General features: G+C 37.2%; 1 protein-coding gene across 1 annotated transcript; it reads left to right on the forward strand.

Annotated features, from left to right (window-relative positions):
* Positions 1–1,485: 1,485 nt before the first annotated feature.
* LOC127426823 (serine/threonine-protein kinase SIK2-like) lies at positions 1,486–50,751 on the forward strand. The gene is made up of 14 exons (XM_051673857.1): positions 1,486–1,811; positions 3,531–3,647; positions 4,792–4,855; positions 21,207–21,368; positions 27,446–27,570; positions 28,083–28,206; positions 30,005–30,231; positions 31,252–31,404; positions 32,035–32,193; positions 34,016–34,232; positions 35,884–36,147; positions 37,879–38,039; positions 45,903–45,997; positions 47,593–50,751. The coding sequence occupies exons 1-14, from the start codon at positions 1,674–1,676 to the stop codon at positions 48,035–48,037; spliced, it is 2,451 nt and encodes an 816-aa protein (XP_051529817.1). The 5' UTR covers positions 1,486–1,673; the 3' UTR covers positions 48,038–50,751.
* Positions 50,752–53,436: the final 2,685 nt, after the last annotated feature.

Genomic DNA, 53,436 nt, shown 5'->3' on the forward strand with positions numbered 1-53,436 from the left:
TGTGATCAAGAGGAAGATGGATGGCCACAAGCCATCAAACAAAGCCGAGATGCTTGAATTTTTGCACCAGGAGTGGCATAAAGTCACCCAACAGCAATGTGAAAGACTGGTGGAGAGCATGCCAAGATGCATGAAAGCTGTGATTGAAAATCAGGGTTATTCCACCAAATATTGATTTCTGAACTCTTCCTAAGTTAAAACATTAGTATTGTGTTGTTTAAAAATGAATATGAACATGTTTTCTTTGCATTATTCGAGGTCTGAAAACACTGCATCGTTTTTGTTATTTTGACCAGTTGTCATTTTCTGAAAATAAATGCTCTAAATTACAATATTTTTATTTGGAATTTGGGAGAAATGTTGTCAGTAATTTATAGAATAAAACAAAAATGTTCATTTAACTGAAACACATACCTATAAATTGTAAATCCAGAGAAACTGATAATTTTGCAGTGGTCTCTTAATTTTTTCCAGAGCTGTATATATATATATATATATCCTATTGTGCATGCAAAATGATTTTTCGATATTTATATAAAAATATTTATTTAAATATATAGTAGGCATTTCCTTAACAAATAGGCATACAGTATATAATAATTTTGCATGCACAATACTGATTTATTATTTACAATAATATTTATTAAACGATTAAAAAGATTTATTATTACATTACTGATTTTTTATTTATTACAGAATATAATTTTTAAATATAGGCATTTTATCTGCTTTTCTCATCAGCAGAGCTCATTTTATTACCTATAATACCCTGTTCGATTTTTCCGTGTGGTTCATCGTCGTAATAAATAAACCAATAAATAAAAAATATGAAGTGTTGCGATGATGTCACTGCATGGTGTTTTGAAGAGGGAGAAGTAGACGCCTGACTTTTATGCATTTTTTAAATTAATGAATTAATTTATTTTTTGTTGTTGCACATATCAGGCAAAATCTTATTTTTCTTTAATGACATTCAGCACATTTTTGCCTTGGAACATTCTCAGTCTTTAGAAACAAATGTTTAGCCTACTTTGGTTTGGTGTCAATGGCACTGTTCACCTCATACTGAAGAAGCGTGCAGATAAATCTTAAATAATTATTAATATATGTGTGTGTATATATATATATATATATATATATATATATATATATATATATATATATATTATTATTATGATTATTATTATTATTATTTTTTTTTTTTTTTTTTGCATTTAATTTCTAGAGGTCAAATGTAACCAGCAACCAGACATGAAGACAGATTTCTCTGTGTTTGTTGAGTAACAGTCGGTATAACCGCTGACTGACGCACGCAGTGGATAAGGTTGTCTTGGTGACACACTGGTCGCGGACATTCAAGCAGCTTTGTGAGATCCGCCCCCTTTATAAAAATCCCTTCAGCACTGACGTCAATGCATGTCGAGCGCCAGAACATCATTCCTCATTCCGAGCATCAGAGTGGAATGCGCTCTCATTTCACAGACATGTAGAGACCTCATCTGGGAACGAAGAGATGTGCACGAGCCCTTGGCACCCATATGCCCCTTTTGCATTTTAGCGTTGGCATTAAAAACCAAATCACTCTCGGCAACTTGAATTGCTTTGTAAGTGAGCAGGTGAAGGTGCCCAAATCATTCACGCACCTCTTGATTCCGTAGCTCCCCTAGAAAACTATGGTCATGGCCGCCCAAGACCAAAAGCCGTCGCAGCGGGCTCCGGTTCGCGTCGGATTTTATGATATTGAGCGCACGTTGGGAAAAGGCAATTTTGCGGTTGTGAAGCTCGCGAGACATCGTATCACGAAATCAGAGGTGAGTAAACACACACTTTAGTGTTTGCAGTGTGCGCGCGCTTGCATGCAGTCGAAACAACTTAGACGTGTACTTTTATCCTAGATAACAAAAAAGGAAATAATATGTCATAATTTTCTTAGGCTATTTGTATGTTATAGTTTGTATAGGCTATAGCTGTATATAATATTTTCAGCATAAGTAGCGTATGCGTATTTTCCCAGTGGAAACGGTCACCTTTGATCTCTAGGACATAGTGGTAACTGCACTATTACTTGAAAGATTTTCGGATGTTCCAGTTGTTGTTTGACTACATGAATTCTACTTTACATTTTGCATTGCGTATATGTGGTGTATTTTATTATCCCTGTCATTAGAATAGATTATTAGTAGGCTATTAGATTATTGCTGATGTATGAAAAGATCCACCTTCTGTCTAAACTTGAGTTTGAACTTGTTAGAGGCAAAGAAAGAGCATGAGCTACAGTCAATATAAGGTTAGTTACAACCAAACTAGTTTGGATTTTTCACTCAGAGGTGAAAGTGTAAAAACTGTATATTCAAAGGCAGTTGCTTTCAGTTAAGACATTTGACAAGAAAGAGCCTAATTTTGGGAGAATTTGCTATCTGCCCAAATACTTTTTAAACCAATGTAACAAGTCATATACACAAGACTAGGTATATAACAGTGGTCTTAATGGAATATTCTGGGTTCGGTACAAGTTTAGCTCAATCGACAGCATTTGTGGCATGATGCTGATTACCACAAAAATTAATTTAGACATCCTATTTATATATATATAAAAAAATCTGGGTTCCAGTGAGGCACTTACAATGGAAGTGAATGAGGGTCAATCCGTAAATGTTAAAATACTCACTGTTTCAAAGTACAGCCACAAGAAATAAACAATATGCATGTTAACATGATTTTAGTGTGATAAATTCTGTGAAAATTTATATCCAATTTTACAACTTCGTTGCCATGACGACAGTAATGTGCAGTAAACCCTAAAACCCTAAAATGACTGTAATATCAAAAATTTCAACAACTTTACAGCTCAAATAATACACGAGTTTTAACAGAAGAATTTAACATGGCAGCCCCCATGAGGGGACCCTCTCTATGTAGAATAAAACAGCTTTTATAAGATTACTGATATAAACAAGGGCGTAGATTTTAATATTAGAATATTCATATCATAATATTTACAGTCGTTTTAGGGTTTTTTGACATCGTCATGCTAACGAAGCAGTAAAATTGGTTATAACTTTACACAGAAAAGGTTAGTAAGTGATTTTATCACACTAAAATCATGTTAACACATTTCCTTTATGTCTTTTAAAGTCATAATAATTACTTTCAAAATACTTTTGAAAAATGAGTATTTTAATGTTAAAAAATTGCCCCCATTCACTTCCATTGTAAAACTTCTCACTGGAACATCGATTTTTGATTTTTTTAAAGAAAAGGAGGAACGGGCCGAAATTAATTTTTGTGGTAATCAACATTATGCCATAAATGTTGTCGATTGAGCTTAACTTGTATTGAACCCAGAATGTTCCTTTAAGTAAGCAATATGTTTAGAATTATTTTTGTCTGTCAGTGCATCTAAATGCATGCATGAACGAAACAGCCCTTTATTTCTCTGGAATCTGAGAATTGGCTTTATGCATAAGCAGCTTTAAAATGCATATAACAAAAGCCCTCTGTAACTAACATTTACATCTGCTGAATTACAGGTGGCCATTAAGATCATAGACAAGACCCAACTAGATGCTGTGAACTTGGAGAAGATCTATAGAGAAGTGGAAATCATGAAGATGCTGGACCATCCTCACATCATCAAGCTTTACCAGGTACTGCATGATCACCATTGACTGTACTTACACTACTTGAATGTACTTCCTGCTACTAGAATGGCTATTTACTGAAAATGGCCTGTATTCATAGTAAATGTATGATGAACTACCCATAATGTTTTTATGTCATAATGACCTGTATGACTTATGTGTTTCCATATAATACGGCCTTTTGAATCAGACTAAAATCCAGTTGCTTTATAGGGTTAGCCTTATGTTATGTAAGATTTTTAGGTCACACTGGGCCTGGATGCTTGCAGCATCAGCAGAAGCAGCAGTCCAACTAAGGGCATTAGTTGTATTGTGATTTGTTTGACTGACATACTTTTTAAAAGCTTCCCACCGTTTCTTCGGCTGACTGAACTGGGAATATCAGGAACCCAGAGAAAGCTACAAGCAGGCAGAAAGAAATATGAATGAACCATAGCACAGTTATGGCAGCAGATGGAAATGTCATGGTTCTTTAATATACACTACTAGTTAAAGGGATGGTTCACCCAAAAATGAAAATTCTCTCATTTACTCACCCTCATGCCATCCCAGATGTGTATGACTTTCTTTCTTCTCCTGATCACAAATGATGATTTTTAGAAGAATATTTCAGCTCTGTAGGTCCATACAATGCAAGTGAATGGTGACCAGACCTTTTGAAGCTCCAAAAAGCAGCATAAAAGTAATCCATACAACTCCAGTGGTTAAATCTATATCTTCAGAAGCGATATGATTGGTGTGGGTGAGAAACAGATCAATATTTAATTCCTTTTTTACTATAAATCTCACATTCTGAAAGTGAAAGTGGAGATTTATAGTAAAAAAGGAATTAAATATTGATCTGTGCATTGTATGAACCAACAGAGTGGAAATATTCTTCTAAAAAATGTTGTTTGTGTTCAGCAGAAGAAAGAAAGTCATACACATCTGGGATGGCATGAAGGTGAGTAAAAGATGAGAGAATTTTCATTTTTGGGTGAACTATTCCTTTAAGTTGCATGTGTGTTTGTGTCCATTGTGTTAGATGGAAATGCTGCCAGTCTGTTGTGCTGTCCAGTTTTTGTACTAGTTATTTGTGGTTTAAAATTCTTTGTTATCTATTGCCTGAATCTGAGCTGATTATGACAGTCACATCTCTCCTCTTTCATAGGTCATGGAGACCAAAAACATGCTCTATCTGGTCACAGAGTATGCAAGAAATGGAGAGATATTTGGTGAGTGTGTCTGTTTCCCTAAATTTATACATAGATCCTTGCAAAAGTTCTCATGTCATTTTGATCTGTACTCTCCTCCACACTGTTACTCGTAGAATTTCAAATATTGCATGTGCAGCGAAGGCTTGCCTGCAGTGGATTGCGATGGTTATTCCACTTTTCTGTGTATCGCATCCATCTGTGCAGCGATTCGCACACTTAAAACCTAATGGATGAGCTGAGCAGAAGCTGTTTTTTAACCTACAGTATGATGATTAGTTGTGTCACCTGTAATGGAAAAAGGTCTTGGTGTTTTAGTCGAGAGTTACGTGTCCAAGGAAACAAACATCTCACCCATAACAAACCGTAAACCTGCAGTAACCATACAGTCATACTTGAAAAACAGTGAATGAGATTTATAGCCTCATTACAGGGGCAAAAGTTTGCATCTGAAAAGGCAAAACAGGGAATATTATATAAGAACTGCTGTCTAAAAGAGGAATAGGGTAATTATTTACAGGTAAATCCTTGATTTGTCCAGTGAGGCTTCTGTTATTGTGTTAATTTGCTAGTATTTGAAAGCATTTGTTGTCATGCACTAGTATGATTTCCAGAGTTTGCATTTCCTGGACATCAAAGTAGCTCACTTGTGTTTGGGAACAGGGTGCTTTGGAAAATGGTTGTAATGTGTGATGTGAGGGGACTGGGTGTTTACAATATGATCTGTCTGTTAGGCTTCGGACATTCTATATCGTTCCTTAGCATTCTGTAATACTTTATTATATCATTATAACTGAATTAGTTGAACAACAACAACAAACAAATTAGTCATATGATCATAAATACTGTACATTGTGAAGATTACATCTGTTCAGGTTCACACATATTTATGTAATTATTGTAATATGTATGCATTTGTTGGAGGCTTCTCCAACTGAGTCTTGGTTCCTCCCAAGGTTTCTTCCTCATCTTTATTTTTTAATTTAATTAGTTAGTTTGTGAGTTAGTTAGTTTTTGTCACCTTTGGCTTGTCACTGTAGGGTTTAAGACACTAGTCCTTGTAAAACTGCTTTGGAACAACATGTATTGTGAAAAGTAGCATTCACATCATTTCTGCGATGAGGTATTTTTGTATAATGAACTGTGTAATTCATTATAGTTGTCCCAAGCAACTGATTTCCTATAGCTGTGCTAGTTTAATATCTCTCTTATTAATCAGCTGTCTCTTGCTTCTGCATAATGTAATTTCAGCTCAAATCATGATTTCATGTGCATTGATTTTTTTATTTGATAATGAGCATTGTAATATGCAGGATAGCATACAGTCATTATCACAGCTTTCTAACTATATATATATATATATATATATATATATATATATATATATATATATATATATAAATATAGCAAGAAAAAGTATGAGAACGCTTTGGAATTACCTGTATTTATGTGTAAATTTTTCTTCAAATCTGAATCGATCTTTATCTAAGTTAATCATGAACAATCACAATCTGTTTTAACTAACACACAAATAATTGTATTATTCTTGTACATATTGAATACATCATTCAGACATTCACAGTGTAGGTTGTAAAAAGTATGTGGACCCCTAGGCTAATGACATTAACAAAAGCTAAATTGAGTCAGCAGTTAGAAAACCTGGCAGATGATTTATTACTGTGGCTACTCTCCCTAGAAGTGGCCGTCCAGCCAAGATGACTTAAAGGGCACATTGCAGAATGCTTAATGAGTTAAAAAATAGGGGTGGGTGGGGACACCCTGGACGGCATGCAAGGAGCAGACGTGTGAGCGACGAGCTCTGCGCACTTTGCTGAATTTTCGATTATTTTCATATTATAATCTGGTGAAATTTGTTACACCCAGTTACACATTTGCCCTTTGTTGCAAAACATGGCAAAGAAGTCAAAATCCTCGGGCTCGGGAGATATTAAAAGACACTTACGTGTTCAGGATGAAAGCCCCGACAGGCCTACAGACCGGGGACTCGATTTGGATGGCGCGGCGAGAGAGGAGATCCAGCGTCAGTTGTCCAACATATCGGTGATGATGACGAAGATTCTTGCTGACTTGGAGGATCTCGCTGTAATACGGCGATCGATCACGGCGATGGAAATAAAATTCTCAGAGTTAGGTACAAGAGTGACTGATGTTGAAAAACGAATCGATTTTCTGGAATCTTCGGAGAGGGAATTAACCGCTAATCCACCCACGACCAAAGTTGATCTGGAACATCTCCTTGAAAAGCTTGAAGATCTTGAAAATAGAAGCCACAGGAATAACGTTCGAATTGTTGGAATTCCTGAGCTTGAGGAGGGCAGAGATATGGTGAAATTCCTAGATGAGTTTTTCCCGAGTCTGCTCGACATAACAGGTCACAAGCTGGAAATCGAGCGAGCTCACAGAGTGCCAGCTCACAGATCTGCTGAGGGAGACAGGCCCAGATCGATTCTGGCCAGATTTCTTAGATCATCCGATAAAGATCTTGTGTTGCGCCAGGCGAGGAGCAAAGGGAAGCTTTCTTGGAAGAACCATAATATTTTCTTGTTCCCGGACTTTGTGAGTTCGACAAGAGAGAAACGCGATCGGTTCAAGGAATGTAAGAAACTCTTACATCAGAAAAACATCTCGTTTGCTCTGATATTTCCGGCCAAACTGAGAATAGAAACGAAGGTCGGTCGCAAAGTATTCACATGTCCAAATATGGCAATGTCTTTTATTGAATCAATGGATGAGTAAACCACTGGATGTTTCTCATGTGAGTGGGCCTGACTCGCTGTACTAACTCTTGAGGATGCTGGGCGACATTTTGGATTTTTGCGTTGGCTCCGCCGAGCGGCTGGAGCTTGTTTTGTGAGTAACACTTTTCCTTAAAGAAACTTTTGCATTGATGAAAGATTACTTTTGCATTGAAGTTCCCGGACAGATTGAGAGTGGACACTACGGATGACCGCAAAATATCTACATGCTGCTCACACAAAGGATGTTTTTTATGAAGCCGACGGATTATGTAAGTCATGGTATATACTTTTATGCAGCCTCTGAGTGAATTGTCTCGACCATCCGGGGAACCGGGATGCCGGTGTTGTTTCTTTTTGTATTGGTTCCGCCTAGCGGCTGGAGCTTGTTCTATTGAATAACACTCCTTGGAACAGCTGTGGATTAATCTGTTCGTTCTTCGTGCTTATTCCTCCTGCTGGCTGTAGTTTGTTTTGAGTTTTTTTTTTTTTATGGGACATTGGAATGATTACGTCATCCGCTGAACTCATAACAGCTGGCTCACTGAACATTCGTTTGTCTGTCTGAGGAATCTGAACGGTTTTATATCAGCTGGAATTTGTTTTGTGGAAGATCACACCTTTAAAACAGTTCTGTGAATGAATCTACACGTTCTTAGTGTTCATTCTTCCTATTGACTGGGTTTATTTTACAAAGTATTTTCTGTTATGTAATTTTGCCTCACAAATTTGTGAGGCAAAATTGAGCAATCCGATGGCAAAGTTGTCGTGGGGACTCGTGTGCGTTCATGGACCTTTTGAGTTTAGAGGGATTGTCGCCGGTTGGCGCTGTCGTGCACGGGGTTAATGCGCACGTTTTTCTTTTTTCTGTTTGTTTTGTTCGGGGGTTGATTGTTTCACTAATGGGGAATGTGGTCTATATAATTTTGTTTTTGATACACAATTTATTTATTTTACTATATCAAAATGTCAAATGTTAATATGAGTGTACTATCTCTCTCCACATGGAATATAAATGGGTTGGGGCACCCCATAAAAAGAAGGAAGGTTATTACTTTTCTTAAACGTAAGAAATATGATATAGTGTTTCTTCAAGAAACACATCTCTCCCCGCAGGAAGCTGAAAAATTTGGGAAGATATGGGGTGGACATGTTTTCTTTAGTGTTGGCTCAAGTAAGAGCAAAGGAGTCATTATATTGGTAAATGAACATCTACAATTCAAATGTCTCAAACAGAGCAAAGATAAATTAGGAAGAGTCATTATTGTTTTAGCTGAAATTCAAGGGCAAAGGTTGATTTTGGCTAATATTTACGCACCTAACGCTGATGATCAGGGCTTTTTTATAGATCTTGAAGGGATGTTGCAAACTGTTGGCACCCCTCATGATATAATATTGGGAGGAGACTTTAATCTTTTGATGGACTCAGTCATTGATCATAGTGAAGCAAAAGTGTGCAAATCCCCTAGAGCAACATTGATGCTTCACAGGATGTGTAAAAATTACAGACATTTGGAGACTTTTGAACCCATCTGGTAGAGACTATACATTTTTTTCATCAGTCCACAAGATTTATTCTAGAATAGATTTTTTTTTAATATCCAAATCCCTCATTTCATCTGTTGTTGATTGCTCAATTGGAAATATCTTAGTCTCAGATCACGCCCTGGTGAGTTTAGAGGTGATGCCACATAGAGAAAAATAAATCTTATAGTTGGCGCCTTAATGTGTCCCTTTTGCAAAATCCTGATTTCCAACAAATGTTAAAGACTGAAATCAGTGTTTATATGGAGACCAACTGGTCCTCGGTATCCTCTGTGGGTGTGGCTTGGGAGGCACTTAAGGCGGTTCTTAGGGGTCGGATCATACAGTATGCCTCATTCATCAAAAAATCCAAAGCACAAGAACTCGTGGAGTTGGAAAGAAATATTAAAAGTGCAGAGGCAGAGCTGAAGCGCCGTATGTCATCTGATGGCCTCAGAGAATTAACCCGACTGAAACACAGATATAATACTATTTTGTCACAGAAAGTGGAGTTTTGGTTATTCGGGGCAAGACAGTCATACTTTGAGTCAGGTGATAAAGCAGGAAAACTTTTGGATAGATATATAAAGCAAAGAGAGTCTTTTTCTATCATTCCCTCAGTGAAATCTGCTTGTGGTGAAATATTTACCTCGGCTATTGATATTAATAATGCCTTCAAAGAATTCTATATTGATCTTTATAGTTCCACGTCTTCGTCTACTGATGAAGATATTAGGAACTTTGTGGAACCATTAGATCTCCCTAAACTGACGAATGAGCAAAAAAACTCTCTTGATTCTGAGATAACCTTGGAGGAGCTTGATGAGGTAATTAAGTCCCTGCCTACAGGCAAGGCTCCAGGGCCTGACGGCTTTGCCGCTGAGTTTTTCAAATCTTATGCTACAGAACTGGCACCACTTTTGTTAGAAGTTTATACTGATTCATTAAAGAATGGAAAGCTTCCTCCAACCATGACACAAGCCCGGATCAGTCTGATTCTAAAAAAGGATAAAGATCCAAGCGAGTGTAAAAGTTACCGCCCAATTCCGCTGATCCAGTTAGATGTAAAACTTTTGTCCAAAATTCTGGCTAATCGATTAAGTAAAGTTATGACATCTCTTATACATATAGATCAGGTGGGGTTTATTCGAGGCCGTAGTTTTTCTGATAATATTAGGCGTTTCATCAATATCATGTGGTCAGTAGCAAATGAACAATCTCCGGTTGCTGCCATCTCACTTGATGCCGAAAAGGCGTTTGATATGGTAGAATGGGATTATCTTTTCAAGATTTTGGAAAGGTATGGGTTCGGGAATACATTTATTGGTTGGATTAAGTTACTTTATAGACACCCTGTAGCAGCGGTACAAACAAATGGGTTAATGTCAGATTATTTTACTCTGGATAGGGGCACCCGGCAGGGTTGCCCTCTTTCCCCATTATTGTTCTGTCTTGCCCTGGAACCATTAGCAGCCACGATAAGAAAGGAGGATGATTTTCCAGGGGTGATGGCGGGAGGTGTAGCGCATAAGCTTCTGATTTACGCAGATGATATTTTATTATTCGTCTCCAACCCCACTAGATCCATGCCTTGCCTCCAAAAAATTATTAACTCCTTTTCCAAATTCTCAGGATACAGAGTCAACTGGTCTAAATCCGAAGCTTTGGCTTTGACAGCGTACTGTCCAGTAACGGCTTTCCAGCCGGGCGCCTTCATGTGGCCCAAACAGGGAATTAAGTATTTGGGAATTTTATTCCCAGCAAATTTGTCTGATTTAGTCAGAGTTAATTTTGATCCCTTAATAAAAAGGTTTTCGAATGATGTGGACAGGTGGGCTTCATTACACTTATAGATGATTGGGAAGGTTAATGTTATTAAAATGAATTGCATTCCAAAATTTAACTACCTACTACAATCTCTCCCTGTAGATGTCCCCCTCTCTTATTTTAAGCAATTTGATAGCATAGTGAAGTCCTTCATTTGGAATGGTAACCGTCCCAGGTTAAATTTCAGTAAATTACATAGGCCGATTGACAAAGGTGGGTTAGGCCTACCCAAGATTTTATTTTATTATTATGCATTCAGTCTTAGACATTTGGTTCATTGGTTGTTTCCACCTGAGAGAGCTCCTCCCTGGTTTTGTATTGAAAAGGAAGTTCTTGCCCCTATCTCGCCACTGCAAAGCCTTTTGATTAAACTAGCTGGAGAGGTTAAGTCGCACCCCGTTATTTTGCATTTACACTCGATATGGACAAAAGTGTCCAGAGTGTTTAATTCTGATATTTATTTAAATGTTGCCTCGAGCATATGGCAGAACCCTAAACTATGCATAATAAGTCCCCTTTCTGTTGGTCAGATTGGATTGTGAGGGGGGTTAATACACTTGGTGACCTGTATGAGGGTGGAGTATTGAGATCTTTTGAAAATTTGATTCAACATTTTGGGATTCCCAGATCTCAGTTTTATAAGTATTTACGGCTGCGCCACATGCTCTGCTCTGTTTTTGGGAGTAGCATATACCCCCCTAGAGCGGCAGATACTCTGGAAGTGGTGATTGCTGCTTTTGGGAAGGGTCATGAGGCATCAGTGTATTACTCCTTGTTAATTCAGAGTCTGGGGGACCGAGCTTTAAATTCTCTTAAAAGATTATGGGAGAAAGATTTAAACTTGGTATTGGAGGAGGGAGTGTGGGCAAGGATTCTAAAAAACATAAAGTCTGCATCTAGAGATGCAAGGGTTCGCCTTATGCAATTTAAGATTTTACATAGATTTTATTGGACCCCCTCTAGATTGTATAGGCTTGGTCTTAAGGACACACCCATCTGCTGGCGATGCCATACTGAAGATGGAGACACCATCCATGTTTTTTGGGGGTGCCTTAAGATCCAAGAATTTTGGCTGAAGGTGCAAGGTTTTGTGTGTGATGTGTTGGGCACTCAGGTCTTGTTCTGCCCCAGACTCTGTATTTTGGGTGATAGGGAGGTCATGGATTTGGTAGATAAGCACATGAAGGACTGGGTTTTGACCGGTGTGATGATTGGTAGACAGGTTATTTTGAGGAGTTGGAAGTCGGATGGAGCACCTTCGTTCCCGGAGTGGTGCGCGGAGATGGGGAGGGTGGCTGCCTTCGAGGAGGGGTCGAGTATTAGGATGGGGGTTAGGGAAACTTACAGTAAGAAATGGGGCAATTATTTAGCATTTTTGAGGGAATCTCGTGGTGGGGCGGTGGAGGGAGTAATTTAAAGTTTTTTTAATTTTATTATTATTATTTATTTTTTTATTTTTTTTATTTCTTATTATTATACTTGATTATTGTATGTTATTTTATGTTGTTGTTTTAGTTTTCTGTGTGTGTGTGTCTATATTATATTGACCACAGGGGTGTTCGTGGGGGGGTCAGGGTGGTTTGAGAGTTTGGTAGGGGGAGGGGATATAGTGGGGGTTTAATGTTAAAAGTTTTTGATTCATTACATATATGTTGTTGTATTTCTTGTGTTAATTTATGAATCAATAAAAAAATTTAATAACAAAAAATAGGGGTGGGTAAAAATATCGATTTTCCGATGCATCGCGATCTTCTTGAATGATCTCGATATCGATTTTTAAAACCCATTTGTCACTGAATAATGACTCTTTTAATACCCTTTCTGTTCTTTACAGTCAGTTGTTGATCATAAACAACAACAAAAAATAAACATTTAATCAGGCATAGTGCAGATGAGATGAAGCCATTCGAGTCTCTCTCATTAACATGCTCTTATTTAAAGATGCTGTTTTTAGAAATACAGGATTCCCTTAAAGAGACAGTAACGGTTTTTAGCACATGTTCAACAAATCAATGTAAATACCTGTAAATAGTATAAATTTAGCAATTAAACAATACAAATTTAACAAAATATAATATATGCAATATAATATTATATTTATTGATTCAAAACATTGATTTGTTCATTTTTAATAAGCTAAAATTTGACCAAAATGATGAATAACTATTATTTATTAAAACTAACCCCATTTAATATATAATTAGTAAAATTAATATTTTCATATTGTACCTAGTTAAAAGGTCCTCTGTATAATTCTCAGAATTAGGTGGGAGAGAATTTATTTCATATGTAAGCAAAAGGGACATTATAACTGAAATATACCCATATGAATCAATATTGAATCGAAATCAGAATCAAATCCAGAGCTTATGAATCGGAATCGAATCTAATCGAATCGGGAAATCTGTATCTATACCCAGCCCTAGTAAAAGAAGAACCCTAGAGTAACAGCTAAAGACTTGAAGGAATCACTGGAACTGGTGAACATCTCTGTTCATGAGTCTACTATACAGAAAACATTGAACAGGCATGGTGTCCATGGCAGGACACCACGAATGAAAATGCTGCTTAACAACAAAAACATTGCTGCGCACTTGAAGTTTGCCAAAGACCACCTTGACACTCCACAGCGCTACTGGGAAAATGTTTTGTGGACTGATGAAACTAATGTTTAATTATTTGGGAAGAACACGCAGCACTACATATAGTGTAAAAAGGTCACCGCATACCAACATGAAAGCATCATCCCAACGGTGAAGTACGGTGGAGAGAGCATCATGATTTGGGGCTGCTTTGCTGCTCCGGGGTCTGGACTGCTTGGCATCATTAGGGGAAAAATGAATTCTCAAGTTTATAAAGATATCCTACAGGATAATATCAGGGAGGCTGTGTACCAGCTGAAGCTCAGTAGAAGTTGGGTGATGCAGCAGGACAATGGAGTGGCCCAGTCAGAGCCCAGACCCATATACTGTATATATATATATATATATATATATATATACACTATATTGCCAAAAGTATTTGCTCACCCATCCAAATAATTGAATTCAGGTGTTCCAATCACTTCCATGGCCACAGGTGTATAAAATTAAGCACCTAGGCATGCAGACTGCTTCTACAAACATTTGTGAAAGAATGGGCCGCTCTCAGGAGCTCAGTGAATTCCAGCGTGGTACTGTGATAGGATGCCACCTGTGCAACAAGTCCAGTCGTGAAATTTCCTCGCTACTAAATATTCCACAGTCAACTGTCAGTGGTATTATAACAAAGTGGAAGCGATTGGGAATGACAGCAACTCAGCCACGAAGTGGTAGGCCACGTAAAATGACAGAGTGGGGTCAGCGGATGTTGAGGCGCATAGTGCGCAGAGGTCGCCAACTTTCTGTAGAGTCAATCGCTACAGACCTCCAAAGTTCATGTGGCCTTCAGATTAGCTCAAGAACAGTGCATAGAGAGCTTCATGGAATGGGTTTCCATGGCCGAGCAGCTGCATCCAAGCCATACATCACCAAGTGCAATGCAAAGCGTCGGATGCAGTGGTGTAAAGCACGCCGCCACTGGATTCTAGAGCAGTGGAGACGCGTTCTCTGGAGTGACGAATCACGCTTCTCCATCTGGCAATCTGATGGACGAGTCTGGGTTTGGCGGTTGCCAGGAGAACGGTACTTGTCTGACTGCATTGTGCCAACTGTGAAGTTTGGTGGAGGGGGGATTATGGTGTGGGGTTGTTTTTCAGGAGCTGGGCTTGGCCCCTTAGTTCCAGTGAAAGGAACTCTGAATGCTTCAGCATCCCAAGAGATTTTGGACAATTCCATGCTCCCAACTTTGTGGGAACAGTTTGAGGATGGCCCCTTCCTGTTCCAACATGACTGCACACCAGTGCACAAAGCAAGGTCCATAAAGACATGGATGAGCGAGTTTGGTGTGGAAGAACTTGACTGGCCTGCACAGAGTCCTGACCTCAACCCGATAGAGCACCTTTGGGATGAATTAGAGCGAAGACTGCGAGCCAGGCCTTTTCGTCCAACATCAGTGTCTGACCTCACAAATGCGCTTCTGGAAGAATGGTCAAAAATTCCCATAAACACACTCCTAAACCTTGTGGAAAGCCTTCCCAGAAGAGTTGAAGCTGTTATAGCTGCAAAGGGTGGGCCGACTTCATATTAAAACCTATGGATTAAGAATGGGATGTCACTTAAGTTCATATGCATCTAAAGGCAGATGAGCGAATACTTTTGGCAATATAGTGTATATATATATATATATATATATATATATATATATATATATATATATATATATATATATACTACCATTCAAAAGTTTGGGGTCACTTGCCTGAAATGTTTCTCATGATCTTAAAAATCTTTTGATCTGAAGGCATATGCTTAAATGTTTGAAAATAGTTTTGTAGACAAAAATATAATTGTGCCACCATATTAATTTATTTCATTATAAAACTAAAATGTTATTAAAAAGAAAAGTTTTTGAAATGGATGACTTGGACCAAATAATAAAGAAAAGCAGTCAATAAGTGCCCAACATAGATGGGAACTCCTTCAATACTGTTTAAAAAGCATCCCAGGGTGATACCTCAAGAAGTTGGTTGAGAAAATGTACCATTTCTGCAAAATCTAGGCAAAGTGTGGCCACATTGAAGATGCTAAAATATAACATTTCTATTATTCCATAGTTGTGATGACTTCACTATTATTCTAATAATAGTATGTGAAAACAATTAAAATTAAAGAATGAGTAAGTGACCCTAAATTTTTGAATGGTAGTGTATGTAAATATATATATACACTGGTAGCCAAATGTTTGGAATAATGTACAGATTTTGCTCTTGTGGAAAGAAATTGGTACTTTTATTCACCAAAGTGGCATTCAACTGATCACAGTTTATAGTCAGGACACTAATAATGTGAAAAATTAATATTACAATTTGAATATTTTTTTCAGAACTTCTTAAACTACGTCAAAGAGTTCTCATCAAAAAATCCTCCACGTACAGCAATGACAGCTTTGCATTGGCATTCTAGCTGTCAGTTTGTTCAGATATTCAGGTGACATTTCACCCCACACTTCCTGTAGCACTTGCCATAGATGTGGCTGTCTTGTCAGGCACTTCTCACGCACCTTACAGTCTAGCAGATCCCACAAAAGCTCAATAAGGTTGAGATCCATAACACTCTTTTCCAATTATCTGTTGTCCAATGTCTGTTTCTTTGCCCACTCTAACCTTTTCTTTTTGTTTTTCTGTTTCAAAAGTGGCTTTTTTTTTTTTGCGCAATTCTTCCCATAAGGCCTGCACCCCTGAGTCTTCTCTTTACTGTTGTACATGAAACTGGTGTTGAGCACGTAGAATTTAATGAAGCTGTCAGCTGAGGACATGTGAGGCATCTATTTCTCAAACTAGAGACTCTGATGTACTTATCCTCTTGTTTAGTTATACATCTGGCATTCCACATCTCTTTTTGTCCTTGTTACAGCCAGTTGTCCTTTGTCTTTGAAGACTGTAGTGTTCACCTATGTAGGTCCTTCAAGGTAGCCTGGAGAGGTGAGGTATCCAAGCCACATCAGCTACTTACTGGGGTACCTCAGGGATCAATGCTTGGGCCACTTCTCTTCTCTATATACACAACATCACTGGGACCCATCATTCAGGCACACGGTTTCTCTTACCACTGCTACACTGAAGACATACAGCTCTACTTGTCTTTCCAGCCCAGTGACACTACAGTGACTGCTCGAATCTCTGCCTGCCTGGCAGACATCTCGGCCTGGATGAAGGAACACCACCTGCAACTCAACCCAGCCAAGACCGAACTCCTTGTCTTTCCAGCCAACCCTGCTGTAGAACACAACATCACCGTGCAGCTGGGTTCAACTACAGTAATGCCTTCCAAAATGGTCAGAAATCTAGGGGTAACCATCGATAACAAACTAAATTTCACTGACCACATCTCAAAGACCGCAAGATCATGTAGATTTAAACTCTACAATATCAGAAAGATAAGACCCTTCCTCTCTGAACATGCCACACAGCTTCTTGTTCAGTCACTTGTCATAACTAGACTGGACTACTGTAACGCTCTCATTGCAGGCCTCCCTCCATGTGCAATTAGACCCCTGCAAATTATCCAGAATGCAGCAGCACGTCTGGTCTTTAATCAACCAAAGAGAGCGCATGTTACACCACTCCTTGTCTCTCTTCACTGGCTGCCGGTTAATGCACGTATCAAATTCAAGGCTCTGATGCTGGCATACAGAACAGTAACTGGGTCTGCTCCAGCATACCTAAAATCATTTCTGCAGAGCTACGCACCCACTAGAAGTCTGCGATCGGCTAAGGAACGTCGTCTTGTTGTACCAACTCAAAAAGGCACCAGAACACTTTCCCGGACTTTCGGCTTCATCATACCACGTTGGTGGAATGACCTTCCCAACTCCATCCGTGAAGCTGACTCACTTTCTGTCTTCAAAAAACGGCTAAAAACACATCTTTTTCATGAGCACTTATTCAGTCACTGATAAAAAAAAAAAGTGCTTGTTGCACTTTAATCTGTTTTGAATACTATTCTGATGCTAGTGAAACTTTGTAATATGGCACTTTTTCGTACCACTGTCTCCTTAAGATGATTCGCTTACGCTTTCCTCTTTTGTAAGTTGCTTTGGATAAAAGCATCTGCCAAATGAATAAATGTAAATGTAAATGAAATCTACAGTTTTTTGGCAATTTCAAGCATTGTATAGCCTCCATTCCTCAAAACAATGATTGACTGACGAGTTTCTAGAGAAAGCTGTTTCTTTTTTGCCATTTTTGACCTAATATTTACCTTAAGACATGCCAGTATATTGCATACTGTGGCAACTCAAAAACAAACACAAAGACAATGTTAAGCTTCATTTAATGAACCAAATAGCTTTCAGCAGTGTTTGATATAATGGCAAGTAATTTTCTAGTACCAAATTAGCAATTTAGCATGATTACTCAAGGATAAGGTGTTTTAGTGACAGCTGCTGGAAATGGGGCCTGTCTAGATTTGATCAAAAACATTTTTTTCAAATAGTGATGGTGCTGTTTTTTACATCAGTAATGTCGTGACTATACTTTGTGATCAGTTGAATGCCACTTTGGTGAATTAAAGTACCAATTTCCTTCCGAAACAGCAAAATCTGTACATTATTCCAAACTTTTGGCCAGTGTATACTGTATATACTATGAGCTGGAGACTTGCAGAGATCATAATCATGAAAAGTGTAAATTTGCTTTCCCAGAATGTCCCTGTATGCTATTTGAGATTGAAGGGCTTTGGTTGTTTTTGGTGCTAGGTCATCTCATCTAAAGTTGTAATTGTAGAACGTCATGTGGTTCATCTTTTCCTCCTCTATTAAAGACAATTTTCAAAAATTATGCAATGCTTTTTAGATTTTCTGTATCTTTTGAGGGCTTATAACATGGGAAGAGGCCAATGACCTTCACATTACTTAATCGCAATTCTTTTTACAGTAATTTCTACAGAAGCGTAGTGAGTAACATTGATTCATTTATTCATTCATTCTATCACTTGGTAAAAATGTATATAATTTTGTGAAAAGTTGATGCAGACGTGTGTTAGGCTTCCTGTCACTTACGCGTCATATTTTTATATTCCATATCTCAAAAGCCTTCTAATGTGATGTGTGCTTCCTTATCATATTTTGAATGTTAGTGGGAAACTTTCATTCTGCAGTGTGCCATTTTTGTTGTAGGTTCTAAATATCATTATCAACATCATCATGATATGCATTAGATGCTTATTTTCCTTAGTACCTGCTGGGTGCAAATGACACTTTGTCATATACTCAGTCCATAGGGATGTGAAGCCATCTGTCAACTCAGTATCGTACCATCCCACTCGTGCTGCACCACACCACTTCACAGCGCATTCACATGCACAGCGCATCCTTTCAAGTCTCCTACATGTCCCTAACACATGGGCTGTATGACGCACGCAAACATACGCATGCAACTGCCATCTTCATGCCCTCGACAACTGATTTGGTCAAAGGACTGCTGTTTTATCAGCACTCAACTCGCATCTGAATTAGGCATGGCTGACAGTCAGGTCCTTTTGTGAATGCATGGTTGGCTGAGGATGACAGGTTGGCCTTTTTGTGCCATGTTTTGGAGGGAATTAATGCATGCTGTTTGCTTAGGTTTATTTTGTTGGATTAGATTCATGAAAAGCTGGTGGATGCATATTCATGGCACTCTCATAGCAATAGGTATTAAACAAAAACCTGTGATACATGGAAAGGGACACAAGTGAATACTGTGTACATTAAGCCCATTTAATAGACTTAGATTTAATTAATAGCCTCCATTAAGAAGATGAACAGAATGTTTTGATATTTCTCCTTGAGGTCCATTTAGCACCATGCAGACTCATCACACTGTGAAGAATAGGTCGAAAGTTCTACTGCTGAAATCGGTGTGTGCTTGCCAAAATTCTAACCACTGCCCCCAGTGACCAAAGCTGGAAGTACTGTAAAGGTGAAATGTCCACAGAGTGGTGCCAAAAGCGAGTTGTATTTTTAGTTGTAAATGATGCAATGGATTTAACAGGAATGCATAATTTATTAATCCCACCCCCAAACCAAACCCCAACCCTAAACCTAACCATCAGAGGAATTAAATTTAATTTCACAGTGAAAATGCATTTTGTGACTCACAAAACAATTCCTCTGAGATGTGCTGCTTAAACTGTTAAAGGAATATTCCAGGTTCATTACAAGTTTAGCTCAACTGACAGATAATGTTGATTACCACAAAAATATAAAATTAATTTAGACTCATCCCTCCTTTAAAAAAAAAAAAAAGCACAAATCTGGGTTACAGTGAGGCACTTACAATAGAACTGAATGGGACTAATCTGTAAATGTTAAAATACACACTGTTTCAAAAGTATAGCCACAAGATGTAAACAATATGCATGTTAACATGATTTTAGTGTGATAAAATTGCTTGCTAACCTTTTCTTTGTAAAGTTATATTCAATTTTACAACTTCGTTGCTATGACAACATAACACTGTTAACCCTAAACCCTAAAATGACAATAAAAACAATGATTTAAACAACTTTACAGCTCAAATAATACACAAGTTTTAACAGAAGATGTGCTTTTATAAAATTATAAGATATAACAAAGTACTCCTGTAACATTGCTCTTTTCTAGCAATGCACAAGAAACCTTGAATTCAATACAAATATGCAATAACTTAAATAAAATAAGATAGTGAGCCAGTGTTTTCTTTTTATTATATTAATGTAATGCATCATGTTTTATACTATACCTGTTATTCTTAATGTACATTGTTCCACATGTATTTATATCACTGTATCTTGTGTTATATTATCCAGGCATTAATCCAGACATTCTAAAAAGAGTATTTGGGTTTGGGAGTCCATTTAGAATATACTCGTAGCAAAATACATTTGCAAATATAAATAGAACATATATTTATGCAACAGCGCTTTTTACTCAACTCACTTGCATAAAAAACACAGATCATATTCTCTTTAAAATGCATCAACACCATGGAAAGAACATAATAAAACAGTTATGCCAAATTAAATAAATAAATGCTTTAACAGCAATCAATACTATATTAATCTCTAGCATTGACATGGGTTCGTGAAGGAAACAAGTATAAATGTTTGCAAAACAGCAACAGCAGGGGTGAATTTTCGTTATAGTTTTCAGTTTTTCAGTGGGAATAGACCTTTCATCGGAAGTTCCTCTTGCAAAATCGTCATGGTTTTGGTGTGAGCAGACCTTATCTTCTATTAAATCTGGAATATTCTTTTAAAATCAGGCTGAAAACGTCTGGGACATTGTTAAAAAGAAACTTGAGTCACTCATTTCTAAAACTTTAGCAGAGCGACAGGTGCTGCACACAGCCAGAAACAGCAAGGTTTGACAGACTTTCTCTCATTGCACCTTTATCATTAGTTCTTCTGGTGTTTAGGACTAAGAGTATCTATCCTTTAAGTATCTATCCCTTAACCCTAACCCTAAACTTAACCCTAACCCTAACCCTGACCCCTTTAATAAGCCCCAAATAGCACTTAATCAGGACTGTTAAACAGATGTTTCCCTGCCTTTTCCCTGCTCATTTTCACCAAATGCCATTCTCACAAAAAATTCTTGACTATGACATGTTGCCTGGATGTGCAGATGATGATCCAATAACACCTGATCCCTCTCTGGCAACACAGATTACCTTGCCAGCCGCGGGCGGCTCAGCGAGATGGATGCGAGGAGGAAGTTCTGGCAGATCCTATCAGCGGTGGAGTTCTGCCACGAGCGCAACATTGTTCACAGGGACCTGAAGGCTGAGAACTTGTTACTGGATGCACATATGAATATTAAAATAGCAGGTAAGAGAAGGTAAATCTGCCCTCTTAGTTCTTACAGTTAGGGAACAGGTTATAAGAAGGTATGGAGTCAGTGAAACCAGTATGGTGTATCTCCTGTCCCAGTAAGTAAGCCATTCATAGGTTGACATCCGTGAAGAGTGTAAACACTGTGGCTTTGGCTTTGTGGTGCTTCCAAAACATTGTTCTGTTTATCTGAGTGGTTTGAGTCGTCAACTTCTGAGGCTATGTCCACTCTAATAAGTTTTCATTTAACGCATCTTTTTTTCTACGTTTTGGCCTTCCGTCCACACTGAGACAGCATTTTTGACAGCGAAAACTGAGCTTTTCTAAAGTGCTCTCCCAAGTGGATGAATTTGAAAATGGCGTCTTAACATTTTAGTGTAGACAGGGAAAACTGAGATTTCTGAAAATGATGATGCATTTGTTGTCATATGTCGCAGTCATGTGATCCATTCAACCCAAAACACTCAAGATGGCGGCCCATGTTGTAGCGGCGTTGTTGTGCCTGTTATTCACTTTGATAGCAATGTTAAATATAAATGTTAATTTGTAGAACCTACACATTGCTTTCCTTCAAAGGCGATGGGAAGTTTATTCGGAATTCATGTCCGGCAACGAAACACAAGGACAATTGCGTTTTAGACCATACATGGAACAGGAATTTTGTGGATGAGCAACTTTTTGAAAGCGCTTGAAAACGGCAGTGTTGATGGAGAGCGTTTTGAAAGCGAAAACGCACATGTTTGAGGCTGTATTTCATGGTGGGAACAAAGGAGAACGAAGGTGGGGCTGTTGGAGTTTTTTCGAAAAACGTGGCAGTAGTGGCCCAGAAATTACACACTTCACTTTTAGCATGCATTTTAATGGCAAACATTAGCATTGTTTAAGCACATGGAGTAGAACATAAAATGCCTCCTAAAGCATATTTTGGTGAAATGGTGAAATTCTGACAGTTCAGTCTAATATCCATGCCCAATACGATCCAACAATCTACAATCCAATCCTGTTATACCACTATTTATGTTCTTGATTCTTTTCAATCATGTCATATTCATGAAGTAATGACATTAAATTAAAACGAATCCAGTGAATTTTTTGAATGTTTTCTGCATTATCAACCATAAACTAATCTAATGCCCTGGCCCTTACCCTCTCTTGTGCATTCCACAAGTCAAATCAGATTATTCTCTCACACTGCGCACACATACAGTTCATACTGGATTTAGTTTCCCAGTTCATTCTTCAAACACTGACATATACTAAAGTTAGAATGACCACAACTCGTACAGTTCATGCAGAACATTGTATCTGCTGTGTAGAATGGTGAAATCATTGATGTTGCATTCATGTTGCAAATCACATAACCCTGTTTGCACACTAAATACTTAAAATGAACTTCCCTTGGAAAAAGTATATATTGCAAGTCTATATAATAATATTTGTAATTATCATTTCGTATTATTTTATTTGATTAATAATTTATGTTTACCTGAGGAAGTGTGTTATATTAGTCAGTCTATTGTAATTGGACAATAATTGCAGAGATTATCTTTACTGGCTAAAAATGTCTATATTTGACCAATTAACAAAAGTGTGTGAGACTGTGATTTCTAAAACCTACTGTAATATTGTAGTAACAATGATTTTTTTTTTTTTTTTTTTTTTTTTTGTGGAAACAATGGTTTTAATACAGTATACTGTATCCATATAGGAACCATGGTTTTACTGTAGATTAACCATGGTAATTCTTGTGGTTACTATGGTAGTAAAAACCAGAATAACCACAAAAGTATGATTTTTATTACAACAGTTTTCATTTTCCTGTATTATTACTACGGTTTTACTACAAATATCAAAGGTTAAAAAAGGTTGCATCCATATCGCCCTGTAGCTCAAGACTGATTGCCAACTGAAGCTAAGCAGGGTTGAGTGTGGTCAGTACCTGGATGGGAGACCTCATAGAAACTAAGGTTGCTGCTAGAAGAGGTATTAGGGAGGCCAGCAGGGGGTGCTCATCCTGTGGACTGTGTAGGTCCTAATGCCCCAGAATAGTGATAGGGACACTATACTGTAAAAAGGCACTGTCCTTTGGATGAGATGTTAAACTGAGGTCCTGACTCTCTGTTGTCATTAAAAATCCCAGGACACTTCTCAAAAAAGGTTCCTAATAATCCTCATCCACCAATTGGCTCTATAACTCTATTCTCTCCTTTCCACCAATAGCTGGTGTGTGGTGAGTGTGCTGCCATCACATCATCCAGGTGGATGCTGCACACTGGTGGTTGTTGAGGAGAGTCCCCTGTTCACTGTGTAAAGTGCTTTGAGTGTAGTGTCAGAAAAGTGCTATATATATTTTTTTTTTCAAATGTTTTTTAAATAAAATGACTGACTCAGTGTCTTGCTAAGGCTAATTTCATAGCTAACATTTTATGTTTCTTAAATATATACAATTAAATCATATATATATATATATATATATATATATTTTATTATTATTATTTGGCAAAAGAACAGCTTGGTTGGAAATGAAGCCCAATAAATATATTCTGCTTACAGGTGATTTTTATCTTAATTTTACTTCTTTTTGTTTATTTATTAAAACATCATAGGCTACTCGTATTTCATCTCAAGCATGCTCTTTACCGACAGTTTTGTTGACTTTGTTAACAAGTAGGCTAACTTTTGAAAAAAAAAAAAATAATCATTTGTTTGGGAGAAAATTGTTTGGTTTGGTGGAAATGACGCCGCAACTGTGGGACAGTCGTAATTTTGGGAAAATGGGTAGAAATCATTTTCACACAATAAATATCAAAATGGTTTGTTTATTTGACTATTTGTTTATATGATCATATAGTTTTAAACATGTAATAGTTTGTATTTTTATAATACATTTTCATAGTTTAATATTGAAAGGCGGGGTCTGGGACAAGGCTAAAACAATAAAATCTACAGTATACATAAAAAGCATTTGAGTCCCAAAAATAAATTAAGGCCTGGTAAAAAAGTTTCCAAGTCAGTTTTAATGGAACCTTCATATATACTGTATATAAAGAAGTGTTGAAATCTTTTAGTTTTAATCAAAATAAACCATGACATGAAAGTGCCCAAAGTTGAAGAAATACCCACATATCAGTGTTACTTTGGCAATCAGCCACCCTACTCAATAGATATTGGCATTGGTTATTAAAAACCCCATGTTGTTCAACCACTAACCACTAATTCATTTAGACTAATGCATCACAGATCATAAAAAGAACTTCCTGAAATACCTGCACCTGATCTGATCTAAATTCCCAGATGTTATCTAGACATCTTGCGTAATTGTTCAGAAAAAGAATCCACTTCTGGTTTTTTTCTCTTTTTTCTTTTCAAGAATGTTATTGCATTCTTGTGATGTAGAAAAATGACTGCGGTACAAAGACGCTAGTGGGAACGGGGGTGACAATGAGGCGCATGTAACATGCTGTGTGCTATAAGTACCAGTCACTGCGCAGAGAATAGAGCCTTATGCCAAACAGTTTGTCTGTATTTATGTCATACCAAGCTGCGAGAGAGGCACTGAATCCGCACTGTAGGGCGTTGCCATTGTGTCATTCATGTAAAGAGATAACAGTATGAAGCAATCACAGCAGAGGCTTTTTAAAATGCAACACCGCATCTTTCAAAACTATTCTTGTCAAAAATAGGGAGCTCTTTTTTTGCATGCATAAATTCCCAGAGGACATTTTTTGCTGCTCAGATGTGAAGAGCATATCTCTGATGATTTGGTCTAGGAAGAGGTTAATGTGAAATGTTTAAGTTCTTATTGAAATCTTACTGTTTAGATTGGAGACTGTGGTATCTTGGCAAATCTGAGCATATTTTGGGACATTGTTGAGATTTTTCTGAAACCCTAGAGAAGACACATGAAAATTTATGGGGGTCTTTTTCTCAGGAGAAACATCTGAGAAGCCGGAGATTTCCATTTGCTGTCTATTTACTCTCAGTCTAGGAGAAACAATTGAAATCTCTTCTAAAATCAGCCTCAAACTAGTTTGACTTTTTCCCCTTCACTTTTAGAATTATATGCCTGCATTATGTGTTTGCATTAGTTACAAGACACAGTATCCTTCTTTATAGTCAACCTCAAAACATGTACCCTGTGAGTTTATTCATTCCCACCCCCATACAATCATTAATCTACGTCATCAGCAGTGACGTACGTCAATTAATCTTTAAATTATATGGATTATTCAGTCTGCATCACTGCTATGCACCGCTGGTTGTCTATGAGCAGACCAAGACAGTTCCAAAGTCTGCATACAGTCAGTCAGTGATTACCATCTGCCTCACTCACTTCCTCCCGCTGCTGATTCACTAAAGATGTTTTTGCCTGCAAGCCGACATGCAACCAGGAATCTATTTAGCCATCTGGACAGTTTATATTATTGGTGTCATATATGAGTTTGCACCAGTGACCAGATCTGTCAGATTAAATATAATTAGTTTCCATATTGGGTGCACAAGTCTCTATTGGAACTGAGGCTGTGTTTGGAATAGCGTACTTCCATACTACTTGTACACTTTTATGCAATATGCAATATGTAAAATGTAAAATGTGCACAGTAGGCTATGCAAATTCTCTGTATGCACGATGACTTGGATATTTGCTAAAATATGCAGTATACAACAGATTACACTGCAAGGAATACCACCATAATGCAATCACATATTGTAATGTCATGCATTTTTTTGCATGACATTACTTTCCATTTCTAGTTAGACAAAAGGATTGAAAGTAATCAATAGCATATGTAAAAAGCACAAAACTGGAATAAAAAGGAACACCACTCTCTGAATTAACATGCAATGTAATGAGGTCAAAAGACAACAATGTAACTTTTGAAGTATTTATTATTGCATAAACAGCATACTTAGTTTCACATATTAGTTTATTTTAAAAAAAAAAAAAAAAGTATGCAGTATACAGTATATACTGTGCAGTATGCAGTAAATTAAAATTCCAAACATAGGACAAAGATATTAGCTCCTTTAGTTTAGTTGGTCAGGTAGAATGTTGTAGTTGATTTATCAAATGGGTGTGATTCATTCACATAATTAATTTTCAAAAGTAAGTTTGGGAAAAGCTTGCTCATCTAGGCTTGCCAGTCTTATCGCAAGGATATACGTACACTCATTGAGAACTTTAATGGGGAACACCTGTACACCTACTTATTCATGCGATTATCTAATCAGCAAATCGTTTGGCAGCAGAGCAATGCATAAAAACATGCAGATACGGGTCAGGAGCTTCAGTTAATGTTCACATCAACCATCAGAATGGGGAAAAAAATCTGATTTCAGTGATTTCGACTGAGGCATGATTGCTGGTGCCAGAAGGGCTGGTTTGAGTATTTCTGTAACTGTTGGTCTCCTGGGATTTTCATACACAACAGTCTCTAGAATTTACTCAGAATGGTGCCAAAAACAAAAAACATCCGGTGAGCGGCAGTTCTGTGGATGGAAATGCCTTGTTGATGAGAGAGGTCAGCGGAGAATGGCCAGACTGGTTTGAGCTGACAGAAAGGCTACAGTAACTCAGATAAACACTCTGTACAATTAGAGCAGAATAGCATCTCAGAATGCACAACACGTTGAACCTTGAGGCAAATGGGCTACAACAGTAGAAGACCACTTTGGGAACTTTATTAGGACCATTGTGTTCCAAATAAATTTTGCAGTGACGACCCTTCTGGCATCCCTCAACCTCCCCATCTCTACCTTTACATTTTATAGCGCCTATACCAGTTACTCAGAATTGTCTTTACATTTACATTTAGTCATTTAGCAGATGCTTTTATACAAAGCGACTATGTCTTGCTTCAGTTAGATAGGCCGGGGGGTTTCTCAGAGTTCAAGCCCAGTCCTGTGCTCGAGCCGATCCATTATGGACAGCACACCAAATCCGTTTACCTTGATTTGCTTCAGGACTATATGAACCACTGAACTTATTTTCTTTAAAAACTTTCTAAGTGGAATGAAAATTGTGGGTGCTGATATTATTTTCTGATATTCTGTTTTGGCATTCTGTTTGGCAGATTTTGGCTTTGGAAACTTCTTCCGTCCTGGGGAGCCCCTGACCACTTGGTGTGGCAGCCCCCCATACGCAGCTCCAGAGGTGTTTGAGGGGCAGCAGTATGAGGGTCCACAACTGGACATCTGGGTAAGAGCTTTTGTTAAGATGTACAGACGGTGTCTAGCAGACAGGGCTTTTAGGACTCACGCAGACCACTGTGAAATTCTGGAATCTTAAGGGAATCTTATTACCCTTACAAAATAATGTATTGTGGCAGTACCATGGAATATTGACGGCATCAGAGTTTTTATAATATTTTGAGATATATATCATGATAAATTACTAATTCATGGACCATGGTATTTACATGGTACTCCCAAAAATGCCATGGTATCACTATGGTGCCAGGTTTGAAAAAACATGTCATACCATGGTACTACAGTATAATGAAATGTTGACAGCTGACAAAATTTTTGCCAAATGTTGATTTGTGTACCTTCAGGCAGCACAGAGGATTGCGTCAACAACTAATGGTTATTTAAATGATTGAAAACATAATTGATATTTCTTGTTTGGTGTGTGGGTGGTCCTTTATGCTAGTTCTTAGTCAGAGTTTGAGGTTTATTTATTGATTTTGTGTGTTTGTGTGTGTCATTCAGAGCATGGGGGTTGTTTTGTACGTGTTGGTATGTGGCGCTCTTCCGTTTGACGGCCCCAGCCTTCCCATACTCAGACAGAGGGTCCTGGAGGGCCGTTTCCGCATCCCCTACTTCATGAGTGAGGGTAAGGAAGTCACAATAACACTATATATATATATATATATATATATATATATATATATATATATATATATATATATATTTAAGCTTTTAAGCTCGGGTCGGCCCGCAGAGAAAAACAATATCTTCAAAATATTAGTAACTACATTCTTGACCAACACAAAATAGTATAGTTTTAAAGCTTAGAAGCTGTACTTTACAATGCATGTAGGCATTATGACCAAAACTGAACAAGGGCTTTGAAATTTGCAGACAAATCAAAAGTGTTCCAGTTTAATAATGTATTAAAAATGTTGCATTGTGCATATTATTGTAATGGGTAAAAACATAAAATTCATCAAATAGCCATGTGCCATATATCATTGGAAAACTTTCAAAAAGTAGAATACAAACACTACTATTTGTTTTACTCAGACAAAAATTTAGCGAGTAATAGCTAAGTATATGTCTTTGACATACGTTACATGTAAACAGGTGTTGCTTATATGCCACGTTTTCGCTTATAACTTCACGAAAAATAAACACAACATAAAATATCATGCCATTTATTAGAGGAGGGAATTCCTGTTAAAACAAGCCCACACACAACGTTATCGTATGCATAGATCATTAAATAATCCACTCGAATTCATCTGGCTAAAAACATGTTAGCTTTCATGGATCAGATGACTTCATCGGAAATGTCCAGCATCATGGAATGCAAAACGAATTGTATTAGGATTCAGATTGCTGCAACCAGAAGTGGAAGTCATCTAAATATGGGCAGAGAGGATTGTTCACTGTAATTACATATGACCTCCAGGAGATGGTGCCAAGTACATGACACAGACTCAATGATGACTCAAATGACACAGAATGGAAATTAATGAGATCTCGTTACTCATGCCTGCATGCTTTGGAGAGACAGCATACCTTTAGTCGTTGTATTTGCATGTGTAATTAGTTCTTATGTACAATTATTATGTTTTATTTGTTTAGAGAGATTTTTGGACTTTTGGAGACGTTTGTGGACACTAGGATCAATTACATTTGTAATGCTATAACTTTTGATTGCTTTGTCATATCAACACAACATTTAACTCAATTGCAGTTGACATTATTGGGAACAAAACCTAAGCAGTTTTTTGGAGCTACATTATTTACACCCTGAGATATATAATACGAAAAACATTTATTTGGTTTTTTTCATCAGTTTTTTAGGCTGAGAGACTCATAATTTATCATATATTATTAAACATTTTTAAACGTTTTCTTTAAAATGATGCCAACATCTTTGTTTTTTTAGTAGAGTTATAAACCTTTAATTTCGGGCATGCCACTGAAACAGGAAATCTTTAAAAACACCTTCAGAGCTTAAAGGGATACATAAGTATATACAGTTGTCTTGTACATGCTGATGAGTAGAATGTAACTGTGATCTCACACAAATTTTGGGTCTTTAACGCACCAAGATCTAACCATGCTAAAGAGCAGTGTTGGCTTTGTTTAAAAAAAAAAAAAAAAGGGTGCGCTGATTTTATGGCATGTATACATGCACTTGTATCAAATATTTATACGTATAAATATTTGGTTAATTAATTCTATCCACAAAAAAAACATTTTCACATTTATATTTAAATAAACAAAATAAATGATGACTAACCAGTTTCTTATAAAGTAAATATATTTATGATTATATTTTAATGTTTGTTTTAATGTACTAAGTATTATGATTAATTACAGAAAACTGTGATTAATTGGTTCTTTTTTATCGATTCACAGCCTTAGTCAAAAGCTTTCTCTCTCCCTACATCCCCATTCAGACTGTGAGCACTTGATCAGGAAGATGTTGGTTCTTGACCCAGCCAGACGCTTGTCCCTATGTCAGATCAAAGACCATCGCTGGATGATGCAGGAGGTCCCGTCCCAGCGGCCAGTGCTCTACAGACAGGGTCTGCCCAGCGAGAGTAAAACAGGCTTGATTGAACACAGTGAACAAGTGCTGAGACTGATGCACAGCCTCGGCATTGACCAGCAGAAAACCATTGAGGTCAGTTAATAACACTTTACTGGTTTTACAAGCATTTTGTTTTGCTTTAAAATAGGGGTTCTCAAACTGGGGTCCGCAAACCCCTAGGGGGCCAGTAGGGGGGTCTGCAAACATTTGAAACATTTGTTTTTGTTTGATTTTATTTTGTTTTTTATTTTGTTTTGTTTTGTGTTTTTAGTTGTGTTGCACTGCGTTGCGTTTGGTGTTTTGTTTTGTTTTGTCTTGTATTTTTTCGTTTTGTTTTGTTTTGTTTTGTTTTTTGTTTTGACTGTCCAAGCATGCTTATACAGTATACAGTGTTTTTTTTTTTTTTTTTTATGCATTTACCAAATTTGACATTATTACCATTCTGCTGTTTTAAGACTGGTCTGAAACTAGAGCATTAACACAGGTGTGTCTTTTCAATACACACAAAAATGTGAAAAGAGATTAATCATAATTATTTTAACCTATTGACAGCCCTCATTTTTTAAAAGCAAGAAATAAAAAGAAAATCTGCTAATTTGTTTTCTGATATTGATGTTATTGCTATTATATACATATTAAACATTTTCCAGATCATATTTCTATAATTGTTTTGTACAGTTATTATTATTATTAGTCCTATGCATTAAAAATAAAACAATTCCGAACAATTTGTTTTGGCTTTGGTACAATGACAAATTAAAACAATTATTTTTTATTTTTTGGAAACAGCATGTCTTTATAATATTACTTGTACTATTTTTCTTACTCTCTAAATGGATTTTAATACATGGGAATATACAGTTGCCTTTATATTTAAGAAAATGTGTCCCTTGCAAGAGGATCATCATATTTTGTGGTCCTTTGCATTAAGAAGTTTGGAAACCCCTGCTCTCAAATTATCCCTCTCTCTCTCTCTCCTCTGAATTGCAAATGTGCTTCTCCTGTGGAGCTGTTTTTCTGAATATAATAAAAACGTGCTGGTAGAAATTTGACGTAGTGTTCTCTCACCTTGTCTGTTTTGCTCTTCAAAACCTCTTGTTGTTCCTGTCATAGTCTCTCCAGAACAAAAGCTATAACCACTTTGCTGCTATCTACTACCTACTCGTGGAGCGGTTGAAAGCGCATCGCAGCAGTTTCCCTGTGGAACAGCGTTTGCACGCCAGCCAGCGCCGCCCTAGCACCATCGCTGAGCAGACTGTTGTCAAGGTAACCCCAACTGTGAAGACTACCCAGACATATTGAAATGCCATTGGTATAACAATGTAAATATTGGAGTCATGAGGAACAAAAACTGTAATCCAGCAACTCTTCTTCTTTTAATTTAACCTCTGTGACCGTACTCCACTGAAACAAGCATGTTTGGGTGCGTTGCTTGCAAATGCAATAACGGGTACAGCAGTGGAGTGTACATTTCATATCATCTTGGAGACCTTTTAGGAAACCATGGTACAGTGATGGTATCAGATGTTAATGCCATGGTATTTTGATATATACAGTGGTATTGAATGACTACCACAGTTAACCATGGCAGATGTAACATATATTAAATTTATTACAAATGCAAACTTTTTGATACCTTTTTTCTTACAAATGCCTCCATCCTATTCTTTAAAGCTAATGCAGTTTACTATGCAATGTCGCACTTATGAAAATGTACTGTGGTGTTACCATGGTACAGTGATGGGATAATATTGTAATACCACGAAACTTTTACATATACTATTGTCCTACCATGCCATGGTACTCTGGGGTACATATCCCAAAAATGGGATTACCATGGTAAATGTTCCAAAAATGTTCCTTTTTGCTTACTAATGTCTTCGTTTCCTCATGCAGACCAATGCAGTTCCCTCCAAAGTTGGCACCACTCCACAGGCAGCACGTCACCTACACTCTCCAGTTCTGTTGCAGTCCACCACAGATACATTTACTTTCCCACAAACCCCTGCTTCCCCAGACAAGACACTCATGGAGGAAGATGTAGCCACTCCAAAGGTCAGTCACATTTTAGCTCAGATGTCTTAAAGCCTGTTCCTGGATGGATGGATGTTTAAGAGAAGGGTTGGACTAAACTCTACAGGACTATGGCCCTCTAGGAGCAGGGTTTGTCAAATCAAAATAAAGCTATTTACTCCATCTTACTGCACATAGTGAGAGAGAGAGAGAGAGAGAGAGAGATCTCATCCTGCTTTCAGGCTTGAGGCTATATTTTGTAAGCGCAGGCTGTATGTTTTAAATAGCAGCGTTATTCATTGGAGCTGCTGTATGACGACAGTAAAAGCTTTTGTCTGCAGCATGTGAAGTTCCTCTGCCTATGTGTCAGACTGATCTCCTGCTCATTACTCACCCGAAGTATCTCAGCAGCACTTCAGCCTCCCAAAATAACACCTGCGTAGATATTAAGTAATAAAAAAAAACTCTTTATGATTTGAGTGCACTGTGTCACCACTGGGGCTTTGCGTCAGTGTAGGTATATCTCAAACGCTTACTGATAGTTATTCATAAATGACTCATACAATACCAAAGGAATGTAAATGGGTAAGTCTGGGTGGTATGATGGTATACAATGGTAGAAATGTGTCAATCAGGTTTGCACACAAAAAAACTTTAATTTATAGTATATACAGTAGGTTTATCAATAACAATACAATAACATTTGGTCCTGGTCCAGTTAACTGAGTTATACCTATAAGTACACATAAAAAGAAACTGTGTACTGTCAGAGTATGTACTGTATTTGATGAAGGACACAATTCTCGGCCGGTAAAACAGTATGATCTTTAGGTATACATGCAAGTAGTATGAATAAATTCCGGAGTGATTGAGCCGTGACCTGAATATATAACATAATAAGAACAACTTCAAAAACAAATCTACTCTGGTTTTACAGTTAAAAGGATCCGCCCGACTCCACCGTTTCTTTTAATCCAGCGTTTTGAACATGATGTCTCCTCAGCTACCGAGGGATTATGGGATCGTAAAATGTCAGATCAATCCGCACTTCAGAATCTCGCCGAAAATAGTAGGTCATCCCGGTATTTCTCGCTTACTGCTTCATGAATACTGTGGATTTGGACACACTACTGTATTGGCAGACTGTTTTTTGCATACTATATAGGAGAGAAGTATGGATACTCGGACGCAGTGATGGAGAAAGTTCTCCAGCGAACCACTGCCCCCAGTGGCCAAACCTGGAAGTGTTGTTGAACGTATGGGCACGTGTGAGCTCAAGTTTCCGGGTGAAATGTCCACAGAGTGGCGCCAGTAGCGAGTTGTATTTTTGGTAGGGCTGTCGATTTAACACATTAATTTAGTGCAATTTATTATATAAAAAAGCATTAAAAAAATGAACCCCTTTAATCATGTCTCTGGACCGTAATAAGGAATATTCCTACCATTGGAGCAATTCATGCTTGAAGTAACACCTGTGTTCAGCAGGGGGCAGTAAGCGAAACTCCAACTGTATAGGCAACATGAAGCTGTACAGACAACAAACCAAATTTCAGGCTTTCTTGACACTAGTGACATTGGCACAAGATGAGAATGTGTTCTTGTGTTCAAACACAGCTGGACGGGTCATTTTTGGCCATTTTGTCATTTTCTGTGGCATTTTTGCTCCAAGCCCTGGTAATTTTCTGACCCTGGTACTGACATATCAATATTCAAAGTATTCTCTCGGAGACCATATGTAGTCATATCTCATTATGAATCACCAGCTGAGTTTCAGCTTTGATTTGTTTCAGTCGTCCCAGAGAGTGCTGAGCTGTTTCAGCCTAAAATAGTTTTGTGTGTGTGTGTGTGTATATTTATATTTTAGGTGGATGGCTGCTTGCTGGACCCACTCCCTCCAGTCGTTGTCCGCAATGTCAGCAGCTCACTACCTAGCAACGTTATGGAGACGTCAATTGATGAGGGCATTGAGGCAGAGGAGGAGCATGCTGTGCCCCTCACTGCCTTTCATACTGTTCGGTTCAGTCAGCGCCGGCATACACTGTCTGAGGTCTCCAACCAACCTGGTGTGCTGCCTGTCACAGGTTAGTACTGCAGTTCTGTGTGTCTGGTTTAAGGTAGGGATTGTTGTGCTCCTACCAGACCTTTAAAGGTAAAGTTCACCCAAAAAAGAAAATTCTAATTGCCATGCCATCCCAGATGTGTATGTCTTTCTTTCTTTGCAGAACACAAATTAAGATTTTTAGTAGAATATTTCATCTCTGTAGGTCCATACAATGCAAGTGAATGGTGACCAGAACTTTGAAGTTAAAAAAGGACATAAAGGCAGCATAAAAGTAATCCATAAGACACCAGTGGTTAAATCTATATCTTCAGAAGCAAAATGATAAGTGTAAGAAATAGATGAATATTTAAGTCCTTTTTTACTATAAATCTCCACTTTCACATTCTTTTTGTTTTTGGCGATTCACATTCTTTGTGCATATCACCACCTACTGGGCAGGGAGGAGAATTTATAGTAAAATAGTTAAATATTTATCTTTTTCTCACCCTCTCCTATCATATCACTTCTGAAGACATGGATTTAACACCTGGAGTCTTATAGATTACTTTTATGCTGCCTTTATGTGATTTTTGGAGCTTCAAAGTTCTGGTCACCATTCACTTGCAATGTGAGAACCTACAGAGCTGAAATTTTCTTCTAAAAATCTTTGTTTGTGTTCTGAGAAGAAAGAAAGTCATACACATCTGGGAGTAAATAATGAGAGAATTTGAATTTTTGGATGAACTATTCCTTTAAAACACTTCGCCTGCTTTGTCTCAGATTTGTGTATTGTGTGTTGTGTATTGTGGACATTTTTTCATGAGATTCACACTTAAACACAAAACGTATTACACAAATCTAATAAAATCAGGTCCAAAATTATCTTTGTTTCCAACGCAATGATAAAAGATTTGAGAAAAGCTAGAGGCCTTAAAATTGTTTGTAATTGCCATTAAACTGTTTTGCCTCATTTTACATAAAAAAATTATTTGTCGGGGCCTGGGTAGCTCAGCGAGTAAAGATGCTGACTACCACCCCTGGAGTCGCGAGTTCAAATCCAGGGCGTGCTGAGTGACTCCAGCCAGGTCTCCTAAGCAACCAAATTGGCCCGGTTGCTAGGGAGGGTAGAGTCACGTTGGGTTAACCTCCTCGTGGTTGCTATAATGTGTTTCTCGCTCTCGGTGGGGTGCGTGGTGAGTTGTGTGTGGATGCCGTGGTGGATGGCGTGTAGTCTCCACACACGCTATGTCTCCGGGGTAACGCGCTCAACAAAGCCACGTGATAAGATGCACGGATTGACGGTCTCAGACGCGGAGGCAACTGAGATTCGTCCTCCGCCATTAGAATAAATAATTTAAAAATGAATATAAATATAAATAAATCATTATAATAAAATTATAATGTCCTTATAAATAAAAGATAATAGATAATAAATAATAGTTTATAAGATTATAAATAATAGTTGAAATAAACTAATGCAGTGCAATGTGTAATGGAAAGTGCAGCACAGTGCTTAAGGTCCTACAAAATTTCCAGCCAACTGTCCTATAACTCCCATTTATTAACTCACCAAAGTCCATTTATACTTTCGTTTTACACTTGTCAAGCCTTAATTTTGGAACCTGTTATATTCAACTTAAGTATAAGTACATTTAAGTTAGAGTACACTAAAAAGGAGCCTCTCGCAACAGGTCTCAACCCATCTCTCAGCAGTATGGACTCAGAGTACAGCATGGGTTCTACTCAGAGTGACTTCAGCTTGCCTGAGGAGAATCCTGCTCTTAAAGATGTATTAAACACTACACCTGCCAGCTCCCAAGCACCGGTCTTCCTCGGCATGAAGCCCTTGAATCCCACCCTGCAGCCGCTTAACCCAGAGGGATGTGATGCTCATAATCACTCACTAATCAGTTTCAGAGAGGGACGGCGGGCTTCGGACACCTCGCTTACACAAGGTCAGGCTGAATTGTCATTTTTATTTGTTCTTTGGCAGATTCTCCATCACTTTTCTCTTAACCTCTGAATCAAAGAGGGCAGGGATTCTGGTCAGCAAACTAGGCGAATTAAAACTTCATAACAAAAAATTCAAAATATTCAAATAAAGCAATAAGCCACAAGAGGTCGAGCGTTACAGTGATTGTACCACAGGTAAGGAGTGTTCTGAGGTACAACTCGAAGTATTAAAACCACTGTAACGCAGGACCTCAAGTGGAGTTTTGCTTTTATAAAACAGCAGCAACAGCAATATGAGAAGACAGCCAAGTTCAATTCAAAGTTACATTTATTATTAATTGGAATAAAGTTTTGTTCCACCATGCAATATAGTTAATTATCCTAACTGTAGGCTGTTTACAGTTGCCAAGCAATGTAGCAACTTGTCACATTACGTAAAGTAATAGTTCACCCAAAAATTCTCTCATTATTTAATCTTTTATTACCCTCATGCCATCCCAGATGTGTGACTTTCTTTCTCCTGCAGAACAAAAACAAAGATTTTTAGAAGAATATCTCAGATCTCTAGGTCAGTACAATGCTAAAAAATGGTGGCCAGAACTTTGAAGCTCAAAAATACATATAAAGGCAGCATAAAAGTAATCCATATGACTCCAGTGGTTTAATCCATGTCTTCAGAAGCGATATGATAGGTCTGGGTGAGAAACAGATCAATATTCAAGTCTTTTTTTCACAATAAATTCTCCTTCCTGTTCAGCAGGTGGTGATAAAAAAGAAGCATGTGAAAAAAAAAGAAAGAAGAATGTGAAAGTGAAAGTGTAGATTTATGGTCTTAAATATTTAAAGACTTAAATATTGATCTGTTTCTCACCCACACCTACAGTATCATATCGCTTCTGAAGATACAGATTTAACCACTGGAGTGGATTATTTTATGCTGCCTTTATGTGATTTTTGAAGCTTCAAAGTTCTGGTCACCATTCACTTGCATTGTATGGAACTACAGAGCTGAGATATTTCTGCAGAAGAAAGAAAGTTATACACATTTTGGATGACATGAGGGTGAGTAAATGATCAGAGAATTTTCATTTTTGGGCGAACTATCCCTTTAAAAAAGAAAGTGTGGTCACATTAATCAGGTGTTGTTTATCAGTGTTTTACAATGGCTTCAAACAAGACTTATCCAATCAGAATTCACAGGAAGTATCAATTTTGTATAAAACATCTATTATAGTTTCTCAAATGTAAACTATGCAACTTCTCTTCCAAACTGACACTTCCTTTAAGCTTATTTGATATACATCAGGATGATGCAAAGTTTTCTCCATGTTTGATTTTCAGACATGAGTTCAATCTGTGACATTTAGAATCTTTATTGGTTAATGTCTTTTCTCTTTACAAATTTGCTGGTCAGAATTCATCAACTTGAACTTTAGTGTGCAATGAAAGTGATGAAAATCCTATGCATATGCTTGCTCATTCGTTCTCCTATGTTTTTAATGAAAGTGAACACAAAATCTAGTGTGATCATCCATTTAGCACTGCAGAAAATATCATTCTGACTGATCTCTGACCCTCCATTAATAATGACCATGTTTTAAACCTAAACATAATCTTAGTGATTCATTTCTGTACTAATTATAGCAGTAGCATAGCAGGAGGTGAAACTATGAATCAGACCACCCCTGCAGGAGCCACAGTCTTTTGTATTCTTAGCATCTGTGCTTTTACAGGTTTAGTGGCATTCAGACAGCACCTCCAGAACCTGGCCAGGACCAAGGGCTTCCTGGAGCTGAATAAAGCCCAGATAGTTTTAGGAGGTGGTGGAGGAGACGCCAACCCCACCATCAACCCTCAGGAGCTGATAGAGCCTCACCATCCACTCACTCACCAGGTTAGATCACTCGAGGTGGAAAGTAACGAATTACAACTGCTCTTGTTACAGTACTTGTGTAAATTTGTCACTGTAACGGTATCTTTTTTACAAAATTTTATTAACATTTTTTATTGATTAAAAAAAAAAAAACACAACAGAGAAAAACACAACACTTACATACCGAATCAACATTTAACATTGAACCCCCACTAATATCCCTCCCCAATCACCAACCCCACCCTAACCCCCAACAAACACCCCTGTGGTCACATAAAATAATACACAAAAAAAAAAAAAAAAAAAAAAAATTTTTTTTTTTATATATAATAAACATACAAAATTAAACTAGACCTCTCTTTCTCCCTCCCTTCCCCAAGAGTCCCCCCAAACCGCTAAATAATTACCCCATTTTCTGACAAACAAGTCCCAAACCCCAGCCTTCTACTTGCCATCTCCTCGAAAGCTAAGACCAAACCTATACAATCTAGAGGGGGTCCAATAAAATCGTAACAGTACTTTTTGAGTATAAATAAATAATAATAGATTTTATTTTATTTCAGTTTATTAAAAAGGAAATATGAAACTTTTTAACCACTTTTACAGAGTACACAAAAATTATATAACATCCCTGAATATTAGGAGAGTTATAAGCACTAAATATGCTTTCCAACTGAAATGTGCCTATGCGCGACATGACTTACTTGTAACTTTCTGTCTCAAACAAAATGTATAAATGCATTTAAAAAGACAATATGTAACTAACCATTTAGGTTTTTTATCATAATCATGTTTTTGGGGTTGATATCAATTTCTGAATTTGACTAAATATGCTCCTTAATAAAGCCTATATTTATAGCATTTACAAATTTACTGCATTTTGTCCTAATCCATCTAGTCCCTCTCTTAAAATGTCAAATATTTGTAAATATTAGCAAAATGAAAATGAAGTGAAATGCTTTTTAAAAGCAACATTTAATTAAGTAATCTAATAAATTATCTTTGGCAGTCCTAATATACACCGACGAGCCAAAACATTATGACCACCTGCTTAATATGCTGTTGGTCCTCTGCGTGCCGCCAAAACAGCACCGACCTGCCAAGGCATGGACTCTACAAGACCCCTGAAGGTGTCCTGTTGTATCTGGCACCAAGACATTAGCAGCAGAACCTTCAAGTCCTGTAAGTTGCGAGGTGGAGCCGCCATGGATCGGACTTGTTGCTCCAGCACATCCCACAGATTAAGATCTGGGGAATTTGGAGGCCAGGGCAACACCTTGAACTCTTCATCATGTTCCTCAAACCTTTCCCATACAATGTGTGCAGTGTGGCAGAAAGAGGCCACTGCCATCAGGGAATACCATTGCCATGAAGGGGTGTACCTGGCCTGCAACGATGTTTAGGCAGATGGCACGAGTCAAATTGACATCCACATGAATGGCTGGACACAGGGTTTCCCAGAAGAACATTGCCCAGAGCATCACACTTCCTCAACTGGCTTGTCATCTTCCCACAGTGCATCCTGGTGCCATCACTTCCCAAGATAAACGGCGCACACGTACATGGCCATCCACGTGATGTAAAAGAAAACGGGACTCATCAGACCAGGCAACCTTCTTCCACTGCTCCAAGGTCCAGTTCCGACGCTCGCGTGCACATTGTAGGCGATTTTGACGGTGGACAGGGGTCACCCGGTACACAGCAGGGTGCAATGCACTTTGTGCTGTGATACATTCCTCCCGTAACCATCATTAAAATTTTCTGTGACTTGTGCCACAGTAGACCTTTTGTCGGCTCGGACCAGACGGGATAGCCTTCATTGCCCTAACGCATCGATGAGCCTTGGGCGCCCAACACCCTGTTGCCGGTTTATGGTTTGTCCCTCCTCGGACCACTGTCGGTAGGTACTCACCACTTCTGACCGTGAGCACTGCCGTTTCAGAGATGCTCTGACCTAGTCGTCTGGCCATAATAATTTGGCTCTTGTCAAAGTTGCTCAGGTCTTTACTCCTGCCCATTTCTCCTGCATTCAACACGTTGACTATGAGAACTGATTGTTCGCTTACCATCTAATCTACTGAGACCTTGACTTGTGGCCTTGTTAGGAGATGATCAGCGTTATTAGCTTCACCTGTGAGTGGTCATAATGTTTTGGCTTATCAGTGTATAGCTAAGATATATTGGGTACACAAAAAAGAAATACACATAGGCCAATGATAAGAAATATTTTCAATATCTTCTTTATTGTCACAAAATAAAACAATACTTGACAGTATGGTACGGTACACCATGGTAAGAAATTGTTTTACAGCTCTCAAAAGCAAAACTCAAAACACAAAACTGCACAGAACTATCCTCTGTCAAGTAATGGACTTTTCTTAAAGAGACAGTAACCATGTTAGCAGTGTCCATAGTAGTTATATGCAAAGAGTTTTAAGAGACACTAAATTGATCAGTAACACTACAATAACGTTCAATTTGTTAACGTTAGTTAATAACATTAGTTAACATGAACTAACAATGAACAGTTCTTATTAAGCACTTATTAATCTTAGTTCATGTTAATTTCATCATATATTAATTCACTTTTAAAATCAAAAGTTGTGTGTGTTAACATTAGTTAATACAATATGAACTAACAATGAACAATTGTATTTTTATTAACTAAAATTAATGAAGATTAATAAATGTTGTAAACAGTATATTGTTAATTGTTTGTTCATGGTAGCTAATGCATTAACTAATGTTAACGAATGGAAACTTATTGAAAAGTGTTACCAGCTGATCCATATTATACTTAAATCAAATATCATATATTTATTTATTTATACTGTAGGTTATTAAACATACTATACATTATATAATATAACTTTTTCATAAAAGTAATTTGTAAAGTTATTACTTCATCAAACTACTTATTTACTCTCACTTTAGTTATTTCTCACTACATCTAAAAGTGAATTATTTCTTCAATAGCAATTCTTTTACTCAAGTAAAGATTTTCAGTACCGTTTCCACCACTACAGATCACTGTTCAGGATCATCTCAGTTTTGTTTTCAATTTGATTATCAAATGTAATAGCGGTCACAATATAAAATAAACTTTTAGCTTTTTTTTCTCCAGTTTACAATTTTTTGGACTTACAAATTCTTTAATAATTTCAGGGAGATGGGCGCCAGTGTCCAAGTGGAAAAGATATGACAGCTTTCACTGGTAGAATGCACCCTTATCTACTGTCAAGAAGACAGAGTTTAGAGACACAGTACCTCGCTCAGCGACTACAGGTTTCACAAAACTGAATATTACTTTATTGTTGTAAACCAGGGGTGCTCAAACTTCTACGGCATGAGATCTACTTTTTCATAATGCCATTAGTAGTAAGATCTACCATGCCTTCGAAGGCATTGTTGTCACGATAACACAATTTCAGTAGTTAGAACCAATACCAGTGAAATTTGACGATTCTCGATACCAAAATAAATACTAATTTGTTAATAAGGTAAACATTGTTTCAAGTTCTCAAGTAGTTATTCACGGCAAGGAAACAGTCAGTAATAAAATAAGAATAAAGAAAAAAAAATTAAGAAAGCAATGCTTAAAGTTTCTAACAGCAGTATCAATAAATATTCAAGTGTACATTCAGAAATGTAATGTAACACGAAACTACATAGATTACAGATATTCACTGCATGATTACAATACATTAATATTTTTTAAAGCTACTGAAGTTATTCAGCCAAGAGCAATGAATAGTTGTCTTGTTTTCTTTTTATTGTTGTTTGATTAATAATAATTGCATAGGGAGAAGCTGATTTATCAGGCTGCATTTACACTGCAAGTCCTAAAGCACAGATCTGATATTTTGATACAAATCTGCTTTTTTTTGTCCTGGTATTTACTTTAGATATAACTGACTATTTTTCTATTATTACCTCGCCAGGACAGGCATTTTGAAGTGTATTTGACAGTCACACACCGTATCTCCATTACAATGAGTGCACATCAGCACACAAACAGAAAGAAGCCGCCTGTCTGTCAGACAAATGTAAAAATGGCAGGGGACGAGTCATTCATATTCATGAGGAAAGCTGTACCTGATTGGTCAGATAAACTATAACTGTAACCCTACCCATATACCTAACTCTAATCAATATCAGACTTCCCCTGCCATCCTACGTTTTGGAAATTTCACGGGGAAGCCAAAATTAGGAAATAAAAGTCATCTTTAAGATTCTCATTTTTTGTGTAGTTTCTCTTTCTACTCCCTTTCTCTTCTGACCTGTTAGGAAGATCGACGTGATGAGCACCCCTGTTGTACACCATAATGTGTAAATGGACCAAATATTCCATTTATTCCATATAGATAGACCACTCAAGACTGTTGCTGCTCAATAAATTGTAGTCACTAAAATTAAGTTTAAATGTAAATTGGATAAGTATGTCATTACTTCCTTTATGGTTCTCGCCGATACCTGTTTTTTGCTTTATTTTTTCTGAATTCCATATTCAACCATTTATTTCAATTGTATCATCAAAATGAGGTCTAAATAAATTTACAGAGGTGGGGAGAGTAGCCAAAAACTGTACTCAAGTAAAAGTACAATTATCAAAAAGAAATAATTACTCAAGTAGAAGTAAAAGTACTTACATAAATAATTACTTGAGTAAGAGTAAGAAAGTATCCAATTAAAAGAGTACTCAAGTAGTGAGTAACTCATTACTTTCACAAATGACATAACTCCCCTATATTCCACTACATAATACACATTTAACATGTATTACAGAATTATTATTATTAATGGAAATTCTTTCATCATTCAACATCATGTTGTTCCAAACCCATATGACTTTCTTTCCTCCATGCAACACAATAAGTAGATATTAGACAGAATGTTTGCCTGAGTCACTATTTACTTTCAGTGAATGTGTTGTTTTTTTCTCTATACTTTAAAAGCGACTGTCAGTCCCTAACATTCTGTCTAACATATTTTGTGTTCCACAGTATACAAAGGGTCACACGGGTTTGGAACAACATGAGGGTTGGGAAATGATGACAGAATATTAAATTATGACTGAGCTATCACATTAAAGGGGTAGTTCACCCAAAAATGAAAATTCTCTTATCATTTACTCACCCTCATGACATCCCAGATGTGTATGACTTCCTTTCTTCTGCAGAACACAAATTTAGATTTTTAGAAGAATATTTTAGCTCTGTTGGCCAAAATTTTGATACTCCAAAAAGCACATAAAGGCAGCATAAAAGTAATCCATAAGACTCCAGTGGTTAAATCCATATCTGATGATAGGTGTGGGTGAGAAACAGATCAATATTTGTCATTTTTTGCTAGACATTCTTGGTGTGAATCACCAAAAACACAAGAAGAATGTGAAAGTGATCTGTTTCTCATCCACACCTATCACATCGCTTCTGAAGATATTGATTTAACCACTGAAGTCTTATGGATTACTTTTATGTTGACTTATTAGATTTTTTTAGCTTTAAAATGTTGGCACCCATTCACTTGCATTGTATGGACCTACAGAGCTGAGAAATTCTTCTAAAAATCTTCATTTGAGTTCAGCAGATGAAAGTCTGGGGTCACATCTGGGGTGGCATGAGGGTGAGTAAATAATTAAAATTTTTGGGTGAACTATCCCTTTAAGGGCTCTTGTCAGATCTGGATGAATTTGTCAATAAAAAGAGAGGTTTGGAAACATTTCTAGTAATTGTTATGGTGAAATCGTGAAAATGTCCCACAAGGACATTAAATATAATGCTGAAATATAAACCAAAGAAAGATCATGCTTTATTAAAGCCTTCTTTAGCTATTTCATAGCTTTTAAAGTCCTGCATGGATTCTTATTTCAGTGTAGTTACAGTTTTCAGCGTCGATAGAATTTAGATCATTAGTCCTGTACAGCAGTACCACCGCTCTCTACATGCAGAGTACGCAGCCTACATAGGGCACCAACTCCGGTCATGGAACACTCGCTGTGTCTGAAACCGCCCCATCCACTATATAGTGCACTATTTAGGGTGTCCGACATTTTGCAGGAGTGTCTGAATTCTGAGTGAGCCACTCGTTCCCTACTTTTGTTCACTCATTATTACTCACAATGCACTCTAATTTCGAGTGTACATTTGATGCATTTGATGCCTCCTTCACTGCTGCAACGTTTTATTTCATGCTGAATGTATTAAATTACTTTTTGACAAATTACTTGATTTACATAATAACATATAGAGGCAAAACATACAGATACATTTTAAAATGTACTTTTTATTTGAAAAATGTGTTTACTCTTCATATTAACATACAGTATATATTAAAAATGACAAACAAAATGAAGATTTATTGTATTCATATATTATTTAATAAGAATAACAAGTAAGGCCCAAGGATTTAAAAAGTTAATATGTGACATTGTTTCTGCGACAGCCCCAGAGATCCGACGCTCGGTGTATACGTCAGCGTCCAAATTCACTCACTTATTTTGTTCACTCACTGCTGAGACATAGTGCATTCACTATATAGGAAATAGTGAATGAGTGAACGATTTCGGACACAGCCACTCTCTTCGCAATACGATTGCCATCACGCAAATGGCAGAGCAAAAGGCATTTATTTACACTTAACTTGGATGTTTACATGGATTTATACAGTTAATCCGGCCGAAGTAGCTGCGATATTTTCCAGTAAATGTGTAAATACTGCTCATGACATGCAGGACGCGGGATAAAGCACACTGATATATTGCTGCACTGATTTAAAAATGTACACTTAAAAACTGATGTCATAAGAGCCCAGTTACATTATCACCCTGAAAATGACCATCACATTACACAGAAAAGCCCGTGTTAGCATTAGAGCCACAACTTACCTCAGCGTGCTGCCTTAAGTTGAAACTTCAGTTTTAATCTTGAAAGATCCGATTGTCTTGGTGTGAAATGAAGGCATTGCATGACGAAACTATTATTTTTTCACTGTGCAGAGCGAAGAAAGTTTTTCACTTTGAAGAGCTTGGTGATGGACTCGGCTTGAGTGACAGCTGAAACCTAGTAAAGTAACAACAGGAATGCCACCCATTGAAAAGAAGTAAAAATAAAAAAATGTCATTAGAAATTTACTTGAGTGAGACCCACTTTTAAACCTAATCTAAAAGTACATTTTTTTCCAAAAAGTTACTCAAGTAAATGTAATGGAGTAAATGTAGCACGTTACCCACCTCTGTAAATGAATTAATTTAAACTGTTATTAAATGAAAATAGAACAATTAATTTTCAACATATGGTATTATTTTATTACATGAAGTGCTTTTATACAGAATCTCACAGCACACTCCAAAATACAACATTGGAGTTATTTTTGTCAAATAAAGTGCTGCAAAACAGAGAATCACATATGTGAGATATTGCTTAAATCTAAGATAATCATTATTGATTTATTATTATTATTAGTAGTAGTAGTAGTAGTAGTAGTAAATTACATTGCTATAAATAGTACACATAAAGTAGTGATATATTTCAGTCATACTTTTTTCCATTTAAATGGAGCTTTTATTGTGGCGGAAGCTTGTATTTTGGAGTGAAGCCCTTTCGGTTTCAGTTTTTGATGGTAGCTTCTCACCTCCGGAAAGCAGGTCGCTACTGTACGTGACCAAATGTGATTATTAAACCGCAAAAGGCTGCTATTTAATTAAATAAATATGTAGTCTGTACTAGGACATAACGTGATTTTATTTTGTGCGCTGAATGTTTACACAACATTTTTACTAACACAAATACAAGTATGAGCGTGGTGTCAGACCCGATTCCAATATCAATATCTGTATCGGGACATCCCTAATAGTAATAGTAATTTACTTTGGCTTTTTTTCAGAGGGACAGTCAGTTGGCGAGTGGTCTTGGAAGTGGTCAGATGTTTTGTAAAGAGCCTGCACCGCGCACTTTAGAGCAACATCTACAGGAGCACAGGTCAGAGACAACTACTTTTGTCATTTTCTTTTTTTTTAATTCAGATATCATCCCATGCAAAAGGAGTGAGCAGAATGTCTAACTTTTTTGTCTGTATAACAAAAGCAGATTTGTCCAGCTCCAAAAGAACAAAAAAGGACCATAAACGTACCCCATACGACTCGTGTGCTATATTCCAAGTCTGAATTCTAAACCCATATGATAGCTATAAAAATTGATGGAAACATATGTGGACAGTGGGACTAAGTTAGGATAAATAATGGCAATCAGATTTTTTTAAATCAAACTGTTTGTGTTTCCAGGAGTGTTGGTTATTCATGTTTTTGAGACATTGCAGACATTACATCAGAAATTTGCATAAATAATTCTGATTCAAAGTATTGGCCAGCATCATCCAATCACCACTAACTATGTTAAAATAAAGTTTTACAAGACAAATTCTGAATCTGTGTACTGATTACCATTGTCCCATGTCTGCCAGACATGTTGAGTGGTCCAAACATCATCTGCAGCCTGAAACTGAACTTTTGATCAGATGTTAGCAGTGAATGCACTTGGCTGCATAGGAAAGCTATAGGATGCTCCCTAATTAGGGAATGACTTAACCTCCAGTGTGCTGTCTGTCTGCACTGGTCTCAGAACAGATCTCAATTTATTTTCATCCTAACTCTGTATACAGCCTATGAAAGCAACATTTTTCAGCTTTTGGATGCATCCATTGATTCTCGTGATAATGCAGAGTGAATATACAGTAGGATATGTTAAGGAAAATGAGCCTGTAGTCCACATACGTGGTCATTGTGTTTAACAGCATGTAATTTTGCAATAAATCAATTACATTTTTAAAGTGGCATATCGGATGAAACTAGAGACTCTAATCTTTTGACCCAAATAGGTTTCAATGTAAAAAAAACTTAATTCACTTTCTTACCAGATGTAGTTTTGTGGCTGTTTCTCCCAAAGACAAACTCAGCTGAGATCGGTGCCATGATGTTTTCGCACATGACACGGTGTATCAAAAGTTGAACCCTTTACTCAGAGTTCAGAGTCTCCTGAACTGAGTCAGTTTAAATGAAATTAAATTATGCAAAGCCAAAACGTAATGTCCACGCATGTGGTCTCAGGGTCTCAGGAGGTTAAAACTATATCTAAATCTAAACAGAGTGAAATAAACAAACCATTTCAAAATGTTCATTTAGGATACATAATATGTTAGCTATGAAATTAGCCTTAGCAAGACAAAGGAGTCAAAGGACAGTTTACTTCAAAAACAAAATTCTATTAAACAATACAGAATTTGAGATGTTCTGGAAATGATACTGTGGTGGGTATTTTGACTTTAGGAAAACAGTTACAGAAATGACAAAGATCTCCTGTGATACATGTACATACACTGTTGGACACTGGTTGTAGACAAATGTAAAAAAATTGTGAGAGTGTGAAAATATAAACAAGACTTCCACAGTCCACATTGCTAAAAGTGCCCAAAGTTGAAGAAACAACCTTAAATGTTTCCTGATCTGTTGATGTCACTCTGCAGTACAGTTATTTGAATATCAGTGATGACACATGCATCTTTGTAATCCTGTGAGCAGACTACAGCAGAAACGGCTCTATCTTCAGAAGCAGTCTCAGGTACAGGCCTACTTCCATCAGATGCAACTGGCAGAAGATGCTTTCCCCAATCCTCAGGACTGCCGAGACCCCCAGCACAGCAGTAGCCCCGTCTCCAGCCCTCCCTTCACACGGACCCAAACCCTAACCCCTTTCCTGGAGCCAAGCACCTTATCTCTACCATACGGCCCCAAAGCAACACGCTATCCAGACTGGCCTCCACCACCTGCACACTCAGACAGCCACACAAACTACACGACATCCCTCCCCACAGAGCCTCTCTACGCATGGAGTCCCGCCCCGCCACCTCTCCCACCAGGCAAAGCCGAGAGCCCTTCATCCCAGCCCGCACCTGAGGCCCCCTTCCTGGACTGTGAGATGATGGAGACCGTAGAAGCCCCACAAGGCTGTGTACTTGTAAACTAATTGTGCACTGGAGGTGAAATGGACCACTCTGAGGCTGGCTCTCAGGCGTGACTCATTTGAGGGAAGTTATGGTGGGGGAAACGCCCTCAGGGACAAGATGGTTTGGTTTGTGTCATCATATAAACCAGCAGACCCTATAATCTCGTGCACTTGATCCTGTGGCACAACCAGTCGTGAAAATTACATGACATTTTTGCAAAATTATATTACGTGGTTCCGTACACATATCACGGCAGTTAATAGGTAAAATGTCCACAGTGTGGCGCTAAAAGCAAGTAGAAGAGGATTTTAAGGATAATGCTCTAAGTTTAAATCTTAAAAACTTACCTCCCTACCCTAAACCTTAAACCTAAACCTAACCGGTAGGGTCATAAAAGCAAATGTGACATGAAAAACAAAATTTCTAAAGCAACGTCATTTTGTTGTGCTTCTGTGACATTTTCGTGACGTGTCGACTCATACCCCAGTCTTTAGCATCAGAAGTGTTATGCTCTATCAGTTGAGCTACCGCGATAATTTGATTTGTGTTTAGATGTCATAAGACAGGAGTCTTTTTTAAATGATAATCAGCTGTTTTACTCGTGATTTGTGTGAAAGTAAATACAGGTCATTGTTGTTGTAGCGCCTCTAGTGTTCATTTCACCAGAAAACTGCCGTGATATGTACAAGCCACCTTAAAAATGATTTTGCAAAAATGTAGGTATAGCAATGTGATTCTATGAGACCAGATTGCGTAGATCATTATAGACCTTATTTAACAAAGATGTATGTGAGACGTAGTAGTGTCCTGAAAATTTGTTCGGTAAGCACAGATAAAATAGTGCAGCTACCATAGAGTTTTTGGTCAGTATTAAAGCATTACTCCTTTTTTCCTATAATACTCATAACGAGTTTCAGTGTTTTAAAAGTAGTTTATAGTTTCATCCTTAAATTATCAATAGCTACTCAATTTTTTGTTATTAGTATTGTGTCATTTTTAATAAAAGATCATTAACAGAAAACTTGTAAATATTAGGACTTTTCTAATGTGTAAAATAAGAAGATTAAGAAATAATGTTAACATCAACATGAAAAGGCATTCACAACAGGGCGGGACTTGATTTTATCCATCAGGAATTGATTGGATTATAAAAAGTGAGTAAAGAGTTCGCTAAAAGAATGCCTAAAAAGTTATTTGGCTCTTGGTTAACATAATCCAATAGCCAGGGTGGCCTATAGGTGACATCAGAAATAAGGAAAGTAGTTTCAGAGGCAGAGCAAGACTCTTTGGACTAACATGCAGTGACGAATCCTGCACAATAGAGCGCAACAGTCTGGTTTTGGAAGTAAAAATCCCATAACTTTTTCTATAGATGAATTCATTTTCAACAATTTCTAATAAACGTTTAAAGACAGACCTACCGTGAGCTCCGAGGTTGTTCATCAATGGTATATGCTTCCGTTGAAGCCATTAGACTGCGTTATTCCTGGTGAACAACTACACTACTCATGATTCATCAGAGAAAGATCCACCAATCAGAGAACTGTGGCCAACAAAGCCTGTGAAAAGAGCCCAAGAGCGACCGCCCACTTCCATGACGCACTATGAATGGCGTAATCAAGTCGGTCTCCATTCAACCTTAAACTACATATTTGTGTATATCGGAGTATTTTGCAGTAAACGTAAAATATACTGTTTCTATACTTCTAATCAACAACCAAAAATAAACAGTTTTATATATTTGCATCGTTTTTTATTCAATGACATCATACGCAATGCTTCATGGGGTTGTAGTTCATGCCCTCCTGAAAGACGGTAAGTACGCAGTCTTGTACCTTTGTCTTTTTGTCCGATTTTCAAATACTATTTTGCTTCAAATCAAAGTTTGTAATTATGTGATTCACCTTGGAGCTGGTTGGATTAGTCCATAACTTAGAACTCTTTTATAAAGGATTTTATGAAAAGCCTATGGAAAAAATGAATGGGGAAAAATACTTCCAGAACCCAGATGTCTGAAAAAGTGGGCGGGTACTGTTGTGCTCTATAAGACCAGGAACATGCATTGTATATGTAAAAAGGGTTGATTCTGAGTTCACGTTGACTTTAAAATTACACTACCTGGCCCTACTGAGGAACTTTTAAAGTGGGGTGGGGAAGTAGTAAAGTACAAGGTTACAGTACATGTTTTTTCTGCCAATATGTTTGCTTGAGTTAAATGGATTGAGCCAATCAGAATCCAATAAAAAAAATTAACGATACATTGATGGAGCAGCATTGTGACTTCATCTTACAAGTCTGTCTAATCTGCACTACCACTCGAACTGGAGTTTAAAAGAACTGTTTAGAAATATTCAGTGTTGTGCCTTTCGATTCTTCTTGTTCCTTTGGAGAATGTCTGTTTTTAGATTGAATTCTTCAAGTAAAGCTTCCTGTTTAGAATTGCAGTATAAAGCACACTCTTTTGACAGATATCTTGAACCAAAGTCTCCATTTAGGTTCTATTTTTAAGTCCACTATGTGGATTGTTTTAGAACCATCGAGCTACATGATATTTAGTTGTCATGGTCCAACAGTATATGCCATCCAAAAGTATAGCAATATCTAGGATAATAGTTCCTATGTTCAAAAAGGGTGTAGGTAGTGAATGTGTTGTCATTTTATGGCCTCAAGAAAAAGATCTTATTGTGGCTATTTAGAATTCTTTGTCAGGTCTTTCTTAATGTTGATATTACTACTATCATTCAAAAGTGAAAGTTTTGTTATACAGTAGTTGTTTTTCAGTGCAAAATGTTTCCCATTATGTAATCACAATGTTAATTTTGTTATATTTACTTGGAAAATGCTGAGTTCCATGCATAAAGGGGAAATAAAGGTCACGCTCCTTGAGTAAAACATTTGGCAAGAGTGTATTAATTCCACATACTTCATATACCTAAGAACATGATATACCATCTCACACGACACAACCTCCTCAGGTACTTCTGACTGTGCTTAAACATAATGGCCTTGAAACTGGTTAAATGAGTGTCCTGTGGAAAATAAAACTTCTATACCTAAGAAAATAATAGACTGCGTAGAGACTAAATAACGTGGTTGAATATCTAAACAGTTCTTTATAGATAGATAGTTACATCATATCTCTTCTAGTATCCTTATATCCTCTAAAATTCCTCTAGTATGCAAATCGTATTGGGTTTACTGGCTTTGCATAGTCATGACAGGAGTTGAAAGACTGAATATAACTCAGCACAAAGTTAATAAGCAATTTTATCACAATAGTGTTACTGATAAAACATATACTGTTTAAGTCTTGTGGCTTTACCTTTGAAATACTGTGTATTTTAATGTTTATTCCAGTGCAGTGCCTTGCCCCGAAGACTTCCACTGTAAGTGCATTATTGTAAAAGCATTACAAGTTGAAAATATTTTCTGTGGTTATCAACAACATGACACAGATGCTGTTGACAGAGCTTAACTTGTATTGAATCCTAAATGTTCCTTTAAAGCTGTGGTTCTCAAATGGTGGGTCTAAACTCAAAAAATTGGTTGCAGGTCTGTTCTGCTAAGGCTGATGATAACTATGAACAAAAACAATGCAAGGTGAGATAGAATACAATCCGGAATACGTTTATCTAGGTTATTTTAAATAGGACAAACATGTTTTTTGTCGATCACAATTTTATTTTATGCAGTGAATAATTGTATGCTGAGGGCATGAAAATTCAATAAACATTTAGAAACCAAAATTTTTCTATCAATTTTCCTAAACAGCACATATTATGCTATTTATTTTACATATTGACAGGCTTGTGCACTTAGTACATTGAAACATACAGCGGCAAGAAAAAGTATGTGAACCCTTTAGAATTAGCTGTTTTTCTGCATTAATTGGTCATAAAATGTGATCTCATCTTCATCAAAGTCACAAGTATAGAAAAACACTGTGCTTAAGCTAACACACACACAATTATAATCTTTTGTGTCTTTATTGAACACATCCCATTAAACATTCACAGTGCTGTGGAAAAAGTAAGTGAACCCTTGGATTTAATAACTGGATTAAATGTCTGGTGTAAACGGCTCTCTTGAGGTCATTAAACAGCATCTCTGTTGGGTTAACCCTCCTATGGTATTCGGTCATTTTTGACCAAAATACAGTACTGTGCAAAAATTCTTAGGCACATAAGATGTTTCACAAAAGCATTTGTCTTATGATGGATATTTATATCTTCAGCTTTAGTGTGTCAATAGGAAATATAAATGTTAAACTCCCAAACGTTCCTTTTGCAAATAGAAAAGATTAGAATAGAAGAACAGGGAGCCCTGCAACAGATGTCATGGCCCCTACAAAGCCCCCCACTGAACATCGTGTCAGTCTGAGATTACATAAAGAGACAGAAGCAATTGAGACAGCCGAAATAGATAGAAGAACTGTGGAGAATTCTCCAAGAAGCTGGGAACATCCTATCTGCCAACAACCAAGTAAAACTGTGTCCAGGTGTACGTAGGAGAATTGGTGCTGTTTTGAAGGCAAAAGTGGCCACACCAAATATTGATTTAGCTTTTTTAAGTTTACTGGACTTTGTATGACATTAAGTGATAAATTAAAACTATTTATGTCATTATTTTTGAAGACATCCTCACTATGCAACAATTTTCACAAGTGCCTAAAACTTTTGCACAGTACTGTACATTTTTTAAATGTAATAAAAATGTTCCTTTATCTGAGCAGTACAAGACTTGGTGACTTTTCGTCCATTTGCCATCTGAACATATAAAAAAAATTGTGCTTGATTCAGAATTGACCGACCATTGAAAATGAGAAAGATAAAAAACAGCCTTTTTTTTTTTTTCTTGATCTGTCAAATACAATCAATAAATCAGCCACAATGCAGAAAATGAACCAACATGAATTGGTGAGACAATAACACAAGTTTTTTTTTTCTTTTTTTTTTTTACATTTGTCAAATAAAACCAATCAGCCACAATGCTAAACATACACACTCAGAAATTAAGGGCTGAGACAATAACACACAATCCAGAACACACACAGAACCTGGGCATTAATAAGTGGAGCTCTACAGCCATCTTTTGGTCATTGTTGGCATTACAAGTTATCTGTTTTCCAGCTGATGACAGCAGTCTGATACACACAATTGCAAAATATTTTTTTTTCTATAGAAAGTTCAAAATTGCAAAATGTTTACTCTGATTCTTCTGTTTTATACTCTAATTGAATTTTCTAAATTTTGCAGTTTATTTCTGTTTCTTGATGTTCATTTTCTTTATTAAAATGTTATATTTGAAATAAATTATCGGTAGATAAATGCTTATTCCGTGTCTTCTCTCTGTAACACCATGGTCAGGTTTGATGACAAGCATAATGAAATTAACTGCAAAAACTGACACTTCAAATACA

Source organism: Myxocyprinus asiaticus, chromosome 3, assembly GCF_019703515.2.
Source record: "Myxocyprinus asiaticus isolate MX2 ecotype Aquarium Trade chromosome 3, UBuf_Myxa_2, whole genome shotgun sequence".
NCBI lineage: Eukaryota > Metazoa > Chordata > Actinopteri > Cypriniformes > Catostomidae > Myxocyprinus > Myxocyprinus asiaticus.

What these genes read in the sequence shown, in the direction of transcription:
- LOC127426823 (XM_051673857.1), top strand. Translation starts at nt 1,674, where the DNA reads ATGGTCATGGCCGCCCAAGACCAAAAGCCGTCGCAGCGGGCTCCGGTT. An exon ending in ATCGTATCACGAAATCAGAG is followed by an intron (nt 1,812 to 3,530) that starts GTGAGTAAACAC and finishes GCTGAATTACAG; the next exon opens with GTGGCCATTAAGATCATAGA. An exon ending in TATGAATATTAAAATAGCAG is followed by an intron (nt 21,369 to 27,445) that starts GTAAGAGAAGGT and finishes TCTGTTTGGCAG; the next exon opens with ATTTTGGCTTTGGAAACTTC.